This window comes from Cebus imitator, unplaced genomic scaffold (assembly GCF_001604975.1).
Source record: "Cebus imitator isolate Cc_AM_T3 unplaced genomic scaffold, Cebus_imitator-1.0 Scaffold427, whole genome shotgun sequence".
Lineage (NCBI taxonomy): Eukaryota > Metazoa > Chordata > Mammalia > Primates > Cebidae > Cebus > Cebus imitator.
In genome coordinates, this window is record NW_016107742.1 from 1,788,426 (window position 1) to 1,856,251 (window position 67,826).

Consider the following 67,826-nt stretch of genomic DNA (forward strand, 5'->3'; position numbering starts at 1 on the left):
GAGTGACAGCCTGGTCTGTCATTTTTCTGATGATATCATGAGTCAAACTGTCCCCCTGGAACCTAAGTGAGAGAGTCACAGGTTGATGTTTTCTGCTTAGTTACTGTATTGACACAGGGGTGTTAGAGACTGGACTGGGTAGCTACATTCTGAGAGCTTCCAGTGGGTGTAGTGCCCATTGATGTTCACATCTGTGAGTGTGCATGTGTATTTTAATTTCTGCAAGGTCCACCACCTCAGTAAACAGTATCATTTCTCTTACTATCTCTAGGAGCAGAGCCTAATGCAAACAGCATGCTCATTGCAGATGCTTCTAGAAGAATTACTTGGGTAAGGATGAAGAACTTTCTAGAAGCTACAAAGTTTGTTTCTTGGAAAAAAAGGCAGAGTGGGATATCGTGACAGTTGTAGGGCTGAGATTTGGGTTTACTTGGAACTGAACAATTCTTCACTCTTGAGCTGCTTACTCAGTGCAGATCAGCTCCCACTGCGGATGTCAGAGAGACTTGTAGTTACAATGGAATATTTGGGAATTTTTCTAAAAGTTGTCTAGCCCTATTTTCACATTTCTTTTTGTGTGCAGCACCCTGTGGGAAAGACCTGGTAGCTTGGGTGAGTTAATGGGACTCTTCTCCTTACATGTTAATTTGCAGAAGCTACGGATGGGTGGAATCCTCATATGGATTCCCAGCTTCCTGGTCGTCCTCCCAGGATATGATGCTGTTCTGCTTAAGACTCCATTCAGAGCTTGCACCCAAAGGCCCAGAACTGTGATGGTTGAGCTGAGCTGAGCTGAGCAGGGAAGGGACAGTAACCTACCCATTTGGCCTCATAGTGGAGACCCAGTGTCAGCAGCTCATGGTTCTGGGGTATGTTGCCTCTAATGACAAAGCTGATGGAGGCAGGTGTGTTGGGGCCTTACCACAAGGACCTCCAGGATAGGGGTGAAGCAGCTGCACCTTTTGACCCAAGTTGCACCTGGTGGCGGGGCAGGAAGGATGGAGCAAGCCTGGTAGTTTCTGCTCCGCAAGGTCTTGCTAGCTCTCATTCACTGAAGGACACAAAGAAAATATTAATAGCTACTGTAATAGTTTGTATTTATATATAACTCTTTTAGGGAAATAATTAAAAGGTAATTAGCATTATTATGAATCAATACGGCAAGGGATTGTGTAAAATGGGGTAAGTGCATTGAATGATTGGAATTGTATTCTTCAGTTTATTGGCCCATGAAAAGGATGGGTTGATAGTTAAAAAATTAGTGAATTTTTAAGTAGGAGTTTAAAAAATGACTTAAATGATGGTCCATCATATGTACAGTAAATAGGCGTTAAGTCCATCATGTGTACAGTAAATAGGCGTAAGTCCAATTCAGCAAAAAATGTGAATGCTCATTCGTGATGTTAAAAACTCCACATCACCCATTTAGTTCCAGTAGAATAACATTACCTCCCACATTAACTTGAATTTTATTGCTTTGTTTCTATTTCTATATTTTAATTTTGTTGTTTTGAGATAAGCATACAGAGTATAGATTTTGTGTTTGTATGCCTTCGAGTAATGTGGTACGAAAACAATTTAAGTCGAAATTGGGGTTCAAAGTGTGCGTGTTTCACTTTTAAAAGGGGTCTCATTCTCAGCCCGCACACTAGTGTCTGCCACGCACAGTGTCAGTGCCACCTAGTGGTTCAAGGCAGAACTGCAACTTCATTGAATGGTGGTCGATTTCAATGAAAAACAGATTCTCCCTTAGGTAAGCCTCTGGATTCCTCTAATGAGGTATTGAAATGAGGGACTACCAGTCCCTGGTGTCTCCCATATTGGCCTGATTCCACACTGTGGCTCTTCAGCTATTTGAAACGACTGTTTGGAGTAGGGAATAAGGTTTCCTATACTAGGAACAGAATGCAGATATAAATGATGACTTCTAGAGTGAGAAAGTTTTCAGAAAGACATTTCTAACAATTAGACTGGTTCAACACTGTGCCGCATTCGACAGCCACTAAGCCATGGTTTTAGGGTCACTTGGCAGCCTGCTAATCTCATTCACTGGCTAAGCCATTTACAATACATCAACCTCAGAGAACGCAAGATTCAATATTTTGTATTTGTAAATTTATGAATTGCCACATGCTAGAGAACTTCGGGCCATCCATGAATGGTCAAATCCACTGATGACAGAATTCTAAAGGTCATCACGGTCTTTACAATGCTCTCTCCTCAGCAGCCAGTGCCCGACCCATTCCCATTACCATGCTAGCTTTCCCACCCAAGTTCAAGGCCATCCTGAAAAAGTTGCTTGCAGTATCACAAAGGCACCAGCACCTCTACATTATCATAATTGTCTTTCTGCAGCCTGCGGTTGGGAACAGGGAAAAGAAGGGAGTGGTCTCCATTGCCTTCCTATATTTTATAAATCTGAACAATTTTTATAACCCAAACAATTTAACAACGTTTACAGCATAAGCCCCTCCCAGGAAATCCCTGTACAGCCAAGTGGTCCACTCACCCTTGTCTGTCTCACCCACAGGAGTCACAGTCACTGTAGCTCACCAGTGCGGAGGTCCCAACATGTGCCTGGACTTGAACCAGAGACATCACTCCATTATTCCATTCAGTCAATGGGGTAGTGCAAACTTCTCTATCAATTTTATAAAAGTGATCAGGGAAGAAGGAAAAAGGGAGGGAAAGAGACCAAAATAAACTGAGCTTGCAGCACCTGTGGCACTAATCATGAGATCAGCTTGCTCTCTGACCGCTTCTCCACAGCTGTTTGGTGACTGTCGCCTCAGAATCATGTAGACCCTCTTATCAGATTATAGTTCCCCTTAACTGTTCTAAAAATAACAACTTAAAACTTTAAGTTCTCCCTTTGAGATAATCCCTAAGGCCCTGCATATGGATAAAGCTACTGACGTGGCAGGCCTGAAGGACTTTATGAATAGCGGACTCACCAAAATATGCATTTTCCAAATGTTGATTTTCCACCTTCCCCTGACCAATCAACATCCCCAATTTTCCATCCCCTCACCCTCCACAATCCCCTTGAAACCTCAGCCCAGAACGTTTCTGGGAGATGGATTTGAGGGTCTTCTATCTCCTCACTTAGTGCCGCTGTAATCATGAAACTCTTTCTGGGCTGTAAACCCTGCTGACCTACTATAATTGGTCTGTTACTGCACAGCGGGCATAGGAGCCTCCTGGTCCTACAAGAGTAGGTACCATTAACATATGCATATTCCCATTTTAGAAAGATGTGAAACTAGGTTTCATAACTTGTCCAGACTCACCCATCTAGAAAGTGACAGAGCTGGGTATCTGTCTGCAGAGCCTGCACCCTCAAATTCTGTTCTTAGAGTGTGTCTCTAGGTGGTGGTCACAGTTGAGACCCACAGGCCTGTCATTATGCCCAGGCCACGCAAACCCCTCCCCAGTCCTTGCAGGACATCGGACCCACCTGTGTCTCCAGAGGGACCATCCCTGCCTCCAAATGGAATGCCTGGGATTTCATTAAATTGTGCTGCCATGTTGCCAGAGGCTCCTCAAATGGACCCAAGCGTTAGCATGCTCCTGGGAAAGAGGATGCAGTGCCACTTGATTCCAAGGAAGGCTCTTGTCAAGTTTGGCAGGTCGCACACAGGCAGGAAATCAAACATGAAGAGGATGGTCAGGTCCCCCAGCACAACATGTCCAGGGGGACAGCGCCTGCCACAGACAGGGCCTGCAGCGTGGAGACCATAAGGCCAGGTACCTGATTCTGAGGAAGGGCCTCAAACTGTGGCCGAAAAGCATAATGTAGGAACAATTTGCCTCTGATCTTTTCCAATTCTGGAAAACCTGAAACCTGGAGGCCTCATGGTTCTCTTAATTTATTAGGCTGCCTCCTTCATTGAAGGAGAACTGTCTTGTTAACCCCATTCTCGGGTCTGTAGAACCACGACAGTCGTTTTTAACGATCTCTTTAGAACACAGGTTCTTCTTATCTCAGGATCCCCATAAATCTCCTCTTTGTAAACAGGACCTTAGTCATAGTCCTGTTTGTGATGAATATCTCATAACCTCCTAGCTGCGTGTTGCCCATGACCTTGCTAATTTTATCACACTCTTTGAAACAACTTTATGTTGCCATCACTCTTCCTCCTGGACTCTGTGTCTGTTTCCTGAAGGCATCAGAGTTGAAGGGCTTCATCCTTGTGAGGGTGTTTTGGGTGTTGCCCCTATGTTCTCATTGAGTTTGCTTTGTAAATCGATGGCTTGAACTCCCGAGCCTCCAACTGCACATATTGCAAAGTACACATACGTTAAGTACAAGGCCACCTTTTTTCCTTCATCGTCACAAAGGTGCAATTCTTTCCCTGTCTGTTTGCAATTTAGAGCATATCTGCTCTTTTCTCTAGGGCAATGACTCTCAAACTCTAGGCTGCATCAGAATCACCTGGAAGACCTGTTGAACAACCAGATTCCTGGGCCCCTCCCACAGAAAAGAAGATAACAGAGAGGAGGGGAGGAGGGGATAGGACGAGAAGGGAGAAGCGAAAAGAAATGACTGCAGTTATCACATGTCATAGGGTCGGGGTGAAATATGTATTTATTGTCTCTCCGTGGTAAAAGCTTTCAGGACTTGTGTCACTTCTCCACTAAGAGTTCCTCCAGCCTCTGCTTGGTTACTTCCAGGGAAGGAGAACCCACTGCTTCCCAGGATAGGAAGCCGAGCCCTGGGGAGCCGAGAAGAGGTACACCCTGTGTGGCAGGAGTGACAACCAGGAAGTCAGAGTTATTTCCAACAATATCTCCTTCTTCTGTGTCCCTTGGTTGTGAACCTCTTACCCTGTCCCAGTCTCCGGCAGCCACTGATGTGTTTGCTGTCCCCATAGTTTTGCCTTGCGAGAGTGTCATCAAAATGGAATTACGCAGTTTGCAGTCTTTTGAGAGGAGCTTCTTTTGCTTGGCACAGTGCATTTGAGAGTTATCTATGTTGTTGTGTGTTTCTGGAGTTTGCGCCTTTTTAAAATTGCTGAATAGGATACCATTGTATGGAATTTGTCTAATTTATTTATCTATTTCCCTATTAAGGGATATTTGGCTTGTCTATGGTTCTGGCTGACTGTAAACAAAACTGCTAAAAATATACATGTATAGGTTCTTCTGTAAATCTCAGATTACATTTCATTTGGGTAAAACCTAGGGGGGACTTTCTGGGTTGTACAGTAAGTGTATGCTTAACTTTGTAAGAAATTGACAAACTGCGAAGTAGTTTCTAAAATGGATATTTCAGTCCTCACAACTGCTTGGGGTGGGTACTGCCATCATCGCATTCTCAGGTGAGGATGCTCAGCTCACCTGGGCGAAGCAGCTTGCAGCAGGAACAAAGTTGGCACGGGGTGGACCTAGGGAATGTGGGCTCAGGCACTCTCACTTGACGCAAGTACTGCTCTCTGCTTCAGTTTCTGCTTTCTCATGACTGGCTTCCTTTGCTTTCTCACAGTCTCTGCCCTCCTAGGGCAGGTTGGCGCGGCTCAGCCTCTCTGTGCACCTCCTCCATTGGGACATTTTCCCCATGGTGGTGCCATCTGGGGCTGCCCTTGCACTAAGAACTGCAGCTGTGTGCAGAATGCCAGCTCTGCTGCTGGCAAGCCACTGGCCTCCAGCTGTTGCCTACCTTTGCTATGTCCCCTGTCAGGGCCCCAAAGAGACACAGCAGTGAGCTCTCATGGCTACTCTGTTCCCAGCCTGGCACAGCCAGGGGACCTAGTGACACCTACTGGCTATCAGTTAGAACTGCAGCTGCACTTGAATTTAATGTACAAGAAGGCTCTGATGCAGCTCCATATTAAAAAGGTGAGCACCTATTCTTTTTTTTTTTGAGACGGAGTTTCACTCTTGTTACCCAGGCTGGAGTGCAATGGTGCGATCTCGGCTCACCGCAACCTCCGCCTCCTGGGTTCAGGCAATTCTCCTGCCTCAGCCTCCTGAGTAGCTGGGATTACAGGCACGCACCACCATGCCCAGCTAATGTTTTGTATTTTTAGTAGAGACGGGGTTTCACCGTGTTGACCAGGATGGTCTTGATCTCTCGACCTTGTGATCCACCCGCCTCGGCCTCCCAAAGTGCTGGGATTATAGGCTTGAGCCACCGCGCCCGGCCTAGCACCTATTCTTTACCCATGCATAAAAATTCAGACAACTGGTACAGACATGCAATAAAAGGTAAAGTTTCTCCTCCCTATAGCTTACATTTACTCCTGTGATTAACATTTTCTGTTTTTAGTTATCCGGTCAGCACATGAATGTAAGTAACTTGATGATACATATAAATTCTTGATTTATCCACTTTAGATAGCGTATTAGTCCATTCTCTCTTGCTATAATGACATACCTGAGACTGGGTAATTTATAAAGAATAGAGGTTTAATTGGCTTACGGTTCCACAGGCTGCACAGGAGGCATGATGCTGGCATCTGCTCAGCTTCTGGGGAGGTCTCCGGAAACTTACCATCATGACCTATGGCAAAGTGGGAGCAGGCACATCACACGGCCGTAGTGAGAGCAAGGTAGAGGGGGAGAGTTTTGGGGGGGAGGTACCACACACTTGTAAACAACCAGATCTCACAATAACTCACTATTGTGAGGACAGTACCAAGGGGGATGGTGCTAAACCATTCATGAGAAATCTGCCCTAGAGATCCAATCACCTCCCCACTGGGCCCTGACTGCAACCCTCGGGATTACATTTTAAAATGAGATTCAGGCAGAAACATATCCAAATTATATGAGATGGTATCTATTAACTACATTATAGGAAAGATCACGAATTTAGGGCATTATATGACTTTTCTTTCTTCCCGTCTCCTTTACTTCGTCTTTTTAATCTGTAATATTACTAGTTTTTTAGTAGATTTATGCTTAAAAAGAATGTATGTAAATCTGAATTTCTTGATGTATTTTTTTTTCTTTTTTTTTTGAGATGGAGTTTTGCTTTGTCACCCAGGCTGGAGTGCAATGGTGCAATCTGGGCTTACTGCAACCTCGGCTTACTGCAACCTCTGCCTTCCAGGCTCAAGCAATTCTCATGCCTCAGCCTCCCAAGCAGCTGGGATTACAGGCACACCACCACACCCAGCTAATTTTGTAGTTTAGGAGAGACGGGGTTTCACCATTTGGTGAAACCAGCCAGGCTGGTCTCAAACTCCTGACCTCAGGTGATACACCTGCCTTGGCCTTCCAAAGTGCTGGGATTACAGGCATGAGCCACCATGCCCAGCCTTTTGATGTATTAATATTAGAAAGATTCTATATTGATTCTTCACTACATGAAAAAAGGAAATTAGTGCATGTAGACTTTCCTTTGCTCTCTACCTCCAGATTTCTGTGAACCATAATATCACTTTTGTTGATTATGTTTATAGATTTAAATACTGAAGTAGCCATAATTAAGTGTTCTGTTTTTGGAGTTGATTCTAAAAATTGAAAACCCTTAAACAGTAGTTAAGGCATTATGATTTTATAAACACGATTTACTGTAGAACCAAGTACTGTGATTAGGCTCACAGAAAAAGAAATAAAATACTATGTAATTAAACCTTGGGCACTCAAAGGAAAATGTTCTATGAATGAAGGTCTCTTTTTCCACTCCATTAATTATCCACAGTTACCCACACTTCAGTTGCATCAAATTTGAACCACAACCTTTTTAGACTGTTTTGTTTTCCCTGGGTTTCTAATTGTCATTCTATTTGCTGTAATTGTTATTGAAGAATAACATAGCTCATCTGATTGTTTAGAGCCGACCAGGATCTGCTTAGAATCTTTATTTTGTGTTCTTATTTCTATAATTTCTGTAGTGGATGAGACTTGCTCTGGTAGGAATAGCACCGTCTTCACCAGGTCTTCTGAGTTTCTTTGGATGCATTGCTTTCTAGGGCTGCTATGTTGCTGTCAGCTTGGATTTTTTTTTTTTTTTTTTTGTTACACACCTGAGTCCTACATTCTCATGGATCTTGTGACATTTTCTCTTTTGGATTTTATTTTTATTGCTAAAGTTTAGATTTGCTGGAACATGTGCTACATCCGTATAACACAGTGGTTAAGAGTTGACCTCCTGAGTTTGAAACCTTGCTTCATATTAATCCTGTGGTCTTGGATAACTGGATCTCAGCACTGTGGCATCTTCATCTGTAAAATGGGCACAATACAGCCCTCTCATAAGTTAATTTGAGATGGGGTGACCCAATACATGTAGTACTGTTAGGACAATGACCAATAAATGATAAGCCTAACATTTTGGTGGATTTTGCAAGGGGGAGAAGTAAAGGGTGTGCTCATTTGGCCATCCTGAATTGGCAGACAAAACATGTTTCTGAAGTAATCAAGAAGGCCCACCTTGTCACTATGCACACCCTTGATGCCCTCGTGCCATCCTCCATGCCATGACTGACACGTATGTCTCCAGAGCTCCCTCCTGAATCCAGGCTTCCATCGCTGACTGTCTCCTTGACAGCTCCAAGCGCACGTCCAATGCACATCTCAAGTTCAACTTACTCAAACCCAAACTCCTGATCTCCTCTGCCAACTTGTTCCACTGACAGCATTCTCCACCTCAGGATGGAGTTGCCATTCTTCTAGAATCTCAGACCAAATATTTTGGTGTCACATTGATTCTTTTCTTTCTCTTGAATCTTCATTTCAACCATCAGAAAACTCTGGGTACTCTAGCTTCAAGATATGCCCAGTATTCCACCACTCTGACCCCACCACCTTCACCCTCATCTCAACTGTCATAATCCTCACCTGGATCATGTCGTGGTCTCCTAACGGGTCCCCTCCCCACTGTCTCCACATGACTCCCTGCTGTCTAGCCTCAAACTTGTTGAGTGTGATGCTATTTTACGCCCTCTTCCTGGAGCATCCTCCCTCTGACACCTGTAGGCTGTCCATATGGCCATGGGACCTTTCATGCCTTTGTTCACATCACCTTCTCCATGAGGACTTCCCTGACCACTGTCTCTATTGTTGCGGCCTCCCCTGGGCCTCCTAATCACTCTATTTGCCTCTACTTCCTCTTTTTCATGGCACATGCCACCTTCTAAATTATGACATAAGTTACATATTTATCATGTTTAGTGTTCACTGTCTGTTTCTCTGCTAGAATGTCAGCTCCTTGAGGGCAGAATTATTTATATCTGCCTTGTTTACCAAGTATTTACATACCAATTTTTTTTATCTGCTTTGTTTACCAATTATTTATATCTGCCTTGTTTACCAATGTATTCCAAGTGCTTAGTACAGCAAGCCCTGGCTCAGTTGTAGGCACAGAATATGAATACATGTTTCATATGAATGTGAATTCTCCGTTGCAGGCAAAACTGAGGGTATGCATAGTGGCAAGGAGGGTCTTCTTGATGACTTCTCAACAATTCTCAGTTGTAGGCACTGAATATGAATTCATTCTAAATAAGAGCACATACTTAGGGAAGGAGTTTGCGAATCGTGGTGAGGAGAGTGGAGGAGCTCCCACGCTGCCTTGCCCCACGGTTTAGCTATTGACGGTGACACCTGAAGGAGGCAGTGTGGCTGATAAGTGCGGGGAGCACACTCTTCTTAAGGGTAAGAGTGACAGGGAGGTTGCTTTCAGCGTGCAAGAAGAGTGACAGGACACATGAGCATGCACGGGGCCTGACAGTCTCAAGGGTCCCTTCCAGCTCTAACCTTCAGTGATTTCAGGCCTGGGGAGGTGCTGAGCTCCCTGGCCCAGGAGGCATTCCAGCATAGGCTGCCTGATGTCTCAGCAGGGATGCTGTTGGGGGGGTCCCAAGCGTGAGAAAAGTACAAGAAGTGGGTGCCCTTCAAGGTCTTTTCTAATAATAAGACTTGAAAATTAGCCAACTCGCCCCTCTCTGACCACTCCCACACCCTAAAGCCTGAAGCCTGGAGTCTCTGGGTCAGCTGAGGAGGGTCCTCCTGAGCCATTCCCTGGCCTTCCCTACACCCCTGTTACCCCATGGTTGTGGCCACAGCCCCTCCTCCTCCTTCCCTTCCCACACAGAGCTCATTCTATTTTTGGTGAGGACAGGTGACAGTGACTTTGACAGAGAGCGCAGCCTGGACGTATGGAAGAAAGGCAAGTGAGGGGCACCTGCCTCTCAGCCTTACTCTCCCATGTCTTCTCCCAACTCTCCCCAAGTCACCAATGTAGGCACAAGGCCGGCTCTGCACCAGACCTATCCATTGGGTTTGTTCTGTGGCGCTCCACTTAAAGACACAGGTGGATGTGGCATTCGGAGGTGTGTGGTAAACACAAAAGATGGAGAGAGCCATGGTAGAGAGGTGGGAAGGGAGGCTGAGGCTGGGCATGGAAGACATGGCCCTGAGGCACCCGGCAGCCTGAACACTCTCATTTCATCTCTTTTCATCAGAGTCCTTCATCTCTTCAACTGCCTGATACCAGGAAACTTAGAGCTGCAGGATATGCTGGGCCCCACCTAGGAAATTCATATTTATTCAAAGGCTGCTTGTAAGCAAACATGTTCTTTTGTTAATAAGTGACCTGGAGGAGCGTCTCTGGGGACATCATCCCTTTGCTTTTATTTCTCTGGAAAATGACTAAAGGACATTCAAATCAGAAAGATTTTATGAAGTTATGTAATCCCTGACATGCTGAATGTCTGTATTCCCACACCTCCCATTCCCCTCCATATTAAAAAGAAGACCAGGTTATTTTCCATCATTTTCTCCTGAAGTATGCTTTTGCAATTCAGCAGCTATGCCACTGTAATGATAGGAGATGGACCAAGGAAGGCAAACAGAAAGCAATGCAAACTTTGTAACAAACACAGGCACCTCTTCACCTGCTTCCGTGAACATCTGCATGGTGTTTACGCAAACCTTATCTCCTTCCAGATGTAATCCAAGCAGCTGTTATTTCTTTTCCAGTTTTACAGAACAGGTAACCAGAGCTGAGAGAGCTTAACAGCAATGTGTAGTGGCCTGCACAGGAACCAGGCCTTCCGGCCCCAAGTCTCATGTGCCCTTTTCCTGCTTCACAAATGCCTCTGCCCAAATAGGACCCGGTGGCCCATGATACCCACTGAGGACATTTGGTGAAGTAACTAAGTGTGGACTCTGGGGATGCACAGTTCTAGCTCTGACTTACTATTGTGCGGCCTTAGGCTAAACTGATTCCTTTAAGTCTCACTTCCCTCATCCGTAAAATAGGAATGTGGCAGGCCAATTCTCCCTGACAATCACACAGACAGGCCTGCATGACAGTCACACAGACAGGCCCGCATAGCACCCAGCTACACAGACAAATTTCCACCGTGCTGCCTTAACATGGGCAAATAGTTAAACCTAGGGAAATCGGGGTCCCGACATCAAAGCTGGAAATGAAACATAAGGTCAGTAGGAGCCTTGCATGGGCTTCTCCCTAACCTGGAGCAAACAAAATAAAAGGAACAGTTTTACGTTCCTAGTGCCAGGACCTGTCTCTGGTCAATGAAATCTAAGACGAGTCAAGGAAACAGAGGCAACTGTTTGAATAGACTCATTGGAGAGTCTAAGGCAGTTCTCCAGACCGAGCTGTAAAGGAGAGAAGACAGAAATAATCACTCTAATACCGTAGAAGACAGGCCTTGAAGGTACTGGGGTCCTTTTAATCAGACTTAGCAAGCTTTTTTTTTTTTTGCCTCTGACCTTCTAGTTGAAACAAAATTAGTTAGCAATGGATCTAGGCGAATGCTATACCGCACATGGGCACATAACCCCAACCTATTAAGCACTAAGAAAACTGGAACACTTTGAGTTGGTCTGGTGGAATTATCTCTGGCCTTCTCACTGTATCCGGTTAAAGCAATACACTCCCTTTTTCCTACTTTATCTGCTTCTCATTATTGGGCCTTGAGATAACACAGCCGGACCCAGCTGGCTTCCAGGAACAGGGACCGTAATAGATATGTATCACATAGGCCTGTTGTGCCTATAAGATGATTTATGCAAAAAGCCTAGCAGAAGGTCTGACACATTAATTCTTTAATAAGTGGTAGTTATTCTTACGGCGAGCTCTGGGTTGAGCGGGCCGTATTAACGGGAGATGGGAAGAGGGGAAAGACAATAAGGTTGGCTAGTTGAGGTGAAATTAGGAGACATGAAACAGGTCAGCTAGGTGTCAAAGAGCCAGGCAGACTTTGTGGAGTGACAAAAGACAAAACAAAAAGAGGAAGTGGGTATACTCCTGGAATAGCTTTATTTTAACCGCAAACTGGAGGGAAGCTGGGCCTCTCTTCTCTTTGAGGAGACCCTAAAAGTAACAGCTCAGAGTTCTGAACCAACACAGAAACAACCCCCCCCAAAAAATGTGTGAAGCCAAGACCACCTTTATGGCTGTGATGGTGAAGTTTATGTGTCAACTTGACTGGGCCACAGAGTGTCCAGACATTTGGTCAAACATGATTGTGAGTGTTTTGTGAGGGTCTATCTGGATGAGACGAACATGTGAGTAATTAGACTAAATAGAGCAGATTACCCTCCCTAATGTGGATGGGCACATCCAGTCCATTGTTTCCTGAACAGAACAAAAGGGCTGATTCTTCCTCTAGTAAGGGAGAACTCTTCTCGCCTCGGGGTGGGACATGAGTTTTTTTTGCCTTCAGACTTAAACTGAAAAAACAGCTCTTCTTGAGTCTTGAGCTTGCTGCCATTTGGACTGAACGAAACTACACTACTGGCTGTCCCGGATCTCCAGCTTGCTGACTGCAGATCATGGGCTGGCTCAGCCTCCACAGTCACAAGAGCCATACTGTTCTCCTAGTGTGTGGGGCTCTTCCCCCAAAGAAGACATTCTGATTCTCAGCAAACTGACACAAGAACAGAAAATCAAACACCGCATGTTCTCACTCATAGGTGGGTGTTGAACAATGAGAACACATAGACACAGGGAGGGGAGCATCACACACTGAGGTCTCTGGGGGGGATCTAGGGGAGGGAGAGCAGGGGGTGGGATAACATGGGGAGAAATGCCAGATATAGGTGATTGGGAGGAAGGCAGCGAACCACATTGCCATGTGTGTACCTATGCAGCAATCTTGCGTGTTCTTCACATGTACTCTAAAACCTAAAACGCAACAAAATATTAAAAAAAAAAAAAAAGAAAAAAGACATTCTGCCTCCGTGGAGCCTCCTGAGACCACTGCTTGGCAGTCGAGATTTTGTCCTTCGAGAACTCGGGTCCACTCCAGGCCACGCTATATTTGAGGCTGAGGTTTGCTCTTTGTTGCATTACTCATTCTAAATTACAGATAGACCCATTTCACTGGGTCTGTCCTATTTCGAGCTAGAGCATAGGGAATTTGTTCACTTTCTCCTTCCTCTTCACTCAGGACCAGCACAAGGCTGCAAACCAGAAAAATGTGTCTATCTTAAAGACTGAAGCCTTCCCTCAGGTGGGCTGTCTCAAGTCCAGCCTGGAGAGCAGACACTCAGCCGGCCCGTTTGGTTCTCACATCCTTGTCAGTCATTGTGTTCGTCAGGGTTTTCTAGAGAAACAAAACCAACAGGATGTGTGTGCTTGTGTGTGTATATGTTTTTGTGTGTGCACACACATGCACCCATGAGGTAAGCACATAGATATACCTAATCTGCATATACACACATATATATGTACACACATACACATACACACATAAAGACTGATCTATTTGAATGAATTGGCTCTTGTGACTGTGGAGGCTGACACAGCCCATGATCTACAGTCAGCAAGCTGGAGATCCAGGACAGCCAATAGTGTAGTTTCTTTCAGTTCAAATAACAGCAAGTTCAAGACCCAAGAAGAGCCGTTTTTCAGTTTGCATCTGAAAGCAGGAAAACTTATGTCCTAACCCAAAGGAGGAGGAGTTTCCCCTCACTAGAGGAAGAATCAGCCCTTTTGTTTTATTCAGGCCTTCAACGGACTGGATGGGCCCACCCACATGAGGGTGGAGTTCGTTCTGCCATTGTGCAGTTATCCTTCTGGGACGAGGGTACCTTACTTTCCCAATGAGAAATTTAAATTTCCTCTTTTGAGCATGGAGCTTCTGCCTTCTCAGAGCTGCATGGGGTGGGAACTTTGTTGGTGATGTGGCCTCCAGCATAGACTGTGAGAAGATTTTTTTCTTTAATCCTGGAGAGAAGACACTGGTCTCAAGCTCCGAAGGCTGGCCGTGAAGCAGGATGATCTGTGCAAATTGAGTTAGGCCCTGGGCAGCCAGAGCACACACTGCCTCTCCACAGGCCTCTGCCGAGACCTACCGGGCCTCGCACACACGCAATGTGGTCCCAGAAACTACGCTTGCTGCTGTCCTCACTTGACTTTCAACTAGGCCTAAAAAAGCGGTGTCAGTGGAAATGTGTTTTTCTTGCTCCACCTGTATGTTAGTTGCACATCTGTGGTGAGGACAATGCCTTGGGCCTCATGCTCTGTGAGGCTGCAGTGGGCCGCGGTACCAGCTCCTGTCTCGGGTGTCTGATTTCCTCCTTGAAAGATTGGGACAGCAGACCCAGCTCTGTCTATCTGGGCAAGGCCCTGACACTTGGAAGCATGAAAAGCCATGTGACAGCTGGAGTGGAGCTTTGAATGCCCTTGGAAGGATTTTATTTCAGGGCCATGGGCCTTAGAAGTGATCACTATACAATCCATTGGGGGCAAATGTTGGGATTCACTCAGGGTGGCTGGCAAAATATTAAGGGAAATATTAGGGAACGTTATAAGATATAGTCTCAAACCTTTTGGTAGGCCAAAAGGTTTTGATAACTTGTAATAATAGAACAGGCTGAAGGTTGCCAGTTCTTATCTTAGAGTATTAGGTCACAGGGTAAAGCTTAGGGATAATGGAAGCTTTGCCAGTTAAGTCTGTTTACCCCACATTCCTTTGTCTCTCCTCTAACTAGCTTGTTTACTCATGTAACCTTTGAGCCGGATGGCCCTCGTGGGAGGAGGTCCACCAGGGAATTTACCCATTAATGGTGTTTGCTCTGGGCCCTGGAACTAAACCTTTTATCATTCATAAGACAACTCTTTTAACCATATTAATTATCCACAAGTGTGATGACTTAAAACCTCTGTTATTAAATCTATGCTGAATAAACATGAGGAGGAACAGCTTGTGAAGGGTCGCGTAGCTGCAATTGCGCTCTGAGAGCAGCTGACAACCTCCCTGGCCCACTCATTCACTGTACTCTGTGTTTGAGTGTTTTATTCATCTGTCACGGTTTGCAGGACAGACCCCCACAGGTGGTGATCAACGTCTCAGGCAAAGTTCAAGATGAGGTGTGATAGACCTCATAAAAGTGGAACAGAACATCCATTGCTCAGAGATGGGAGAACAACTCTGAATTGAGAGGGCTAGGCTGTATTCATTTACTCTTTTCATGGGAAAGTGTGAGGCCTGAGGTGGGGAAACAAAGATAGTGGCAGCTACTTTCCCTTTGCCAGGGTGGCTGAGGAAAGCCAGCATGTCACAGAGAAGCTCTCTCAGCAACAGCAGCTGATGGTGCTGTGGCCGAGGGCTGGCCAGGAAGCAGCATGATCCATGTGAATCGAGTTAGGCTCTGGGCAGCACATGCTGCCTCTCCACGGATCAGTAGCATCAGCATCCCCTGGGAGCATGTTAGAATCACAGTCTCAGGCTCCACCCAGACCCACTGAATCAGTATCAGTATTTTCACAGGATCCTCAGGTGATCCACAAGCACATGAAAGTGTGAGAAGCCCTTCCTCTTGCTGAACAGTTTTCCTCACTCAAGCTCCTTTTCTTACATGATTTCTTACTAAGAGAAGCCAGGATACATCCTGGACTTCCTAGAGAGCACACTGGATTTTATGCCATTTTGATTACCTGCAATTTTCTTCCTCATTCATTCAAATAGTCATTGACTACCTCCTATGTTCCAATAGTTTCCTTCCTCATGCATTCATTCATTCATTCACTCAGCCAAACAGTCATTGAGCACCTCCTATGTTCCAGTATGTGTTCTATCTGCACCCGGGTCCTCCTGGCCTTGACTTGCTAGGTTGCTTCCGTTAGGATGGGAGGTACCTGGGACCTGGTGTCTGAAAGCCAGTTACTTGGGCAGGTAGATATTGGCACATGAGCAGGAGAGACGTTACACTGGTGTCAAATGCTGACCTCAGAGTTTGAGACAGGTGGAGGAGTGTAAAATGCAGCCCCTGTGGGGAGATCCATTACAAGTCCTGTGCGCACGGGATGTGCACTGTCTTGTTTGACAGCACACTGCAGTAGCTCCGCCAGCTGATGACAATTGAGAAATGCATCCGCTAAGAGCGGGAATTCTGTGTCGGAGTTTAGGCCAGCCCCGCGGCTCCTGGAGGCCCACTCTCCGTTTGTGTGGTAAGACCCCCTCTGTGGGGGTGCGATGGGAGCAGTACTCAGAATAGCAACCACAGCTGAAGCCCGCTAAGGAAGCCGGGAAACGGAAACGGAAACGTGCTGCGCCCTGGGATGGGAGTGCGTCGCCATTGGATGAAACAACCCGCCGGGCAGGGCTGTAACTAGAAAATAGGCGGGAGTGGGCAGGGCCCTGCGTTCTGGTCACACTGAGAAGGAGCACATGGAAACGAAGGCCCGTGGATGTGGCCTGGGGCAGACTAAATCTTCCCACTTCAATGCCGCTTCTCCCACGAGGGGAACTTTGGGGTGCAGAGGCTGAGACAGCAGCTGGAGAGACATGTGGGCTCATCTGTGAGGAGCTGAGGACGCGCAGAGCGGGGACTTGGTGCCCGGGGTTGACGCCACCTTCACTTCGGAGTAGATGACAGGGGAACCCTAGGAGACAAGAGCACCCGCGTGAAGACCAGGGCGGGCCTGGGGGTGGGGGAGGCCAGGCAGAGGGGAAGACTCACCTTGTTCCTGAGATGCCTGGGGTCAGAGGCCGCTGTGGAAAGAGGAAAGTGTTCAGCTGTGGAAGATTGGCGTGGAGCTCTCCCGTTGCGCCGGCGCTGTCAGGCCAGCCCCGAGGCTCCTGGAGGCCCGCTCCCCTCCGCGCGGTGAGTCCATCGCTGCCCTTGGTCGGTGCCCACCCCGTCCCGTGCCATTCCTAAGACCCTCTCTTCAACACCCCTTCACACTTCGTGGCCCACTCGGAGCTGCTTAGGGGCTCTCCAGAGAAAGACGTTTGTCTTTTATCTTGTTAGTTCTTTGAGCATAATCGGTATTATGTGTTCTGGAGAGGCGGTGTGGCGGGTGCGAGTTTTAGCACGCTCCATGCAGGTCTAGACCGCCCGAGACTGAGCCTGCGGCCTGCCTTGTCACCTCTGCAGCTGGGGGACGTCACTCAACATCTCCTGCCTCGGTTGCCTCATCTATATGATGGGAATAAAAATATCATCTGCCTGTATGGTTTTGGTGAAGCTATATGAGTTTACACATATGTGTGTGCTCATGTGTCTGTGCATACACTATTTCTATCATCTATCATGTGTTGAGCAGTTTTTATGTGTCAGGTACAGTCCTGATTGCTATATTCAATACATTTTCTCTCTATTATCATATGTATGCATGCCATAGTTCTGTATATGTGCTACAGGTACAGTTCTAAGAGCCATCCATACAAATATAGTGTATTTACTTATTGCACTTATAGAACTATACCTGGCACATAACTGTTCAACACATGATAGATATTAGAAATTATTATTGTTATATTATCATCAAACTGGAGGAAAGTATGACATTCTCCAGACACGGCTCTCCCTTTTTGGGGAATGAGCCTTGGAATGGCTTGGAATGAGCATCAGGACTCCCTGGAATTGCACTGAGAAAAGCAGAGTTTGGTCCAGAGTTTGGACTCTGGAGACAGACTGCTTGGTGATTGTCTGTATGATTTCGGGCAAGTCATTTAAGGTATCTATTCCTTGGTTTCCTCATCTGTAAAAAGGGAGTAGTAACAGCGTATACCTCAAAGGAGCTTGTAAGAGTGAATGAGTTCACATGTCTCAGAGGGGTGCTACAGAACCAAGAATGAGGCACAAACACAATTCACTTGACTTTATATAAGAAAAATTGGAACACCAAAGAGGGAAGCTCACTGGCTGAAATCACGCAGCACTTTTAATGAAGCAGAGGTAGAAAGAAAAGCCTGCCCCAAAGGACTTTGCTTCTCTTTCCTGCTCCTAGTAAGGAGGCAGCCAGGCTGGGATGCCCTCATTTCAAACCACTGACTGTGAGTGAGGGCTGATGACACAGCCAGACCTCCAGCATGTAATCACCACAGCTGCTCCACCCTCTGCAGTTTCAACAGCATTTCCACACCGATTTTCTCATTTAGTCCTCCAGTAACCCTAAGAAACAGCGTGGTAGCTATAATAATGTGCCCCCAAAGATGTCACACCCTAATCACTGGAACCTGTGAATATATTACCCTAAAAATGGAAAAGAGGACCTTTCAGATGCGATGAGGATTACAGACCCTGAGACAGGGAGATTAGTCTGGGTTATCCAGGTGGGCCCAATATACTCACCTTGAGAAAACCCAAGCACTTTTCTCAGCTGAGGTCGGAGGGAGACCTGACTATGGAAGAATGGTTAGGGAAATACGACCTGACTACTTGGCTGGCTTTGGGGAGAGAGGAAGGGAGCTCCAGCCCAGGAAAGTGGGTGAGATCTAGAAGCTGAAAAGGCAAGAACACTTGCACCCCTGGAGCCTCTAGGGGTGAACACAGCCCTGCCAACACCCTGTGAGACCCATGTCAGACTTCTGACCCACAGATCTGTAAGATGATACATTCGTATTGCTTCATCCTACCAAATTTATGGTAATTTGACACAGCAGCAATCAGAAACTAGTACAGGTAGGTAAGTACTGTGGACTAAATGTGTTGCTCTCCAAATTCATGGGTTAAAGACCTAATCCCCAATGTGATGGCATTTGGAAATGGAGCCTAGGGTGACAATTATGTCATGATAATCATGATGATGAGACACGAGTGATGATCTCTCCCTCTCTCTCTGCTGTGTGGGGGATACGGCAAGGAGTCACCTGTCTGGAAACTGGGAATAGGGCGCTCACTAAGAACCTGACTATACTGGCACCTTCATCTTGGACTTCCAGCCTCCAGAACTGTGAGAAATAGATATTTGTTCTTTAAGTCACCTAGTCTATGGTACTCTGTTAGAGGAACGGGAACTGACTAAGCGGTAGGGAAGTAGTCACAGTTTATGGATAGAGATACTGAAGCTCTGAGAGATTAAGGGAATGCCCCAAAGGATGCTTTTGTTAATCAGGTTATACTGAGGCCCTCTGCAGATAATGGAGAAAGGAGAGTGCAGGGGAGGCTTGGATTCGCCTGAAGTGGCTTAGGCGCAAATTAAGAAGTCCCATGACCCTGGTGGTGCGTGCCTGTAATCCCAGCCACGCAGGAAGCTGAGGCAGGAGAATTGCCTGAACCCAGGAGGCGGAGGTTGCGATGAGCCGAGATCGCGCCATTGCACTCCAGCCTGGGTGACATGAGTGAAACTCCGTCTCAAAAAAAAAAAAGAAGTCCCATGACCCAGTGGGAGGGGCGGCTCTATGCCTGGCTGGCTCAGAGTTGCTGAGGGGGTGGAAACTGAGCTACACTATCTAAGTTGAGGGTTGGCCAGAACAAAGACTTCCTTGGGTCTTACCAGTATGTTTCTTTTTCTTTTGGACGCTCCGTACTTCTGAGTAAACCACATCTTCTCTTCTAGGATTTACTTAGAAAGAAATTGAAGTTTCAGAGGATGCTAAGGTTCTTGCCTCTCGTTAGAGATACTTCCTCCTCCCCCAGCAAGAGTCTCTTATCTGGAATGACTAGAGCCCTGCAGGGCTGGGCACAGTCCCTCCCCATCTCCTGCCCCACCTCTTTCCCACACCAGCCCTCTGGCTTCTGCCAACTGAGGGGTCCTTGGGCCTCACCATTGCTGTACACTGGTTGCAGCTCTGTCCAGGCTGGTACATTGTGGTAGGTGGGCTGTTGGGAGTCTGAGTCTGAAGGGCTCCTGTGAGACAGGGAAATGTGAATGTTTCTTAGGAATCCTGACAAAGTAGCTCTAATGATTACTCCTAGTAAGTGATTTTCTACTGCAAGGTGGCTGCCAAGCCTGGAAACATGGAGGAGTACATAACAAGTGGCCCATGGGCATTTTATTATGAATCATAATCATATTATCTATGTCTCCAGGCTTTATGCTCATCTAGTATGTAACAGGCATTGTGCTGATGCTTATAACGACATGATGTTCTATTTCATCCTCATTTTGTAGTTGAAACAAACAGAGGCTCCAAGAAGTGGAGCCTTGTTACATGAATATCATGTAACAAGAATGGGGATGAGCCAAGGCTCAAAGCTGGCTCCAAAGCCTGCATGCTCAGTGATCAGAAGGCTCTGAGGCGCTCTGCATGGTTTGCGTGCTGCTCTCGTGGGCTTGCCCAGGGATAGTGGTGAGCCTTTGTGTGGCTCCTAAAGTCTACCTTTGGGATACAAGACGGTGACCCCTTCTTCATAGGGACTACGTCCTTCTGGCAGATTGACCTCTCTGGGTGATCAAGTTGTGTAGCTCCATCTTCTCAGTTGTTATCACAAGAGGTGCTGATGAGATCAGCATCTCCAGAGATTTCCAGGTTGACTGATCTAAAGTCATCTCAAGACATGGAATGACTTGGTGGTCATAGTGGTCACTCAGACAACCAAGCCAAGAATGGTCCAGGGATGTGGGTTAATAAATGAAAAAGCAGTTCACACTTGATGAGCAAACAGCCTATACAGCTAAGGGGGTGGGTGCAAAGGTGTTGGGAATTGCCTTGAGATATCCCCAGGGAGGTACAGCAGGAAGTGGGCACAGCCCATCTCAGCAGCACCTGGCAGAAACTGTGCTCTCTTGGTAATCACAGATTCAATTCAGTTTTTCCACTCTGTGGACATTTCATTAATCACACAGGAATGCAGCTCAGGTCTTACCTGGAGGGGTCAGAGGCAGGCTTTCTCCCTATAAAGGAAGCAGAGGATTATTGGATTCAGGACGAGGAGACCCTCAGAGGGGCACAGATCAGAGAAGGCTCACTTAGAAACTGCTAGGAGTTGCTGTCACTGAAGGTGGAATCCTTCTTTGTTATGCCCCAGGGAGGCAGCAGACTGGGCAAAAGCTACTGACCCTGCCAGAGGGGTATGTTATGATGTGGAATGGAAGTCCACAATCTGTTATCCTTTAACCTGGTGGTTTTAAAGATAATGATTGGTAGCCACAGGCAAGAAAACAGACTTGATCAGCTGTAAAAAGAGTGTACATTTAAAATATCAGAAAATTACTGGATCCTATCTGGTTTCTATTTTCTATTTCTCAGAGTTTTTCTCCTCCTATTCCCCTTCCTTGGGGGTCTTGTAAGCGTCCAGAAGAAGACGCTCTGCGGTTTATGATGGTAGATAAACCATCTCATCAAGATATTTTCCACCTTATAGGTCTGTTTTGGAAACTGTATTTGGTAAAAGCAATTCTGGAGAACCCAGCGGGAAAGGCAGAGGATTGAGGGACAGAACGGAGGAACTCTTGCGAGCCTGAGGATGGCCACAAAGGCAGCATGAGGCCCGAGGGAGCATTGCTGGGAAGGGCATGAACTCAAGCCAAGGTGTACCCAGAGTTACCCACCTGCTTTTCTCGAGAGCCAGCAGTAGAGCAGCAGTACCCCAGCAGCAAGGCCCGCCATACTGAGCAGGCCCCCGGTGATGCCTGTGGCAACAGAGCCACTTCTGTTTCCGGTTAACCCTGAGGGGGAGACCCCACAAATGAGCCAGAGGAGAGGCTATGGTCTCAAACTGCCCACCCCCGGTAGCTGCTGCCTGGGCCTGAGGGTGAACCTAGGTGAGCAGGGTCCCAGCAGCTAAGCAGGGGCCGATGTGGCACAGAAGGTGGCTGCCGTCTTTGTGAGGAAGTTGTCTCTGTGCCTGAGGCAAGGGTCAAGGGTCAGGGTGGGTGGTGGCTGGCGAGAGAAGAGGCAGCCAGGTAAGGAGCTCTAAAGTCAGTGTTGCTCTTTGTCCCCTGCCACCCTGTGCTCCAAGCCCCCACGTCATCATTCCAGAAGCACTTCAGGAAATAGCAATGTAGAGAACTGCCAGCTGTGTTACTTGTCCCTGAGGAGTGCCGCTCTGGTCAAGCACCGTGAGGGTTATCAGAGGGTCTTTGGGGGAAACATTTTGTCTCCATCTGTGGCCCAGGCATGGGAAACTTACCTGTGATATAAAGTGTCACTGCCTCACTGCGCTGGGTCCCTAGGCCATTGTCGGCCTCACAGGAGTAGTTTCCAGAGTGTTCTGCAGTCAGAGAGAGGTTGAAGGAGGCTCCTCCTCCAGAGGGAGCCGAGCTATTCCCCAGGGTGACATCCTCATAATAAAACCAGTACAGGATCGGGGGAGAGCCTCTCAGGGCCTCACAATGAAGCTCCAGCAGGTCCCCCACCACAGCCTGGGCCCTGGGAGCCCTGAGGGTGAGGACTGGGCGAGACACCAGAACTGAGGGAGAACAAAAAGTCAATAGCAGTTTCTGCTTCTAACATATTTGTAAAAAACAAAAGGTATTATCAACAAATGTAAAAAGTCATATCTCAATCTTGGAAAGTAGATTAAAATACAGTGATAAACAAAGCTAATTAGCTTGACCTACTAATAGTTTTCAGTGTACAAAAACATCCAGTAGAAAACTGTAAAAAGATATAAATCACTGAAAACTTCAAATAGACCATAAATATATAAAAAGATTATCACCTTCATTACTAATCAATGAAATACAGCTAAAGACAACCATACAATACTATTCTTTTCTCAATTTTTCGGGTTGGCAAAGCTTACATGGACTGATCATACCGATGAGCTTGTGGATAAACAGGCATCTACATTTGCTCTAGGTGATAATACAAATTTAACAAACTTCCTTGAATGATTTGTCAATAGCTACAAAATTTAAAGTGCCCATAAACTCTGACTCAACAAATCTACTTGTAGCAGGCCAGGTGCGGTGGCCCAAACCTGTAATCCCAATGATTTGGGAGTCTGAGGCAGGAGGATCCCTTGAGCCCAGGAGTTCAAGTCCTACTTCTAGAGCCATCTCCTTTAGGGATACCAGCATAAAGTATGCCAATATATTTGTACAAGAATTTCTATTGTAGCATTTTAATAAAAGCTAAAAATTAGAGGCAACCTACTGGATTGGGTAATGAAATACGAATGCTATCCAAGATGTATTTCTTAAAAGTCGAGATATATATTTCAGTTAAAAAATGCAACTGGCATAACTATAAGTATAATATTATTCTAGGTTTGTAAAAATTAAATGCCTTTAGGTTTATAGAATATTCCTAGAAGCATACACATGGAACAGTTAACAATGGTTATGTCTAGAGAGTATGTGCATATGAATTGATTATGAACAGGTAGAAAGAGACCTTTACTTTTCAGTATTGGCCCTTTTGTATTGTTTGATCTTTTTCATCATGAAGATTCATGTGTTCTTTCAGAATAACAAATTATTAAAAACTAAAAGGTTGTGTTAAAAAGTGGCCACAGTGGATGAGGAAATGTCATAATGTCTCAGACTAATGTAAAGAGTTAGAAAGGACCATGCTTCAACCTGGCTTTACCCTTGCTAGCTGTGTGTCTGCAAGCTAGTTACTTCACTTCTCTAAATCTCAGTTTCTTTTCTGAAAATGGCTTAAAATTTATCCTCCCAGGTTTATCTTAATGATTACATGAGATATTGGATATTAAGCACTAACCACAGAGTCTGGAGCCTGATGAAGTCTCAGTGATGTTGATGATGTCATTGGTCACGATGATAATAAGAAATAATATTTCCTTTTCTGGAAGTTTCTGGTCCCTATGACCTGTGTCCTAGTTTCAGGACTCAGACACAATTTATTCAGGCTGCACAAGAAGCCCTTTAGCTGTGATAACAGCAGCAGCAGAAATAACATGCATTTATGATAGGGAATTATAGAAACAAAGGAGTGAGGATGAGCAGAAAATCATGAAATCATAAGTACAGAATGTGGGAGGTATGATGTATTGGCTTGCTGTGTTGCAAGGAGAGACGGAGCAGCCCTCGGTCAGTGGCACATGCCTGTATGTCAGCTCTAAGGGACAGGTGTATAAACTGTGTGGCAAGAGTCCCTGCAAATCTCAGGAAAATGGGTTGAGGTTGGTGCTGCTTGTGGGGGAAGAAGAATGAGCTTACCTGTTGGGAGCATGTTGGGAGCAGGCCCTAAGCCTGGCATAAACAGGCCTTAAAGATACTGGCCATAAACAGAATATCTATAGCACTGTAACATCCTTGTGATGGCAGTGACACACATTGCTAGAGGTTGTTGGTTTACTGGAGCAAGGGAAAGAAAGACCTAACCCATTCTTACTTGGGGGCTTCTGAACCGCAAACGATAGAATGAGTGACCCATGCCTTAACGACATGTTCTAGCTGCAGTAGATAAACACACTGGAGCCTGTTTCTTGCCACTAGTAAAGAATGCTTTGTTCCCTGAGAAGAATGCTTTTAGTTAAATGATGATTATCACTTGCTTGCTGTCAATAAATGTGTGGGTCAAACTCTATTTGAGGCTCTCAACTGGGAACGCTGTGGCCCCTTGTCATCCCACCTTTTGCTCTCTATCTCTGTGTCTGTTTCTTAATTCCTTCAGCACCACCTGCGTTGGGGTCTTCATGACCAAGCTGGTCTTGGCACTTACCGAATAGGAAAATCTGAAGTCATCATCTCTTGGATGCCAATGAGATGGCTGCACTGGCTACTTTGTGAGATGCTGGATCCTAGGTTAGCATGCCCAGATCAGCCTGCTTATGTGGCTCTGTCTCTATTCCTATGATACCCAGGCATCTTGCCAAGGGGAATAAAAGCATCATTGTATATTTTGCTTTACATGACTAGAATGGTGATTGCATACCATCTTATGGTCTCCTGTTTCTCCAGGATATATTCCAAAAGCAGGGACAGCCCACTTTTACTTTCGCACATCTCCTTCTAGGAACCTGTAAGTCTGCATAATCCATATTCCCTGTCTGCCAAAATCATAGAATTCTAGGACAGGGGATGATATGATTTTCATCTAGTCTGATTTTCCCACTTTATGGGTGTGGAAATTGAGGTCAGTATGGGAAAGGCACTTGGCCAATGTCACACAGCTAGTTATCTTCAGAGCCAAGTCTAGAACATTCACCTCAACACCCCTTAGCATACTTTTGCTAAACCCCAGGTCTCTCTAAACAGGGGTTTCGAAGTTTGGCTTGTAGGAGGTCATCAACAGAAACATTCAAAGCTCACTAGAAGCGGCTTTCCTTGGGTTATTACACTTAATTGCATGGGATCAAAGAACAGCTTTGAGAATGGAGGAGTTTGGTTGATAGGTGGCCGTTTCCATTCCATGTCATCTTGCTCCTGTTTTCTGCCCTGGTCACCTGTGTCCCTTGCTTTAAAGATCACTGAGTGTGTCTCCTGAAGAGCTGTGCACACAGCTTATGTTAACATAGGATTTTTACTGTGGAAATGTAAGGAACATTTACATCCCCGGTAATGCAAGAAACTCAAGAATAGAGGATTGGTGGAAGTCAGTGAGAGAAGAATCTGGACAAGAAGCAGCCTAATATTTTCTAGGGCAAAGAAACCTATATTTAGAATTCTTTGGTTTCACTTTCATATAATAATTTCAGTTCAGAATATAGTTTATGTTCTAAAAAGTCTTATTTGCATTTTTAGTGAGGGGATTTGATCACATTCAAGAAGACTGCTGGGAAACTTCAGATTCCCGGAACCGTACCACAAAGGATCCCAGACTTTCACAGGGAGGCTCTGCAGGCAGAAAGTGTGCTGGGATGCCACACAAGCAAACAGCCCTGAGGAGCTCTGTGGCTCCATTGTCAGCTGTGGGAGAGCAGGCACAGTCAATTCTGGGCTATGTGGTTGGTGGGCGGGGCCCACTCACCTGCAACTTTCAGTGTCACCATCTCACTGCGCTGGGCCTCCAGACCATTGTCTGCCTCACAGGAGTAGATTCCAGAATGTTCTGTAGTCAGAGAGAGATTGAAGGAAGCTCCTCCTCCAGAGAGGGCCGAGATCTTTCCCAGGGTGACATCCTCGTGATAAAATAGGTACAGGATCGGGAAGGAGCCTCTCAGGGCTTCACAATGAAGCTCCAGCAGGTCCCCCACCACAGCCTGGGCCCTGGGAGCCCTGATGGTGAAGATGGGGCGAGACACTGGAACTGAGGGAGGAAAAATAGTTAACCATCAGCTGCTTCTGCTGAAATATATTCCTTCATGCTAAAGACATTTGAAATGGAAAAATGTTTTTCTCAGCTTTTAATGCCCTTGTGATGTTACTCAAAACTCAGCAATATTTTCAGATCTCCAGAAAGAATAACATTTGTGTAGCGCTATAAACAGTTTGGAATACTGAAATACACAAACTCAAATGTGTTTGAGGATTGTGAAAACAGGATTAAACTGACAGGTATCTTAGAAGTCAAAAGACAATTGGAGAAAGGAGGAATCAGTCCAAAAGAAAAGGAAGAACAAGAGAGACTTGCGGCTTATATCACCAGGGATGTAATTGCATCTGGGCTGCATCAGAAATAGGGCCCACAACAGAAAGAGTATTGTCATGTTATTTGCTCATTTTTATATTCATTCACCCATCAAAAATTAATTGAACAAAAATTTTTATAAAATTGAGTAAAAATAAAAATTAATTGAGCATTTAATAAGTCCCAAGAATGGTATGATGTCCTAGGGAATCAATGGTGAGAAAGACAGTTCCTGCTCTCATAGAGCCTACCGTATAGAAGGATGAGAGGCAGCAATTAAATAAAAATGCAGTAAGTATAGAATTAAAAACTGATAATTGATAAAGGATAGGGTACTATGAAATGTATGTGTTGTCAAGGAAAGCTTCCTCACAAAATGACCTTTGAAATTAGCATTGAAATTAGCCAGTTGAAGAAGGAGGTATAGAGTTCGCTGGGCAGGCAAACTATGTGCAAAGGCCCTGAGTTGGGAATAAGACTGGCACATTTGAATTATTGAAATAAGGTAGCGTCACACTGAGAAGAGTCTGCAAACTACCATGAAATAGGAGGCTGGAAATCTAGGCTGGACTTGATAAGCCATGCTAAGAATTTTGATCCTTCTTCATAGAGCAATGGGAAGCCTATAAGTCTGTCTATGCAGGAGTGTGAGATGATCAAATTTGTTGCTTTTAAAAGACCATTTTGACCATTGTGCATAAAGTGGACTGTGGTGGAATGGAAGTAGAATTAAGGGGTAGAGTAGATGAATGGCATTGCAGTAGTCAAAATGATGGCGGGACTTGTCTAGATAGAGGTGGTAGAGATAAAGATTTGAGAAATATTTAGGAAGTCAAATCAGCAGGACTTAATGATTAACTGGCTGTGAGCAGTGAGGAAGAGAAATCTGAGGAAGACTCCTCTGTTTCTGCTTTGTGTATCTGATGAGGGGAGATGTGTGTCACAGAAGTAGGAACCTTCGAAAGAGGAGGGGAATGTCAGCAGTTCAGTTTTAGAGATATTCAGATTGACAAGCTTTTGAGATATTTGAGTGAAGATATGTCACATGCAGATGCTCAAGTGGAAGGTCCCCTTTAGAGATAGAAGTTTTGAAATAATTATAGATGCCATGCCCAGGATCATCCAGACAAAGGATTTAGATAAGAGAAGAGGGCATAAGTCAAAGTTCTGGGACATGCCAGTGCTTAAAGGTTTTCTTATTTATTTATTTATTTTTAAAGATAGGGTTTCACCATTTTGGCCAGGCTGGTCTTGAACTCCTGACCTCACGTGATCCGCCCGCCTTGGCCTCTCAAAGTGTTGAGATTACAGGTGTGAGCCACCACACCCGGCCAAGGTTTTCTATAAAAGGAGAAGCCAATGAAGAAGACTGAGAAGAAGTGGCCAGGGAGAGAAGAGAAACAGAAGAAGATGGATTCCCTGAAGGGAGGGCCTCAAGAAGGAAGAAAGGTAAACAATATGGAATATATCTGAGATGTCAAGGAAGGTGAGGATTGAAAAATGGCCATTGGATTTAAAGCCTCGAGGTCATCGATGACCTTGGTAAGAAACATTTTGGTGGAGAGGTTGGAAAAACCTAGTAGATTAGAGCCTAGTGGATAATGGGGACATGGGAACAACCTGGGTAGCTATTTTTAGAAGTTTAGCCATGAAGCGGTAGTGTATGGAGGTATAAGTGGGATCAAGAGAGGGTTTTCCTTGGATATGGGAGAGATATAGGATGTGAAATGCCAGTGGGAAGGTTCCTACAGAGAGGGAGATGTTGGGGGCCACAGAGGAGAAAGAGATAATCGGTTGTATAGCTTCTGAGAATGCACAAAATGATGAAATCTGGAGTCCAGATGGAGATGTTCACCTGTAGGGAAGAGAGTCCTCTGTAACTTAGGAAAAGGAGAGATGAGTTACTGGGTGGATACAGAGCTAGACACTCAATTTGTTGGTGGCAGTGGAAGGAGTTATTGTCTGATGGAGTAGGAAAGGAGTAGAGGTATTAATGACCTGGGAATTCTGTTCAGGTCTGAGAACAATAGTGATAAGAGAGGTTGATGCAAATAGAAGGATAGAGGTTTTTTCAGATAATAAGGGCTTGAAATTGTCATTTTGGAGATGAAGTAGTATATGTATGTGGGAGTGGCTGACTGGTGTGGAGAGGACAGACCATGGTGTTAAGGGAGTCATACATGTGGCCATGAGAGTCATGAAATGATGACAGATTGTGGGGTAGGGAGAAAGACAAAGTGCAGTGCCAAAGCCTTCACTGAGAGTGGGCTGACTAGGAGTCAGCCCATGACAAGGATGCATGGAAGATCATGATGTTGTTGAATGGAACAGGAAAAGGTAAGGAGGAAGGAGAAGGATGTCTTCTAACAAGGGTCTTGGGTGGGAGCCCAAACCACTCTGGGACAGGGGCAGGAGAGGCTAGAGAAAAATGTGTGAGCCAATAAGAGAATTGTGTTGGTCTTTTTATTGATTGGCAGACAGAGAAAACCACAACTAAATCTCTTCTAAGGTGAAGCACATGGAACTTTATAACTTTCTTTCTTACTATCACTGTTGGCAAGAATATAGTTTGTATTTTGAAAGCCTTTACTCCTATGTTAGGGGAATTTTGGTCACGGTGGCTGGACTGCTGCTAGCAGGAAAAGTACAGCAAGAGAAGGGAAGGTGCAAGTTCTTGAATGTGTAGGATACAAAACTCAGAGATGGAGGCTGTGTAGGTGCCAGGCCTAACAGGATGTCACACAGCAAATGGCTCTGGAAACCATAGCTCCAATCTTGGCTATTGGGAAATTTGGGGGAGATGATCTGTTTTTTTTGTGCTGCTGGTTGGGTCAACTTACCTATAACACTGAGTGATACTGTGTCACTGTGCTGGGCTATCAAGCCATTGTTGGCCTCACAGGAGTAGTTTCCAGAATGTTCTGCAGTCAGAGAGAGATTGAAAGAGGCTTCTCCTCCAGAAGGGGCTGAGTTGCTCCCCAGGGTGACATCATCGTGATAAAACTGGTACAGGATCGGGGGAGAGCCTCTCAGGGCCTCACAGTGAAGCTCCAGCAGGTCCCCCACCACAGCCTGGGCCCTGGGAACCCTGAGGGTGAGGATGGGGCGAGACACTGGAACTGAGGGAGAAAATGAGTTAGGGACACATATATTTTTAAAATTAAAAACAGCTGTCCATCCTAGCCAGAACAATCAGACAAGAGAAAGAAATAAAGGGCATCCAAATTGGTAAAAAGAAGAAGTCAAACTGTTGCTGTTCACTGATGATATAATTGTATACCTAGAAAACCCTAAAGACTCATCCAAAAAGCTCCTAGATCTGATAAATGAATTCTGTAAAGTTTCAGGATACAAAATCAATGTACACAAATCAGTAGAACTGCTATCCACCGACAGTGATCAAGCGAGAATCAAATAAAAAAATTCAAACTTTTAAATGACACGAAAAAATAAAGTACTTAGAAATACACTTAAGTAGGTGAATGAAAGATCTCTGCAGGGAGAACTACAGGACACTGTTGAAATAAATCATAGATTTCACAATAAAATGGAAACATCCCATTCTCATGGATGGGTAGAAACAATATTGTGAAAATGGCCATCTACCAAAAGCAATCTATAAATTCAATACAATTCCCATCAAAACACCATCACCGTTCTTCACAGAAGTAGGAAAACCAATCCTAATATTCATATGGAACAAAAAAGAGCCCACATAGCCAAAGCAAGACTAAGGAAAAAGAGCAAATCTGGAGGCATCAAAATACCCAACTTCAAACTATACTACAAGGCTATAGTTACCAGAACAGCATGGTACTCACATAAAAACAGAAAGGAAGACCAGTGGAAGGAGAGAACCCAGAAATAAAGCCAAATACTTATAGCCAACTGATTTTGACAAAGCAAACAAAAACATAAAGTGAAGAAAGATACCCTGTGCAGCAAATGGTGCTAGGATCATTGGCAAGCTACATGTAGAAGAATGAAAGTGGACCCTTGTCTCTCAACTTATACAAAAATCAACTCAAGATAGATCAAAGACATAAATCTAAGACCCAAAACCATAAAAACTCTAGAATATACCATTAAAAAAAAAAAAAAAAGCTCTTCTAGATGTTGGCTTAGGCAAAGAGTTCATGAACAACAAACCAAAGCAAATGCAACAAAAACAATAATAAATAGATGAGTCTGAATTCAGCTAATAAGCTTCTGCACAGCAGAAAGAAAAAAAAGAAAAAAAAAAAGAAAAAAAATCAGCAGATAAACAGACAACCCACAGAGTAGGAGAAAATATTCACAAACTGCATCTGACAAGAGACCAGTATCCAGAATCAACAAGGAACTCAAACAAATCATCAAGAAATAAACAAATAATCACATCAAAAAGTAGGCAAAGGGCATGAATAGACAATTTTCAAAAGAAGATATGCGGATTGCCAACAAACACATTAACACGTTCAACATCACTATCAAGGAAATGCAAATCAAAACCACAATGTGATACCACCTCATGCCAGTTGCAGTAATGGTGTATATGAGTTTCTGTTTCTTCTTTCCCTGATCATTTATAGTCATATCAGTGCACAGGTTTATTTTTATCATTTATTTATTTTGTCAGTCCTAGTATCTATGGTTGCTCCACTTGAAGAATTCACTTGTTCTATCCTATGTGACCCTACAGGCTACTAGTTGGTTTTCCATGGAATTTTAGTGAAGTATAAACCATTAACGAAGAGTTACTGTTGGAAAAGTATTCAGAAATGATTTACAAAATGGATATTTTGAAATCTGTCATTAATTTTTAAAAACTGTCAATTCTTTTTGAATTGTGAAATAATTCACAATTTACTCTGAAATAATAATAATCATGAGAAAATGATTGTTCCTTTACTCACTCTTCTTCCTCTGACCAACTGATTTTTCTTTGTTACAATTTTTTTTACATCTTCAGTGTTTATACTAGTTACTTTCTATTCTATGACCATAATTCTCACAATTGATTAGCCTTTGTTTCTATATCTAAATCAGTGGTTTCCAATCTTGTTCACACAATATTCTCACCTAAGGATGTGTCAAAAAATATCGATTCTGTGGCCCCATCTGTGAGATTCTGAATGAATTAGTCTGGAGAGGGGCTTAGTAATGTATCCTTTACGAAGTTCTTGGGTGACTCTAATGTACAGCCAGGGTTGAGAACCAATCATCTACATAGATTCAGAACTGGCTTTTCATAATCCTGTTTCCTCATTATGAGTCCTGTATGTTCATTTGCATCTTGTTGGGCTGGATTTTGTCACTAGGTGATTTTTTCAAGAAGGCTTAGTGCATTCTCAGTTTCCTGAATCCCTGTATTTTTGACAGTGCCTTTTTGATTTGATATTAAATTCTCAGTTATTATTCCTCCCCCCGAAGGTCCAAGTCTGGATATCATTGCTCTCTCTTTGGCATTGAGTGCTCTGCAAAGTCTAAGACTAACTTAATATTTTTCTTTCTGAGATGACTGCATTTTTCCCTATAATCATACACACATACATATATATATTTTATATATATATATATACATATATATAGTTGCACTTTAGGTTCTGGGGTACATGTGAATAACATGCAAGATTGTTGCACAGGTACATACATAGCAATGTGGTTTGTTGCCTCCATCTCCATCACCTATATCTGGCATTTCTCCCATGTTATCCTTCCCCAACTTCCTACCCCCCACTGTCCCTCCCCTAGTCCCCCGCAACAGACCTCAGTGTGTGATGCTGCCCTCCCTGTGTCCATGTGTTCTCATTATTCAACACCCACCTATGAGTGAGAACATGCGGTGTTTGTTTTTCTGTTCTTGTGTCAGTTTGCTGAGAATGATGGTTTCCAGGTTCATCTATGTCCCTACAAAGGATACAAACTCATCATTTTTTATGGCTGTATAGTATTCCATGGTGTATATGTGCCACATTTTCCCTGTCCATTCTATCATTGATGGGCATTTGGGTTAGTTCCAAGTCTTTGCTATTGTAAACAGTGCTGCAATGAACATACGTGTGCATGTGTCTTTATAATGGAATTATTTATAATCATTTGTATATATACCCAGTAATAGGATTGCTGGGTCAAATGGAATTTCTATTGCTAGGTCCTCAAGGAATCGCCACACTATTTTCTACAATGGTTGAACTAATTTACATTCCCACCGACAGTGTAAAAGTGTTCCTGTTTCTCCACATCCTCTCCAGCATCTGTTGTCTCCAGATTTTTTAATGATCGCCATTCTAACTGGCATGAGATGGTATCTCAATGTAGTTTTGATTTCCATTTCTCTAATGATCAGTGATGATGAGCATTTTTTCATGTTTGTTGGCCTCATGTATGTCTTCTTTTGAAAAGTATCTGTTCATATCCTTCACCCACTTTTGAATGGGTTTGTTTGGTTTTTTTCTTGTAAATCTGTTTTAGTTTTTGTAGGTTCTGGATGTAAGTCCTTTGTCAGACATGTAGATTGCAAAAATTTTTTCCCATTCTGTTGGTTGCTAGCTTTTGAGTTTTTTTGATCTTGCTCCAGTAGCTCTTTCAATTTTGACGACAGGGTGTCGATTTTAGATCTTTCCTTGATTCTCATGTGGGCATTTATTGCTATAAATTTTCCTCTAGACACTGCTTTAAATGTGTCCCAGAGATTCTGGTACATTGTGTCTTTGTTCTTGTCAGTTTTGAAGAACATCTTTATTTCTGCCTTCATTTTAATGTTTATCCAGTCAACATTCAAGAGCCAGTTGTTCAGTTTCCATGAGTTGTGTGATTCTGAGTTAGTTTCTGAATCTTGAGTTCTAATTTGATTGCACTGTGGTCTGAGAGACTGTTTGTTTTGATTTCCATTCTTTTGCATTTGCTGAGGAGTGATTTACTTCCAATTTTGTGGTCAATTTTAGAGTAGGTGTGATGTGGTGCTGAGAAGAATGTATATTCTGTGGATTTGGGGTGGAGAGTTCTGTATATGTCTATTAGGTTTGCTTGGTCCAGATCTGAGTTCAAGTCCTGGATATCCTTGTTAATTTTCTGTCTCATTGATCTGTCTAATATTGACAGTGGAGTGTTAAAGTCTCCCACTATTATTGTGTGGGAGTCTAAGTCTCTTTGTAGGTCATTAAGAACTTGCTTTATGTATCTGGGTGCTCCTGTTTTGGGTCATATATATTTAGGATTGTTAGCTCTTTTTATTGCATTGATCCTTTTACCGTTATGTAATGCCCTTCTTTGTCTCTTTTGATCTTTGTTGGTTTAAAGTCTATTTTATCAGAGACTAGGATTGCAACTCCTCCTTTTTTTTTTTTTCCTCCATTTGCTTGGTAAATCTTCCTCCATCCCTTTATTTTGAGCCTATGTGTATCCTTGCACGTGAGATGGGTTTCCTGGATACAGCACACCGGTGGGTTTTGGCTTTTTATCCAATTTGCCAGTCTGTGTCATTTGATTGTGGCATTTAGCCCATTCACACTGAAGGTTAATATTGTTATGTGTGAATTTGATCCTGCTATTTTGATGCTAGTTGGTTGTTTTGCCCATGAATTGATGCAGTCTTCATTGTGTTGACGCTCTTTACCATTTGGTATGTTTTTGGAGTGGCTGGTACTGGCTGTTCCTTTCTATGTTTAGTGCTTCTTTCAGGAGCTCTTGTAAAGCAGGCCTGGTGGCAATGAAATCTCTCAGTAATTGCTTGTTCATAAAGGATTTTATTTCTCCTTTGCTTATGAAGCTTAGTTTGGCTGGATGTGAAATTCTGGGTTGAAAGTTCTTTTCTTTAAGCATGTTGAATATTGGCCACCACTCTATTCTGGCTTGTAGGGTTTCTGCAGAGAGATCTGCTGTGAATCTGATGGGCTTCCCTTTGTGGGTACACTGATCTTTTTCTCTGGCTGCCCTTAGTATTTTTTACTTCATTTCAACCCTGGTGAATCTGACGATTATATGCCTTGGGGTTGCTCTTCTCAAGGAATATCTTTGTGGTGTTCTCTGTATTTCCTGGACTTGAATATAGGCCTGCCTTGCTAGGTTGGGGAAGTTTTCCTGGATAATATCCTGAAGAGTGTTTTCCATCTTGGATTCATTCTCTTGTCACATTCAGGTATGCCTATCAAACATAGATTAGGTCTTTTCACATAATCCCATATTTCTTGGAGGCTTTGTTCATTTCTTTTCACTCTTTTTTCTCTAGTCTTGCCTTGTTGTTTTATTTCATTGAGTTGATCTTCAATCTCTGATTTCCTTTCTTCTGTTTGGTCGATTCAGCTATTGAAACTTGTGTATGCTTTGCGAAGTTCTTGTGTTGTGTTTTTCAGCTCCATCAAGTCATTTATATCCCTCCCTAAGCTGTTTATTCTCATTAGCATTTCATCAAACCTTTTTTCAAGGTTCTTAGTTTCTTTGAATTGTGTTAAAACATGTTCTTTTAGCTCAAAGAAGTTTCTTACTACCCACCTTCTGAAGCCTGTTTCTGTCAGTTCATCAGACTCATTCTCCATCCAGCCTTGTTCCCCTACTGGTGAGGAGTTGTGATTCCTTGGAGGCGGAGAGGTGTTCTGGTTTTGGGTGTTTTCATCCTTTTTGCGCTGCTTTCTTCCCATCTTTGTGGATTTATCTACCTGTGGTCTTTGTAGTTGGTGACTTTTGGATGGCGTCTCTGAGTGGACATCGTTTTTGTTGATGATGAAATTATTTCTTTCTGTTTTTTTAGTTTTCCTTCTAACAGTCTGGCCTGTCTGCTATAGGACTGTTGGAGGTCCATTCCAGAACCTGCTTGCCTGGGGATCACCCTGCAGCGGCTGCAGAACAGTAAGGGTTACTGCCAGTTTCTTCTGTCTTTGTCCCAGAAGGATACACGCCAGATGTCAGCCTGAGTTCTCCTTTATGTAGTGTCTCTTTGGGCATACAGGGGTTGGAGAGCTGCTTGAGGAGACAGTCTGTTCTTATAGGAGCTCAAATGCTGAGCTGTGAGCTCCATTGTTCCATTTGGAGCTGCTGGGCAGGTATGTTTATGTCTGCTGCAGCGGAACTCATAGCTGCCTTTTCTTACCAGGTGCTCTGTCCCAGGAAGGTGGAGCTTTATTTGTAATTTCCTGACATGCTGCTGCCTTTATTCAGAGATGCCTGCCCAGCGAGGAGGTAGCCTAGTCACAGTCTGCCAGCAGAGGTGTTGCTGAGCTGCTGTGGGCTCTGCTTAGCTGCTGTGTGAACTTTCTTGCAGTTTTGTTTATAGAGGTATAGTTAGAACTGCCTCGGTAATGGCGGTCTGCCTCTGTAATGGCAGACTGTCTCTGTAATGTCAGACTGTCTCGGTAATGGAGAATTGCCTTGCTAATGGTGGACCACCTCGGTAATGGCGGACTGCCTCGGTATTGGTGGACTGCCTCAGTAATGGCAAACTGCCTTGGTAGTGGCAGACTGCCTTAGTAATGGCAGATGCTTTTCCCCCCACAGAGCTGGACCGTCCTGGGTCCAGCTGTGCTTGCTGTGAAACTCTCAGTCCAGAGCGTTTCAGATTGCTGGTCTTTGTCAGGGTGGGACTGGCCAAGCTAAATCGCCTGGCTCCCTATTTCAGCCCCCTTTTTTTCAGTTGAATGGGCTACTCTGTTTCCCAGGCATTCCTCATGCCAGTTGAAACGGTGCCCAGATTTGTGTGAGTTTTTGTGCAGAGACCTGCTGCACCAGCTGAAACAGTGTGCTGGAGACTCGTGGTGCTTTTCTGCCCAGGAATCTCCTGGTCTGTGGGCAGTAAAAATTCATTTGGAAACGCGGTGATCACTCACCCTCTGCATTTTCACTGGGAACTGCAATCCAGAGCTGTTCCTATTCAGCCATCTTGGATCCGCATACATATGTTTTTAACCTCAAAGGTCAATACTTCATCAACATATGTCTTCTGATCTACATATTCAAGTGTTCTTTACTTCCATCTACATATTCAAGTGTTCTTTACTTCCCAACAATGTCTACTACATGTTTGAGTTTCATTTTACTCTTCAGTTCAGTTTTTCCAGAGTCTCCATTTTAATTATCCATATAACTGGATAATGGGGGGGGCTCCACTGTCTGATTTCCATATTATAATTCTTGCCTTTATTTCTCTGCCTTTCTACTTTGCATTCTGTATTATTTTCTCACACTGATTTTTCATTCAATTAACTTTTTTCAAAGGCTTCCATTCTATTATTACTGCTTCAAATTGGTATCTCATTTCTAAAGTAGCTTGTTTTTTGTTTCCTCTTGGGCTTTGCTAATTTTTTAAAAATCCCTTCTTATCATCTTGTCATATCATCTGTTTACTAAATTACAAATGTTGACTGAGGATCTACTGTGTGCCAAACACTGAGTAGGTGCAGGGAGGTTGTGGAGACCCCGATGGATGCTGTTCTGTCCCCATGAAGCTCACATTCCATTGGCATTAAGGGAGACAGTCAAGAAACCGAAAATAAAGAGGCTTAAGATGCTGCCAAATATGAGAAGAAAGTAAAACATGGATAAAAACATGGTAATGGGATAGAGAATGCATGAACTCAGGAAGCTTCCTAGATAGATTGCACTCTGACTTTGGAGTAGTTTTAGAACATTTACATTTTAAAAATAGTCTCTTTACTCAAAAACTTATGCTAGGGGCATGTCTGACACCTCAGGCTCAAGATTCTTCTATCATACCATTTTGCTTCTCTGTAAAGAAAATAAACTTTTACTTTCTACTAAATATTCAATTAAAAACGGAAGCAACTTAGCTTCTAAAAAGACACCAAATCATGCACATATAATTTGCACGTGTTTCTTGAATGTATGTCACACTTCAACAAAAGTTTTTAAATAATGCAACAAAATGATACTGATTTTAGTGAGTTAGAAAACAAGGGATCATAAAAACTCCGGAAGTCTGAGGAGCTGGTTCCTAGGGAGCCATTTCCTCCTTTATTCACAAGCAGCCTTTTCCAAATCTACCATAAGAGTTCTAACTGTTTGGAAATCCTTTGGAGAATTTAAGGCCTCGACCAATATTTATCTACAAGACTGTGCTTGTAGCTGAGTTAATTTGTAAATGTCAGTAGAGAAATAGGACATGCTCTGTACATCAAGATAAATTGGTGTACTGATAGAACACGTGAGGAATGAGAAGAAAATACAATCCATAAGTTCATTTGATAAAACTTGGGGAATCTACTGAGCTATTTGGGGGATCTGGCTGAGCCAGGACTGAATGAGGACTGAGAACCCCAGTTACTTAGTTGATGAAGAAGCCAAGAAGGGGAGAAAACTGGACAGTGCAAGCAGATTTCTAAAGGAATGGGTGAGAGAGAACTCAGCCAGGGGTGGGTGATTGGCAGGAACCCAGCACTTACCGGTGACAAAGAGGCTCACCGCCTCACTTCGCTGGGAACCGAAGCCATTATCAGCTGTGCAGTAGTAGTTCCCTGAATGCCCTGCCGTCAGAGAGAAGCTGAAGGACACTCCTCCCACAGAGGGTGTTGAGCTGCTCCCTAGGGGCACATCCTCATGGTAAAACTTGTATAGGATCCGGGGAGAACCTTTCTGAACTTCACAGTGAAGTGTCACAGTGGCTCCTTCAAAAGTCAGGGCCTCAGCAGAGCTGAGGGTGAGGACAGGACGAGACACAGGAACTGAGGAAGAGAAAAAATGAGACAAGAGTTGCTTCTGCCTCTTACTGTAGATTTCAGTGCTTGGCCATGCAGATGCCCAGTCTCCAGTCCAAGGTCTCCAGGCTTCACCTACTGTCAGGGTAGCCAAGCAACTTCCCAGGCTCCTCTCACCTGCTCCCCTATCCCCCATGCTGGTCTTTCCCTGTCTGTTCATTTTCCACCAGACCTCGAGTCTCTTCTTCTCTCACGGCTCCCCTTGTTGTGTGATCTGCCTGCCTTTTGCAGAGGAGATGGTAATTTCAAGGAAGAAATTCCTTGTCTTGCCACCACCAGACTCACGTGCACCAGCTCCTTACTCCTTCCTGCAACCATGGAAGAGCCATGCCTGGCCTGCCCAAAGGGGATTTTCCTATGTCTTTTGACCTTGTGCATACCTGCCTCTGTCCTAGACATAAAGTCCTTACCTCAATTGGCTTCTTCCAAACACCATTTTGACGTGTTTAACTATCTCCATATAAGAAAAACTATCAGACAATACAAAAACAACCCTATTTGCATTTGAAGTTCCTCACAGTCTGTTTCTCCACTTTTCTGTGGTCATTCTTCTGGAAGAAGTGACCTACATTTATCATCTCTACTTCCTTATCTCATATCTCATGTGCACATTTTGTCCATTACAACTTGGTTTTTAGCCCTAATAATCTACTAAAGCTGATTTTTCATGATTACAAATGTAGTTATGAGAGTAATGCTGAAAATAAAATAGATATTTATTTTATAATGACACTATAGTGGTTTTAGTTCTGGTGTGTGTATATTTGTCACATATAATACATAAATCATTATCTGTATACAGACACTGATTTAATATCACAACAATTCATTGAGGTAGATGTTGTTGTCCCTGTTTCGCAGATGAAGGTGCTGAGGTCCTAAGTGGTTGAGTCACACAGCTAGTAAGTGAAGAGGCAGCACTCAAACCCAGGTATTCCGGTCCTAGTCTGTGTATTTCTGCCAAAGAATACTTTGTGGCTAAATTCACTGGATGTGATTCAGTTTTTATCTGTCATCATCTGTTAGCTTTGCCTTATCCAAACCAGCTCACCCTCTTTTGCTCAGAACACATTCGGACCTTGGTGACAGTGGGACGCACTCTCATAGTGCCTCTTTTCTCGGCCGGAGTCCTTCCTTCTCATATCCTATCTCCTCTACTGGGACTGGCCTGGGGGTTCTGTCCAACTGGACACTGTCTTGTTGGACCCTCTGCTTTACTCCTGGCTGCTTCCCAAACTGGCTGCTGTATGACCCGTTTCTCACGGTGCTGCTGGAGTGGTTTTCCCCAACATTGAAACCATTTATGGAGCCCAGATTCTCCTGCAGATATGGCCCAAGCCCTTACTCGGCTTCTAAGTATGTTCTAACCATGTCTTCTTGCCCAACCTCATCCTGCGTTTCTCCACTGTTCAGCGTATGCTGCAGTCATCAAGAACCGACCCCCACTCCAGTTCCTGCCTTGTGTCCTCCCTCCCTCACCACAATTCTCTTCTCCTGCAGGTCTCAATTCACATATGAGCTCTTCCAAAAATTTTTTTCTCACTTCCCAACTCAGATTGGCGTGCCTTTCCATCTGCTCCTGCAGCCACCAGGGACTTCTATCCTCAGGTTGATGTTTTCTCTATTACTTGTCTGCATTTGCTATTAGCCACTAAGAACCATGTGGGCAAGGCCGGGTTGGTCTAGCCTTAGATGCATTCTTAGATGTCAGTACAGTCTGGCCCATGGAATATACGCAATCAGTATTTATTAGGTAAAGAAATGAGCCATTGAATAGGACTTTGTACATCTCTGAGTATGTTTGATCGTGATGTCACTGTCTCCACTTTCCTTAGGCCTTTGGATATCAGGGCCACTGTTCTCTTTCTAAGCCATTTGATATCTCCCTTCAGGTTCCCGGGTCCTCTCTTTTATAATCTCAGACATCCATGTTGGAGGAGTGGAGGGGAGCAACCAGATTCTTGTTTATCTTCCAACCTGGTATTATTGTTTTATCAGAGAGAAAACTGAGGCTGCTTCTTTGCCCAGCTAAGACTGGACACTCTGTCACCAGCATAGGCCCAAATGACACTGTCTCCTTAAAACTTTAACCTGGCATTTAGCCACATATGGATGGTCCAAAACAGATCCAAGCTCAACAGAAACTTTTTTGACGTCCTATTTGACAGCCACCTGAATAGCCATGAAGGCATTAAGCCAAGCAAGCAGACGTGAAGCTGTCTCCTGGCCTGCCCCCAGCACACTGCTGTCTGTGCCTTTCTTAATACTTCCCAATCAACCCCAAGGAAAGCCTTGAGCAAGAGGGACATGCTGGAATTACTGTGATCCAGCTAGTTGTCAATGTATCTTACATGACTTTGCATGTGGTTATTCATTAATGTCTGACATTAACTGGACAGGGGACATTTCTGTCCTCCTGGGAACTGAATATGAGTCTATATCTACTAAGAACAATTTAGTGAATGAAAATCAGGCATCTGGTGGATGTACAGGACAAGTGGAGAGCACAAGAAAAGCACTTGGCTGCTCTGAATTTGATGAGCAGGGAAGAGAAAGCTGCTGCATCATTAGGAAGGGATGAGAAGGCATCCAGACTGCAATGGGACAAGGATCGAAGGGGCAGACATCTGGTTCAGTGAGCCTGAGGGTGAAGGAGGACATTAGGTTGTCCTAAGGAAGAAACCCAGGAAACTGGAAGGTACATGCAGACTTCTGAAGGGCTGGGTGAGAGAGGACTCTTGGCCAGGGGTGGATGATTGGCAGGAACCCAGGGCTTACCAGTGATGAAGAGTTTCACAGCCTCACTGCGCTGGGGGCCACGGCCATTGTCAGCTGTGCAGTAGTAATTCCCTGAATGCTGTGCAGTCAGAGAGAATTTGATGGCCACTCCTCTTGTATAGTAGGCTGACCTACTCTCCAGGATGACATCCTCGTGATAAAACTGGTACAGGATGGGGAGCGAGCCTCTCTGGGCTTCACAATGAAGTGTTGCCTTGGCTCCCTCAAAATTCAGGTCCTCAGCAGAGCCGAAGGTGAGGACAGGACGAGACACGGGGACTGAGAGAGAGAAAAAATTAGTCAAGATTTGATTCTGCCTCTTGCTATAGATTTGGTAAAAGGTAAATAAATCTTGGGAGCCCCAAATCACTAAGCCAGGGAGAAAAGTCAAGCTGGAACTGTGTCAGGCAAACCTGCCTTTCATTTTATTCCTTAATAGGATCACCACAAAGACTTTTTTAAAAAGCTACATACTTCCCTCACACTTTGTCCACTAAAAAATTTCTTTGTGGATCCCAAGATCTTTACTCTAAATGGTTCTGTCTTAACTGGTCCTGTTTTACCCTAACAATGTAAATTGAGAGCTGATTTTCACAGGTGCAGGACAAAAGACAGAACTCTAAGTCACCCCTGCTTACAGGAGACAAATATATACTGATTGTTTCTTTGATTTTAAAATGCAGACTCACTGGGCTAGAGGAAGACGTAAGTGACTATTCCTCTACCCTCTTCCTAAATATAAATTGTGTATTCTGCTAAAGGCTTAGCAAAGACTCAAAAGAATGAACACTTTGTCTCCTATTTACCCATACCTTTAAAAATTTCTTCATCTTTGTCCAATATCTGTCATTTCCCCTTTAAATATTAAGGCCCTCAAAATCATCTTTGGAGAAGGCAGGGGGCTGAATCCGCGGCACATGTCCTTAACCTTGGCAAAATATACTTTACAAGTTGATTGAGACCTGTCTCAGATAGTTTTTGGTTCACACATTCAATGTTTGGCCAATGCAGATGTTCAGTCTCCAGGCCCCACCCACCCACAGGGTGACGGAGCCACTTCCCAGGCTTCTCTCACCAGCTCTTCTGTCCTGCATGCTGCTCTTTCCCTGTCTGTTCCTTTTCCATCAGACCTCTATCTTTTCTCCTCTTCCACTTCCCCTTGTTGTATGACCTGCCTCTCTTTTGCAGAGGAGATGTTGCTTTCAAGGAAGAATTCCCTTGTCTTGCCACCAATCGACCCACACCCTTACCTGCACCAGCTTCTCACTCCTTCCTGTGTCCTGAGACCATGGAACAAACCTCCTTGGCCTGCCTGGGGGCGGGGATCTTCTTCTGTCTCTTGACCCTGTGCACATCTGCCTCTGTCCTAGATAAAACATTCTTACCTCTACTGGCTTCTTGCAAACACCATTTGCATGTGCTTAACCCTCTCCATGATAGAAAATAACCAGACAATAGAAAAACAACCCTATTTGCATTTGAAGTTCCTCAGTCTTTCTCCACTTTTCTGTGGTCATTCTTCTGGAAGAAGTGAGCTACATTTATCATCTCTACTTCCTTATCTCATACCTCATGTGCACAGTTTGTCCATTACAACTTGGTTTGTATCCTCAACAATCTACTGAAGCTGATTTTCATGTTTCTGAATTTAATTATGATGATAATGTTAAAAATAATAAAATAGACATCTGTTATAATGACACTATAATGTCTGTAACTAAGTTCTGGTGTGTGTATGTTTGTCACATATAATACGTAAATCATTATCAGTATACAGACACTGATTTAATCATCACAACAATTCATTGAGGTAGATGTTGTTGTCCCTGTTTCGCAGATGAAGGTGCTGAGGTCCTAAGTGGTTGAGTCACACAGCTAGTAAGTGAAGAGGCAGCACTCAAACCCAGGTATTCCGGTCCTAGTCTGTGTATTTCTGCCAAAGAATACTTTGTGGCTAAATTCACTGGATGTGATTCAGTTTTTATCTGTCATCATCTGTTAGCTTTGCCTTATCCAAACCAGCTCACCCTCTTTTGCTCAGAACACATTCGGACCTTGGTGACAGTGGGACGCACTCTCATAGTGCCTCTTTTCTCGGCCAGAGTCCTTCCTTCTCATATCCCATCTCCTCTACTGGGACTGGCCTAGGGGTTCTGTCCAACTGGACACTGTCTTGTTGGACCCTCTGCTTTACTCCTGGCTGCTTCCCAAACTGGCTGCTCTATGACTGGTTTCTCACGGTGCTGCTGGAGTGGTTTTCCCCAACATTGAAACCATTTATGGAGCCCAGATTCTCCTGCAGATATGGCCCAAGCCCTTACTCTGCTTCTAAGTATGTTCTAACCATGTCTTCTTGCCCAACCTCATCCCGTGTTTCTCCACTGTTCAGTGTATGCTGCAGTCATCAAGAACCAACCCCCACTCCAGTTCCTGCCTTGTGTCCTCCCTCCCTCACCACAATTCTCTTCTCCTGCAGGTCTCAACTCATACATGAGCTCCTCTAAGAAATTTTTTCTCACTTTCCAGTTCAGATTTGTGTGCCTTTTCATCTGTTCCTGTAGCCACCAGGTATTTTTATCCTCAGGTTGATGTTTTCTCTATTACTTGTCTGCATTTGCTTTTAGCCCCTAAGAACCATGTGGGCAGGGCCAGGTTTGTCTAGTCTTAGATGCATCCTTGGATGTCAGTACAGTCTGGTCTGTGGAATATATGCAATCAGTATATATTAGGTGAAGAAAAAAAACGAGCCATTGAATAGGACTTTGTACATCTCTGAGTGTGTTTGATCATGATGTCACTGTCTCCACTTAGGCCTCTGAATGGTAGGGGCACTGTTCTCTTTCTACGTTATTTGATGTCTTCCCCCGGCTTCCCTGGTCCTCTCTTTTATAATCTCACACATTCATAGGGGGGAATGGATTCTTGCTTGTCTTCCAAGTTTGTGTTAATGTTTTACAGGAAAGGAAACTGAGTCTGCTTCCAGGCCCAGCCAAGACTGGACCCTCTGTCTCCAGTATAGGCCCAAATCATGCTGTCTCCTTAAACATTGGACCTGGCATTTAGCCACCCATGGATGATTCAAAACTTAGATCCAAAGCTCAGTGGAAATCTTTTTGAGGTCGTAACTATTTGACAGCCGCATGAATAGCTATGAGGGCGTTAAGCCAAGCAAGCAGAAGTGAAGCTGTCTCCTGGCTTGCCCCCAGCCCAGTGCTGCCTGTGCTATTCTTACCTACTCCCAAATCAACTCTAAAAAAGGCTTGAGCAAGAGGGACATGCTGGGGTAACGGTGATCCAGCTACTTGTCTTTGTGTCTTACCTGTCTTTGCCTCTGGTTTATTGATTAATGTCTGATATTAACAGAACAGGAGATACTTCTGTGCTCCTGGAAATTGAGTCTGTGTCTATTGAGAATAATATAATGAGTGAAAATCAGGCATCTGGGGAGCCACAAGACAAGTAGAGAACACGAGAAAAGGACTTCTCTTCTGAGAAATTGGGGACCAAGGGAGAGAAAGCCGCTGCACCATCAGGTAGGGGTGTGAAGGCACCCAGACTGCAATGCAACAAGGCTCAGGAGGCAGACAGCTAGTTCAGTGAGCCAGAGAGTGGAGGTGGACATTAGGTTGTCCCAAGGAAGAAGCAGAGGGAACTGGAAGGTACATGCCGTCTTCTGAAGGGCTTAGTAAGAGAGGACTCTTGGCCAGGGGTGGATGATTGGCAGGAACCCAGGGCTTACCAGTGACGGAGAGTCTCACAGCCTTACTGCGCTGGGGGCCATGGCCACTGTTAGCTGTGCAGTAGTAGTTCCCTGAATGCTCTTCAGTCAGCGAGAAGCTGATAGATGCTCCCTCTGCAAAGTGGGCTGACTTGTACTTCAGTAGGACATGCTCATGATAAAACCGGTACAAAGTGTCCGGAGAATATCCCTGGGTTTTACAGTGAAGTGTCACCTTGGTTCCCTCAAAATTCAGGACGTCTTTAGGGCTGAGAGTGAGGACAGGAAGAGACATGCGCACTGAGAAAGAGAAAAAATTAGTCAAGAATTGCTTTTGCCTCTTACTGTAGATTTCAAGGCAATTTCAATGCAAATGCCCAGTCTCCAGTCTCCACCCTTACCTTGCTGTCATCAGAATCACACACCCTTACCTGCACCTGCTCCTTGCTCCTTCCCTCTGCCCTATGACTGTGGAAGGTTGTCCCTGGAGTGCCCAATTACTCTGAGTCCTCTTTCCCATTCCTGTTCATTTCTCCCTTGACTTGCATTGGCCTCAGGGATTGATTCGCCATTGACAGTTTTTCCTTAAAGATTAGCATAGTCCTCTAGAGCTTTTTCTTCAGCTCCTACTCTCTCCCTTGGCCCAGACTGACCTTCCTTATTTACAGGTGAGAAAACTGAGTCAGAAAGAGACTAGGAGACCTGGCTGTGTAGGTTTTCAGGGCTGGCCAGGACCAGAGTTAGTGTCCTGACTCCTGGTCCGGTGATGATCATATTGTCTCCTTAGAAGTGAGCCTGGAGTTTGCCATGAGTGGAGGGGTGACACAGGGCTCCACAGCAACTGTTTTGCCCTCATCACCGTAATTACTACAGTAGCTTTGAGGTAAGGATGGTGCTGTATACTAGTAAGGAAGGTGATGTAATCTGGGGTGCATATTTATAACCCTTAACTAGGGAATGGTAAGCCTCCAGAGTTACGTATTGGGAGTAACTGTGATGTTGCTATCTGTCTTTGTATCCTGCAGAAAGTTTCACATTGGTTATTGCCAGTAATTAATGTTAATTGGGACAACATTAAGATACCTCTGTACCCCAGAGTTAGAGAGCTCTGCCACAGCCCACAGCTTATCCCTGTGGGCCTAGAAGAAAAAAAATGATGTCAGAGAAGACAGCCCTGTGAGAGAAAAGAAAGAGTAGTAGTCAATGGCATTGAAAGAAATAACAAAGACATTTCTTTCCTTGGATTTTCCTGGGTCTAAGCTCTTCTCAGATGTCCACAAGAGTAGGGGTCTCTTTGCTTGCACAACTCCCATTATTGCAGGTAAGGGTTCTTTCTACAGAGGCTGGTGACCCAAGCTGATGTGCAGCTCTGTCCCACTTTTCCAGCCCTATCATCAGCAAGCCTCAGATCCCACCAACACTTACTCTGCACCTGTATCCAGGATCTCAGGCTGTCAGATATGATGCTGTGAGTCACTGTTGCTGCCTTACACCAGTAGAGCCCTGAATCTTTACTCCACATGGCAGCAATCCGAAAGTTTGGGGAACTGCCCCAGCCTGATCCCAGGGTCTGGTCATTTCTGAAGAAGCAGAACCGGAGCTGGGCATTTGGCCTCTCTAGAGAGAGCTGGGTCTCACAGGTCAGGGTCACTTGGCTCCCGCTGATGGGCTGGAAGGAGCTTGCTCTCAACACTGGGCGTGAAAACAGCTCTAGAGAGAAGAATCACAATAGTCCCAGAGCAGTGAAGCTGGAATTGCTTTGGAGAGAAACACATTTCAAGCAGCAGCACATCCAGAAGTAGGGAAAGAAAGGGATGCTATCAATTTCTAGCTTCCTTTTGCCCAAAACACTGCTGTACTTCCTCTGGTCCTTATAGGACTGTGCCCTGTGGCATACCCTTTTCCTCCTCTTCTACCTCTATGAACCCAGGGAGTCTCCTTTTGACCAACTCACTTCACAAAATAATGAAGGCTTTACCTTGGACTTGGATTTCAACTGCGTTGGAAGAAACAGGGCAACAACTTCCCTTATGTCCAGTACAGTGATATGCACCATTGTCCTTGAGACTTGCACGAGGAATATGGAAGTCAGAGCTTTTATTAAGAAATGCTAGGACATTATCATCCTTGTAAATAGTATTCGGTGTTACTTCTGCCTTTGCCCGGCACCTCAGAACCACAGAGTCTCCTTCAAACACAGAAAACGGAGCTTGCAGGATCAGCGAAGCTATGGGAAACACAACCGCAGTTACTTGGTTCATCTCATTGTTTCCCTTTTTATTGTTTTTCCAAGTAGATTTTATTTTAAAAGATGGGTTGGGAAAAAGAATTCTTAAAGTAATTATCATTTCTTTTTTTTTTCTGATTTAAAAATGAACGCATACACCTTGAGAAAAGTTGAAAAGCAGAAATGTAAGTAAAATCACCTACCACCTCACCACCTGTATTTTGGCATGTTTTTCCAGTTTTCTCTTCCACTTTCAAGTATTGAGAGTCCTTGTGTATTCTTTTATGAAATAAAAATTGTACTGGTGGATTTGATGACTTTCCTTTCACTTACTATGCTATGAACACTTTCCTACGTCATTAGTATCATTACTGAACCTGATTTTTAACGTTCACAGTTTTTCTTCACTGGCGGTAACATAAATTTTTAAAATGAGTATTCTTTTTTTTAAACCATTTTAGGGTCTGCCATTTTCAGGGATGTACACCTATGATTGTTTCAGTAGGCAAATTTTTAAGAGAGGGTGTGTTAAGTCAAAGAGCTTAAGCATTTTATTTATTCCTTGCTAGTACACTGCTTCCACTACGTTCAAGGATGCTATGACTTCAATTTCAAAACTGGTGATTTTAGGGCAAAAGAGGAAATGTCTCTTACTTCATCTTTCTTTCTGTGTATAGTTATCTACCTATGCATTATCTACCCATAAGAGTGAACAACCCTTCTGCCACGTATTATTCCAAGTAAATAATATGACTTAAAACTATACATAGGGGCCGGGTGCAGTGGCTCATACTTTTAATTCCAGCAGTTTAAGAGGCCCAGGCGAGCAGATAGCTTGAGCCCAGGAGTTCAAGATTAGCCTGGGCAACATGGGGTAACCCCGTCTCTACTAGAAACACAAAAATTAGCCAGGCATTATGGTGGGCTCCTGTAGTCACACCTACTAGGGAGACTGAGGTGGGAGAATCGCTTGAACCAGGGAGACGGAGGTTGCAGTGAGGCAAGATAGTGACACTGCACTCCAGCCTGGGTGACAGAGCGAGACTCCATCTCAAAAAACAAAACAAAAAAACTATACATAGATTCAGAAACCATTCAAATGAATTACTCCTTAGACTTTCTGTTACCTGAGAAGCTTGTAAAAAATACAAATTGCTGGGCCCCACTCCTATAGATTTTGATTCAATAAATATAGGGTAGGCCCTGAGTATCTGTATGATGGAAAAGCTGCCCAAATCAAACTTTAAGAACTACAGGTTTAGAGACATTAATCCATTCAAGTAAAAATTTTCTTCATTTTAATGTTTAAAGCTAAGCAGCTAATCCCATTGCTTGTCTGGTTGTATTCCAAGTATTTTACTCTCTCCCTGTCTTACCAGAGTGTGAAATAAAATTGTCCACTCATAAATGGTCTGAAGTAAACAGTCATAACAGCTAGAGAGAAACATGGGCTGAATTGATTTCTAAAGTCGGTGTGTCTTTCACTCTCTCTCACCTGAAGAGAAGACCAAGCGCACAGGGCTACTGAGCGAGGAGCCCCGGGCCTGACATCTGTACTCTCCAGATTCTCGAACCTCGAGGGTATTTGCTGGGGTTTCTCTTGGTATTTCTTTACCAAGGTACCATTTTGTTTTCTGTGGTGAGTAGACGTGAAATCCCTTGCAAGTCAGAGTCACTCTCTCTCCTTCGAAGACTGTGGTCCATGGAGGCTGAAGGGAAATAACGGACTTGTGTGTCCTTGCTGAGGAGGAAAGAGAAAAGGAGTCTAAGGTAGAGGCGCCCGCAGGCCCAGCCTTAGGGCCTCCTGCTGCATAGCCTGGCCCTCACCTCACCCAAGGGAGAAATTGCCCAGGGGATGACAATGAGCAAAATGATTTCAGGAGGGTGACACTGGCAGGATTCACCATCAAACGTCACAGTTAGGTAGCCTTACATGGAAGGGGGTCCCAGAGAAAACCACCACGGCACTGCCATTTCATCATGTTCATACACTCACAAGAACCTCCAAAGGTGATTTTTAAAATCACAGTGTTGCACTTACCCTGAGAGACTATATCATATTATCTTAAGATTTGTCACTAAAAAAACCTTGGCAGCTCAACTTAACGTCTTCATTTTGTAGATGATGATTCAAATGCCCAGAAAAATCCCATCATAGCTAATTGTGGCAGAGCAAGAAAGGGACAAGTCACTCACTGGCATCCAGGGGTGGGCAGGACAAGGTGACAGCTGCAGCACTGATTTGGACAAGGAGAGGGGTTGTAGAGGGTTCTTGCTATTCATAGATTCTCAATTATTCACTCTTAGTTGAAGGAATGGCAGTAAGAGCCAGAACTAATTGAATGTGGGATGCTGATGACTTGTCTTCTCTCCTATCTCCCCTTTCTGTGCCTTTCTTTTTTTTCAAGGACCCAATTGTTGGATTTTCTGTTCCCCACACATTTCCTGGAGGATTTTACTCCAAAGCTGTAGAGAATGCAGCATTCCTGCTGACATCAGCACAGTGGGATGTTTTCAGAGGGATTTTTCTGGCTTGCTGATTGGAGAGGATCCTATCTTGAGTCCAGCACAATTGCCATGGAGTTGAAGATGTCCTTCCTGGTTAAGTGGGGTTTGTTGGCAATAACAGTAAATGCAGAGCCTAGCAAAGGCCAGGAGCTGCTTGTGCATTCACCACTTCACCCAGAGAGAGTCAGAGGGTGACCAGGGCACTATCCTAGCCCTTGGGCAATGCCAAAAAACCAAGCATCACTTTGAAATCCCTGCCGATCTCAGCAAGAAAACAGGAGATATTAGAGATCTCAGGCAACCATCACAAATGTTTTCTATTCATTAGAAAGAGACACTCTTATCCAGAGACACTGAAGTGCTAAAGACAGGAGAACTCACCAAGCTGTCCGTTGACAGGAGCTGCAAAAAATAAGAGCCAGAGATGAGCACAGAGCCAAGATTCTTTTGCTTTAAGACAATTCTCTTTTTTCCCCATGCATATATTACTTCTCCCATTAAAAATGCATTTTTAAAAAATCTAATAATTTTTCATCAAATGTATATGTATAAATACTAAGGCATGGTGCTTGGACTTTTAAAATAAACTTTAAAAATGGTATCTGCTGTCGAGAAGTTGACTGGTGGAAAAACAGAAACACAGTGTAAAGTAATATAATTATATCACAGGGTGTAAGTGCAATAACAAATACACGGCGGTATCTTGAGGGCATAAGGGCCACGTAGTCTAGTGTGTAGAATATGTGTGTATGTGTATAGATTGTATGTTTGTATGTGTGTTGAAGAGGGCGGATGGATCTTGGAAGGTATCTGAAGTAGATGATACTTCAGAAAACTGGGAGTGAGAACATAAGAGTCTGCAGGTGGATGTTAGCTTTTGTGTGTGGCGAGAGGTGATGGGAAGGGTAATCAAGGCAGAAAGGGCACAGAGGTGGAGACACGACATTGGTTCTCAGGAGTTGGGAGTGTTGGGGGAAAAAAGAGCAGAGAGGCATACAGAGCCCCAGTAAGTGGCTCTAATTTTATTTTCAAAGCCATAAGGAGTCATGGAAAGGTTTCAAGGAGGAGATTGACAAGGTTAGAAGTGGAACTTGGATGGAACACTCCATCACAGGACAGACTTCAGTGGGATACAGTACGAAGGAGGGAGATTGATTAGAAGGCAGGGCAAGGAAATGGTCACGCATTACTTTGAGAGGCCCAGATGAGCAGATCACTTGAGCCCAGGAGCTCAAGATTAGCCTGGGCAACATGAGGTAACCCCATGTCTACTAAAAATACAAAAATGGCCAGGCATTATGGCAGGCTCCTTAAGCTATACTCTCTTCATGAAATCATTGACTCCAATGGCTTGTTATCATCATGCCTACTTTTTTTTTTTTTTTTTTGAGATGAAGTCTCACTCTGTCGCCCGGGCTGGAGTGCAGTGGCATGATCTTGGCTCACTGCAACCACTGCCTCCCAGGTTCAGGCAATTCTCCTGCCTCAGCCTCCTGAGTAGCTGGGATTACAGGCGTGTGCCACCACTCTCAGCTAAGTTTTGTATTTTTATTAGAGACAAGGTTTCACCATGTTGGTCAGGCTGGTCTTGAACTCCTGACCTCGTGATCCACCGCCTCAGCCTCCCAAAGTGCTGGGATGACAGGCGTGAGCCACTGTGCCCAGCCCATGCCTAATTTTTAAACAATCAACTGAGGCTCAGGTCGTTTAGACCTGATGCTCTGACCAAGAGATGGTAATGTTTAATTTTTTTTCAGAGTATTTATCCAAAATGATTTTCATTATCTGTTTATTTTCCCATCTCTAGAATGCAAGCTCTATGAGACCTAGGACTTTTCTTGTGTTCACCATATATCCTCTAGGACCTGTAACAGTGCCTGGTATATAAAAGATATTCCTTTAATATTCCCTAAATATATTTTTGTTGTATAATGAATTAAAGAACTAGGTTAGTAATATAGAGATAGAAGGATAGAGATTTGAGAGTTGGGTAATGAAGAGAGAGAGGACAGAAAACTGGCAGGTTTATAAATTGAGTAGATATTCTGCATAAGATTCACGTTTTATTTATTCAACAGAGATTTTTGGAATGCCAGTCATACTCCAGGGCAAGGCAATAGAAATCCAGCAGTGAGTGAGAGGCACATCATCCCTGTCCACATGAGGCTACTGGAGACTTATCCGAACTTAAACATTTTACTGAGAACAACAAATTATTCACCATTGACCTGAATATTTTGATTTCCTTAGTCTTTGTATTGTTTTAAATGAAGCTAATATTTTTGTGAGCGCTTTCTATATGGTATGCATTTACATGGGTTATTTTATATAACCTTGTCGATAACCCTATGAGGTAAGCACTAGGATTAACCCTATTTTATAGGCCAGGAATCTGGTAGCTAGCAGGTGGCAGAATGAAGTTTTGAACCTAGATCCTGTTTGACCCCAGAGCCCATGTTGTAAACTCTGCCCTCTCGTTGAAAGGACCTAGCTAATGCTCATATTATGTGGGTGCCACACTGAGATGTGTTCCTACCTCAGGAATTATAGTCTATGCACCTTACAACTTTGGGGTCCTCTTTTCTTATATCATGCCTGCTCCATTTCTGCTCCTCTAGCTCCTAACTCACCTCTAAGTTTCATGAAGTCTTTACTAGCTATTTTGCATATAGTTTATTGTCAGCCTACAGCATTCATTGGTAACTTTTCCTGGACAATTATTTAACTGGGATCTTGTTGCATAGCTGTTTCAAAGCACACTGGCCTTGTGGGGAGCCCTTCTATGTCATGACCTTCCTGAGCATAAACATGGTGCCTCCTGTGGACTCTTATTGTTCAGCACCTGGTACAATACTGTGCATAGCTATTACTAAACACATTTGCTGAATAAATAAATAAACATATTTAATTCTAGTATTTAAACTTTAGTAAAAACCAATCAGTTGGCACCTATGAATCGATAGAAACTTATCCATACCCACAGGCACAAAAAGAAAGTCATATGCTTTAGATTTGTCCTTGCTTTGCCCACCTACCCCTCTCTAACCTCCCCCACTCCATTTCTTAATCAGCCAATCGCTGCAGTGGTTTGCAATTGTGTCCAAAAGAAACAGGTGTCTTTCTTGTTAGAAACCTTGCCCTCTCATGCTTGGGACCAGGATCTGGCCTTGTCATACAAGGAGTAAATACATCTCCTCTGCAGAGAGGAGAGTAGGCTCTTCTATAAATAAGGCAATATGAATAAACAAACATGAAATATTTTCCAGCCTTTATGAAGTATTTTTTGAAGAAAAAAAATTAATGAAATTTTAAGTGTCATGGTTACTCTGTAAGATTGAAGGTTTCTTCCAGCTGTGACCATTTTCTTCAGGCTCAATAGAAAGCCCTGAGCTACAGAGTAAAGTTCAAAAATCTAGTCCTTTCATGTAGGAAAGATTCTCTCAGCAGGGGCTGAGCCCCAAGAAAGAACCAGATCTGTGGTGGAGAGAAGCTGTCTCGACCCCACCCAGGGCCCATGTTAAGCCCGTTTACTCACCCAGGAGCAGTAATATCACCCGCAGTAGCATGAAGACCTGGACCACCAAGGGCTGAGACCAAAAGAGAAGTTTCGTCAGGAATAACCGGCTTGGACTTGATCTTACAGTCAGGACACTGCACATCAGCTCCAGGGAGCACATCTGAGAAGCTACACTTTCAAAGAGAGCCGAAAGCGTTAGTGAATTAGAAAAAAGGAAGTGGGAGTACTCATATTCAATTACTAATCAAAGTTTCCTGCCTGATGATCAAAGAAGGAAAAAAGAAGTTAAGGTTTTAAAAAATCACATACCCTTGACCCCACATTTCTGCTAGTGGGAAATTACCCTGAAGGAAGTATCTGAAGAGAGTTCTATAAGAACGTTTATTGTAGCATTCATTATTGCCTAAACACTGGGCACAAAACTTAAAAACCATGCTATGGGAACTGTTTAAGAATATTCTGATTCATCTGTGCAACGACAAGCAATCATTAAAAAATAAGGTAAATCACAATATGCTAAGAAGGCAAGACCACCCCGTTTGATGTGAAGAGGAAAAAAGTAAGATATAGATTGGTTTTGTAATATTATCCCAGTGGGTAGATATAAAAAATAGGATACATGTGTACCTCAACTCTTTTAAGTATACTTTCTTCTTTTCCTGGAAAGCACGCACAAAAATATTGATTATGCTTGAAGAGCAATAGGTGGGAAAAAGACATTTAATTTTATGTATTTCTGTACTGTTTGATTTTTTAAAAAATTACCATGTGAATGTATAGCTCTTGCAATTTTCTGAAAGTCAAGTTTCCATCCTGGTATACTGGTCAACAGAGGTTCCTAAGACATTAGCTGCCATGAGGAGTGCCAGTTTCTTTCTTTCAAAAAATTTCCCCACCCTTTCTCTCTGGGCCCATACCTTGGTCTTCCTAAGGGGGCATTTAATTTTATATCTACAAATTTTACATCATCTTAGGTGTGTTATGTCACATCTGACCCACTGCATCCTGAGGCGAGAAAACCATACAGGGGTTACAGGGGTGAATAGAGATGAATCCATCTAAGTCTAGGGGGAGAACTTCAAAAGGAACACAGAGTCTTTACCTACTTTTGGTGCTAAAACAAATAGTGCTGCTATGAATATTCTTGTATACATTTCTTGGGGCATGTGCGCATACAATCTATTGGGTATATACCTGGGAGTGGAATTCCTGGTCATCAGGAATGGATATTTTCAGTTTAGCAAGTACAACCAAATTATTTTCCAAAGTGGTTGTGTCAATTCACACCACACCCACCAACCGATGTATGAGAGTTATCATTGTTCTAAAATTCTAGCTGACACTGATGTTGTCATCTAGTAAAATCCGGCCATTCTGCTAGAATTATCTCAATGTGGTTTTAAGTTTTTGTATCTGGTGAATTTGAGACTGAGCATTTTTTCATAGTTTAATTGGTGATGTAGATATCCTTTTTATGTGCAATCTCTGTTCAAAACTTTCCTCATTTTTCTCTTAACTTTAGTCTTTCTTTTCCTGTTTTGTAGTTATTTTAAACTGTGAATATAAACCCTTCGTTGGATATATGTATTGCAGATGTCTTCCCTCAATCTGTAGCTTGCTTCCTTCCTCATCGATAGTGCTTTTTGATGAACAATTGTTCTAATTTTGACACAGTTCAGTTTATCAATCTTTTCTTTTATGGTTAGAGATTTTTGCATCCCTTTTAAGAAATTTTGTCCACTCCAAGGTCATAAAGATGTTCTCCCAGGTTATCTTCTAGAAACTTTTTTTTTAACCATTTAGTTTATATTTATAATAGCATTGCAGTTGATTTTTGTGTATAGTATGAATGTTTCTATTCACTTTTAATGGAAATATATATAATTTCCCCAGCTCTATTGATTGAAAGTTGATTTTTTCCCACAGTACAGTGCCATTTCACCTTTGTTATAAAACAAAAAGCCATGTAAGTCAATTCTTGGAAACTCCTTTCTTGCTCATTACTCTATTTTGTCTATCCTCATGCCAATATGACACTGTTCTGATTATTGTTGTTTTATAATAACTCTTATTAACTGGTAGTTTAAGTCATAAAATGCTGTTCTTCAAAATTGTTATGGCTATTTTTGGCTCTTTGAATTTTTCTGTACATTTGAAAATCACCTTGTCAACTCCTGTTCCCTCTCTCCCAAAAGCCTAGTAGACTTTTAATAACCGGGATTGCACTGGATTTATAAATTAATTTGTATAAATTAGAAAAGATTGAGTCTCCCAATCCATAAACATAAAATATACCCTCATTTATTTAGGTCAACTTGACATTCTTTCAGTAATTTTCTGGAGCTTCGTCTGTAGAAAGTACATCTTTTGTTAGGTTTATCCTTAGGTTATTGATATGTTTTTGATGAGATTGTAAGTGACATTATCAGATTTTTTTCTAATGTATATTGGTATGTAGAAATATAATAGTTTTTTGTTTTATTGACCTTCATTTTTATTTTTTTCTATTTTTTTTTTTTTTTTTGAGACAGAGTTTCACTCTTGTTACCCAGGCTGGAGTGCAATGGCGCGATCTCGGCTCACCGCAACCTCCGCCTCCTGGGTTCAGGCAATTCTCCTGCCTCAGCCTCCTGAGTAGCTGGGATTACAGGCACGCACCACCATGCCCAGCTAATTTTTTGTATTTTTAGTAGAGACGGGGTTTCACCATGTTGACCAGGATGGTCTCGATCTCTTGACCTCGTGATCCACCCGTCTCGGCCTCCCAAAGTGCTGGGATTACAGGCGTGAGCCACCGCACCCGGCCTTTTATTTTTTTCTAAATAAAAATGTATTTTTTTCTAAATGTATATTGGTATGTAGAAATATAATAGTTTTTTGTTTTATTGGCCTTCATTTTTATTTTTTTGAGATGAAGTTTCCCTCTTGTCCCCCAGGCTGGAGTACAGTGGCACGACCTTGGCTCATTGCAACCTCCACTTCCCAGTTCAAGCAATTCTTCTGCCACAGCCCCCTGAGTAGCTGGGATTACAGGCATCTGCCACCACGCCCAGTTAATTTTTGTATATTTAGTAGAGATGGGGTTTCACCATGTTGGCCAAGCTGATCTTGAACTCCTGACCTCAAGTGATCTGCTCACCTTGGCCTCCCAAAGTGCTAGGATTACAGGCATGAACCACCGTGCCTGGCCTTGCTAATCTTTTAATATCTACTAAAATTGCTGAATTTACTTATTGATTCTAATAGTTTAGGTTCTTTTAGATTTCATGCATACACAATCATATAATGATAGTTGTATTCATTATTTTTAAAACTTAAATGTCCTTTTCCCTCACTTATTGCACTGACTAGGAACTCAAACATGATACTAAAGAGAAATGGTAATATCAGGCATCCTGTCTTAGTCTCACAGAAAAAGCTCTTAATATTTCAATATTAAATATGGTATTTTTGTAAGATTTTTGGGTAAATACTGTTTATCAGATTAAATACCTTTCCTTATATTTCTAATTTGCTAAGATTTTTTCATTTTTAAAAAAATAATGGATGCTATTTCAGTAACTATCTTTATTGCATCTATTAATATGATCATATGATTATTTACTTTTATTGTCAATGTTGTAAATTACATTGATGATTACAAATGTAAAATCAACTGTACATTACAACTTGGCCATGATGTGTTACCTTTTTTATATATTCTTGAATTTGACTTATACATTTGCTGTGCTTTTTAGCATTTGTGTTCATGAGATAGATGGACGAATTTATTTTCTTGATGAATTTTAGTAACAAAATTATATTGGTATCATAAGCAAGCTCCTCTTTTTCTATTCTTGTGATGTTTGTTTAAGATTGATGTTATTTCTTCCTTAAATGTTTGGAAGATTTTACTGGTAAAGATACTTAAGCTTGAAATTTTTTCTTGGGAGGGGCAAATTATAGATTTGATTTTTAAAACTGATATGAGATTATTCAGATACTTTATTTCATCTTGTGCCAGCTTTGATATGTTGTATATTTTTAAAATTTGTTTATCAATATTTCCAAGTCTATTGACACAACATTATTTACAAGGTCCTCATTTATTTTTTAATATCTTTGAGATCCATAGTAATGATTTTTATTTTTTCACTCATAATATTAATAACTGTCTTCTCTTTATCATTCTGTTTTTTTATTCTTCACCAGTCTCTAGAGGGAATCATCAATCGAATAACCCTTTTCAAAGAACCTTTTGGCTTTGTTGATTTTTTCCTATTGTATGTTCATTTTCTCTTTTATTAATTTCTCCTCTTTAATATTTTATTCTTCAAGTTAATTTATGAAGTGCTTACACATTTAGAATTGTTACCTCTTCCTGATAGTTTGACACACTTGCTATTATTAAATATCTCTCTTTATCTCTGTTTCTTGTCTGAAAGCCACACTGGGAGAGTCTCATCTACCTTTAGACTTGATTCAGTTGATTGGATGCTGTACTTAAAAACCCAAATCTGATGCTGTGTTTGCTGTAATTTTATTAATGACCTTTAGCTCACCTCATTGTCTAGTTGAGCATGGTCCATTTGGGTTTTTATTTGTTTGTTTTTTGTTTGAGACCGAGTCTCGCTCTGTAACCAGGCTGAAGTACAATGGCGTGATCTTGGCTCACTGCAACCTCCACCTCCTGGGTTCAAGTGATTCTCCTGCCTCAGCTTTCCAAGTAGCTGGGACCACAGGTGCATGCCACTACACACAGCTAATTTTTGTATTTTTAGTAAAGACGGGGTTTCACCATGTTGGCCAGGCTGGTCTTGATCTCCTGACCTTGTGATCCGCCCACCTCGGCCTCCTAATGTGCTGGGATTACAGGCGTGAGCCCTTGAGTTGGGCTTATTCTATCATGCTTAGGAATGCTTTTTTTTTTTTTTCTGTATATTTAAAATTAATAATCTATTTTGCGCTTGAAATGTCTTTTTTAAAATCATGATAAAAATAACAATAATGGCTAAGATTTTTTTTTTTTTTTTTAATCATTAAGTAATAATACAGTTATCTCTAGTAATGTTTGTTTTAAAATTTATTTTTCTTATTAGATCAAACTTGTGACTCATGTTATTCAAATACACATCTTTTCTAATTTTAGTCTATCTCAACTCTTGATTTCTTTTATAGCATAGCTTTTGCATGCTTTAATTTTATCTCCTTCTTTGCAATTTTTGTAATTGTATCGTTTTCTTTCTCTTGACTATTATCCATTGGCTAGTACTATGCGATAAAGACATTTACTGCTCACAGAATAGCCATGTGCTCCACATTTTCCAGCTTCCATATAGTAGGGAACCATATGACTAGATGTGTCCTATAGGCTGTTAGTGGAAGTAGTATTAGCTACTTCCAGGATGACATATCAAGAGCAGGCATGAAATGCCCATGTATCACTTCTCTTGCTATTGGCACGAAATAGCCTATGTGATTCAGGCAGTACAGGTACAAAAGGGTGAAGCCTCTATGTCCCTGGGTCAGTTGCCAATTCATGTGGGGCATGTAACTTGAATTAAAATAAGCTATTATGTGTTGAGTTGCTCAATTTTTAGAGTTGTTTCAAACTGTCTTCTTCCCACTAAAACATACTACCAGAAAAATTCTAAATTACCATTTTTTCACCCTTACTGGAAACTATTTTGGTGCTCTTCATTAAATGCAAATCTAACTTTTGACTTGAGATACATAATTGTTATCATATTAAGAAAAAGATCCTTCTAGTTTTAATTTTTGTGTGGCTCAAGACCATTTAAGTAGCTTGTAATTATTCATTCTTTGAAAGTGCGAAAGATTTATCTGTGAAACTATCTTGTCTTGATAGGTTTCTTAAATTGGATTGTTCCTTGGAAACTGTTTAAAATTCTACTATGATAATTTATCTGTTTAAATTTTCTTTCTTATTCCAGGACAATTCTGTTTTCTGTTCCTTGGCATTAAAAAAAAAACAGCTCTTTAATTACCAGCTCTGTTTTTTTGTTTTCTAATATATACATTTCTGCTTTTCTCAGGCATGTTTTTGCTTATCTAAATTCTTAAATGTTTATGTATTTTCCGTTTTTTTTACTTAGAAATTTAAATGTTCTATGAATTTTCTTCAGTGCTTTAATCATGTTCTATGGGTTTTGATATATTCTTTTCGTTACAATATGTTGCATATAGTTTATTATTTCAGTTCTAATTTCTTCTTTAATGCAGGAATTTTTAAAATATTAAAAAATATCTAGATGGTAGATTTTTCTTTTTCTGATTTTGCTATTAATAATGACATTTTACTGTGCATTGCATTTTAATACAACAATGTGATATATGTAGTTTCTGGAATTTACTACTTTCTGGGATTTATTGAGATTTTCTTTGTGAGCTAATATGGTCTTTTTCCCCCTCTTTTTAAATAAGTATTCCATGGACCTTTAAAAAGAAAAGAAGATATATTCTTTATATTCAGGATAGGGTGTTTTGCATATATTTACCTCAGGATAGGGTGTTTAGCCGGTTATTGAATATTAAATAAATCTTCTATCACCTCATGTAATATTTATTTTTCACTGATTTATAAATTTTTAAAGTAAGGATCTGACGTACAGAAATTGATACCCAATATTTGTTGCAGATTGTATTCTCTGTAATTATAGAGTCATTTTCTGGGTCTGATTTAATACTTTATTATTTTAGCCAAATTAGACTTGTTTGATATTAATGTGATGATTCTTGTTCTTATTTGTTTGCTTGCAGTATGCTTTGTCATCATTTTATCACCTCTTAGGCTACTTTGTTTTAGAATTATTTCTTGCATATAATATATGCTTGGGTTTTGGTTTTACATTATGAATCAATTTCTTTTATACAATTATCACATTTCCATATTCATAAGACAAAGGTGGTTGGTCTTAACTCTGTTATCTAATTCATGTTATCAAACTTATTCTTTTAAATGTTTTATTTTCTTTCACTCCTTTGTTTGTATTTTTAAAAAGGGTATAGCATTGCTCATGTTTTGAAAGAATTAGTTTGTTCTTAGTTAACCTCGTAACTCTAATATTCTTATAGCTATCTTTCTTGATTTGACAATATCTACTTATTTCCTATTAAAAAATAAAGGAATCGGCCTGCTATTACTTTGTTCCATGTTTTCATATGTTTTACCTCCTGATTTTTATTTTTAATAATATAATTTCTGTATTTTCAGGGTTTGTAACATTTACACTGTGTTCTATAATCATAATACTCATAATTGCCAAATTTTAGTATTATATTTAATTGAATTAAATACTCATCATAAGTTTTAAGTCATGTTTTGTCTGAAGGTGACACTGTCATGGAGTTCTTGCATGTTAGAAAGTATGACTTTGCTTTATTCCTCAAATATAGCTGGATTGAAAATTCTTGGGTTAATCTTTCTTCTCCTGAGGGTCTTTAAACATTAGACTATTGCCTTCTAGTTTTGAATGCAGCTATGAGTTTAAAGACAGCTTTTTCCCCTTCTCCACATAACTTGACTTTTTCCTGGCTGCCCACCAAATTCTTCAATTTTTTTTTTTTTTTTTTGAGACAGAGTCCATCTCTGTCACCCAAGCTGGAGGGCAGTGGTACCATCTCAGTTCACTGCAACTTCTACCTCCTAGGTTCAAGTGATTTTCCTGCCTCAGCCTCCCAAGTAGCTGGGATTGCAGGCGTGTGCCACCACACCCAGCTAATTTTGTACTTTTAGTAGAGACAGGGTTTCACCATGTTGGCCAGGCTGGTCTCAAGCTCCTGACCTTAGGTGATCTGTCCACCTTTTGGCCTCCCATAGGAAACCAAATTGTTTTTTAAAAAATCTCTGAAGTATAGTAACTTTATTCAGATATGTCATGTTGTTAATTCTGTATCAGTTTCTGGATGCTTTCTTGTATTATCTCTTTAAATATTTTTCATTTGCATTTATTCTGTTGGCTTCTTTCAGAATACCACTTATGGGAATATTGAATATGTTTTATCTGTCACTCATATCAATTATTTTCTCTTTAATAATTTAAACCTTTGTTCTTTCCTATTTTATTTTGTTTAGTTTTATCAAATCCATCTTTCATTACTATATTTTCAGCAGATTTTATTCTTTTTCTATTTTCTGATTTTATTATGGTTTATTTTCCTCTTCTGTTTTTTGGGCTTTATTAATTTACTCTCAATATTCTTCCATTTCTGCTACATTTTTTCAAACCCAAAGTGTCGTTATATGAAAAGGAAACTTTATTTTTAAAATTTCTCTGATGTCATGGAGAAGAGGTTATTTGATTTTTTTCTGGGTGGCTGGGTAGTGTTGTGCTTCTTCTGTCTATACTCTCTGCCTGCCCATGCTTTTTCATTCTGTCTACATGCCCGAATCTCATGCTAGTGACAGTCTGACTATGGCTCATCTCTCAACAAGGGTCACACTTTCCCAGCTCTCTATTGACTGAAGAGGAGTGTGTGGGACAAACTGGGGTGTGAGCTGAGACAGCAGACAGTTCAGACTCAGGTATTTTGCTTCAGAACATTTCCTCACTATCTCTGCCATGTTTTCTTTCTTGAGAATCAAGAGGTGGGCTTCCTGGCTTAACATGACGTCCTATATTTCACAGATTTTTCCATGTGGTGATTTAGCATGTACTTCTCTTCAGCGAATAATGTTCACACCTGCAGAGCCAGTATTGTGTACCATCTCTCTTCATGTCTGCAAAGTACCTCATTCAGCCTGGATCTTCCTGCTTTTCTGAGAGGTTCAGTGGGACTTGAGGGTGCTCCTACGGTCTCCATACTCCCACACCTTGTCTTCTGCATATGGGCTTACTGGTTTGGAGCTTTAGGGCTTTGCCCCTTAGTTTTGGAAAACTTGGAGCTTTTCCTGTACATGTGTATTGGAGCCTGTGTTTCCCGTCAGCTCATTTCTTCCCTTGTTTGGATTTGAATTTCCATTTCACTGTGATTAGAAGCTGCTCTCCAGAGTTTATAAATTGAGGATGTAACTTTTCAAAAGTTTCACTGAAGATAGAATTTCTTTTTTTTCTTTTACTTTTTTTTTTGGTCATTTGTGGTTGGTTTCAGAAAGTAAAATGTGGTAGATACGCCTTTTTCTCAACTGAAGGAGATCCTTATCCTTATTTCAATAATGGTAACCATACATTGGATGATTACTGTAACACAGCATCTCACCAGGTGTTTCATAAATATGACCTTATTTAACCTTTGAATCAACGGGAAAAACACAGGCAATATTCTTTTAGGCAGATATTTTTATCCTCATTTTATAGATGAGAAAAACTGAAGCTCAAGGAAATTATGTACTTGACTTTCAAGCACCTTGTAAGCCAAAAGACACAATTAGTGGTAAGAGTGGTCTGATCATGAGCCTAAAAAATTCAATAAAGTGATTCAACAGTCACAGGCATCTAAATAGGAATCTAGATGCAAGGGCTTCCTACAGCCAGCTGTAGCAGCAGTGGGGGCAATGCTTTAATGGTTACCTCTCAAGAGTAGTTACTAAGGGCCTATTCTGGTGACAGGAAGTGGAAACAGTGTTCTGAAGTTTATAAATAAACACTGTGCTATTTACAGCACAGAAAGACCAAAACTAAAGGTTCTTGGAGGGCATATTTAAACAGGCAGTGGGGAATTAACCACAGTAATCTCATGATCACGAAGTGGGCTTGGAGTAGCTCTCCAGCTCTGTCAGTCAGTTTGGAGAGTGGGCGGAGCCTCTCAGGAGCTTCAGGAGAGACAGGGAGAATTTTGTATGCTGACAAGCAAGATGCTATGGCCACAGTAATTAGGAGAAAAATGTCCTGTGGTAAATGGGGAGAGAGAGCTGATACAGGTGAAGAGAAACTGTTGGCAGGGAAAACAAATCTGAGCAAAATGAAGATTTAACTTCTTAAATGTTAATATTAGATTTTCCCGAGGGAAAGTCTTATGGGCAATGCTCTGTCACAATGGAGAGGCGAAGGAGCATAGGCCCTGTTACCAGAAAAACTCAGGGCTCTGCCACTTACCAGCTGGGCGACCCTGAGCAAATTATTAAACCTGAGCTGAAGTTTCTTCATCCTTAAAATGCAGCCCTCAATGCCTTTCTCATTAGGCTGGTGTAAAAAAAATCACAGGACATAATTCAATATATTCAAAACCCCAGTCTGTATGACACCAAAATCTGTTGCTTTTTTAAAGTTCTATTCACTTTCTACACATTGGCCTTTCTACCAGTTATCTTTACTTGTGGTAATGGATGCTTAATAAAAATCTCTGGTGACTGCCTATACATTTAACAGCTCTGTTGAGGTACAATATTTAATGATAGTAATCACTTGTTTTATCATCATAACCTAATTTTAGAACATTTTCACTACCCCCGAAAGAAATCTGTCATCCATTTGCAGTCACTCTCAATTCCCATTTACAACCCCAGGCAACGGATTGATTACCAGTTGACTTTCTTTCTCTGTAGAGTTGCCTATTCTGAACACAGAAATGAATTCATATAATTTGTGCCCTTTTGCATCTGTCTTCTTTCACTGAGTATAATGTTTCTGAGGCTCATCCATGTAATAGCATACATCATTACTTTGTGAATTTGTATTTTGCAGTTTAAATCTTCTAAAGCAGTATAATAAGGTTTATTAAGAATCTACTGGAGGCCAGGCACAGTGGCTCATGCCTGTAATCCCAGCACTTTGGGAGGTATAGGCAGGAGGATTGCGTGAGTCCAGGAATTTGAAACCAGCCTGGGCAGCATAGTGAAACCTTGTCTCCACAGAAAATACAAAAAGTAGCCAGGCATGGTAGTGCATGCCTGTAGTCCCAACTAATTGGGAGGCTGTGGCAGGAGAATCGCTTGGGCTTGGGAGGTTGAGGCTGCAGTGGGCTGAGATTGTACCACTGTATTCCAGCCTGAGCAACAGAGGGAAATCTTATCTCAAAGGAAGAAAAAAAAATATCTACTGTAATATTTTGCAATTTTCTTAGGGTACTGTCTGTACCAACGTGAGTGTGATAAATGAGGACAACGGCTAGAGATAATGAGGAAAGATGTCTCGATGTCCACCATAAGCAGCAGCTCAGACTTCCTGGGCAAGCCACCCATGCTTTTGGGTTACTTTGCATTATTATTTTTTTTCCTTCTTTTTTTTATTGCATTTTAGGTTTTGGGGTACATGTGAAGAACATGCAAGATTGTTGCATAGGTACACACGTGGCAGTGTGATTTGCTGCCTTCCTCCCCCTCACCTATATCTGGCATTTCTCCCCATGCCATCCCCCCCAACTTCCCACCCCCCACTGCGCTCCCCTATTTCCCTCCAACAGACCCCAGTGTGTAGTGCTCCCCTCCCTGTGTCCATGTGTTCCCATTGTTCAACACCCGCCTATGAGTGAGAACATGCGGTGTTTGATTTTCTGCTCCTGTGTCAGTTTGCTGAGAATGATGGCTTCCAGGTTCATCCATGTCCCTACAAAGGATATGAACTCATCGTTTTTGATGGCTGCGTAACATTCCATGGTGTATATTTGCCACATTTTCCCTGTCCAGTCTATCATCGATGAGCATTTGGGTTGGTTCCAGGTCTTTGCTATTGTAAACAGTGCTGCAATGAACATTCGTGTGCATGTGTCCTTGTAGTAGAACGATTTATAATCCTTTGGATATATACCCAGTAATGGGATTGCTGGGTCAAATGGAATTTCTATTTCTAGGTCCTTGAGGAATCGCCACTGTCTTCCACAATGGTTGAACTAATTTCCACTCCCACCAACAGCGTAAAAGTGTTCCTATTTCTCCACATCCTCTCCAGCATCTGTTGTCTCCAGATTTTTTAATGATTGCCATTCTAACCGGCATGAGATGGTATCTCAATGTAGTTTTGATTTGCATTTCTCTGATGACCAGTGATGATGAGCACTTTTTCATGTGTTTGTTGGCCTCATGTATGTCTTCTTTTGTAAAGTGTCTATTCATATCCTTTGCCCACTTTTGAATGGGCTTGTTTGTTTTTTTTTCTTGTAAATCTGTTTTAGTTCTGTGTAAATTCTGGATATTAGCCCTTTGTCAGATAGGTAGACTGCAAAAATTTTTTCCCATTCTGTTGGTTGCCAATTCACTCTAATGACTGTTTCTTTTGCTGTGCAGAAGCTATGGAGTTTGATTAGGTCCCATTTGTCTATTTTGGCTTTTGTTGCCAATGCTTTTGGTGTTTTGGTCATGAAGTCCTTGCCTACGCCTATGTCCTGAATGGTTTTGCCTAGGTTTTCTTCTAGGGTTTTTATGGTGTTAGGCCTTATGTTTAAGTCTTTAATCCATCTGGAGTTAATTTTACTGTAAGGTGTCAGGAAGGGGTCCAGTTTCTGCTTTCTGAACACTTCTAGCCAGTTTTCCCAACACCATTTATTAAACAGGGAATCCTTTCCCCATTGCTTGTTTCTGTCAGATTTGTCAAAGATTGGATGGTTGTAGATATGTTGTGTTGCCTTCAAGGCCTCTGTTCTGTTCCATTGATCTATATCTCTGTTTTGGTACCAGTACCATGCTGTTTTGATTACTGTAACCTTGTAGTATAGTTTGAAGTCCGGTAGTGTGATGCCTCCTGCTTTGTTCTTTTTGCTTAGAATTGACTTGGCTATGCAGGCTCTCTTTTGGTTCCATATGAAGTTTAAGGTGTTTTTTACCAGTTCTGTGAAGAAGGTAATTGATAGCTTGATGGGGATAGCATTGATCTGTAAATTACTTTGGGCAGTATGGCCATTTTCATGATACTGATTCTTCCTAACCATGAACATGGAATGTTTCTCCATCTGTTTGTGTCCTCTCTGATTTCGTTGAGCATTGGTTTGTAGTTCTCCTTGAAGAGGTCCTTTACGTTCCTTGTTAGCTGTATTCCTAGGTATTTTATTCTCTTTGTAGCAATTGTGAATGGCAGTTCATTCTTGATTTGGCTCTCTTTAAGTCTGTTATTGGTGTATAGAAATGCTTGTGATTTTTGCACATTGATTTTGTATCCTGAGACTTTGCTGAAGTTGCTTATCAGTTTCAGGAGAATTTGGGCTGAGACAATGGGATCTTCTAGATATACAATCATGTCGTCTGCAGATAGAGACAATTTGACTTCCTCCATTCCTATTTGAATACCTTTTATTTCTTTTTCTTGCCTGATTGCTCTGGCTAGAACTTCCAGTACTATATTGAATAGCAGTGGTGAGAGTGGGCATCCTTGTCTAGTGCCAGATTTCAAAGGGAATGCTTCTAGTTTTTGCCCATTCAGTATGATATTGGCTGTTGGTTTGTCATAAATAGCTTCTATTATTTTGAGATACATTCCATCAATACCTACTTTATTGAGGGTTTTTAGCATAAAGCGCTGTTGAATTTTGTCAAAGGCCTTCTCTGCATCAATTGAGATAATCATGTGGTTTTTGTCTTTGGTTCTGTTTATGTGGTGAATTACGTTTATGGACTTGCGTATGTTGAACCAGCCTTGCATCCCTGGGATGAGTCCTACTTGATCATGGTGGATAAGCTTTTTGATGTGCTATTGCAATCGGCTTGCCAGTATTTTATTGAAGATTTTTGCATCTATGTTCATCATGGATATTGGCCTAAGGTTTTCTTTTTTGTTGAGTCTCTGCCGGGTTTTGGTGTCAGGATGATGTTGGTCTCATAAAATGATTTGGGAAGGATTCCCTCTTTTTGGATTATTTGGAATACTTTCAGAAGGAATGGTACCAGCTTTTCTTTGTATGTCTGGTAGAATTCGGCTGTGAACCCGTCTGGACCTGGGCTTTTTTTTGGCTGGTAGGCTCTTAATTGCTGCCTCAACTTCAGACCTTATTATTGGTCTATTCAGGGTTTCAACTTCTTCATGGTTTAGGTTTGGGAGGAGGCAAGTGTCCAGGAATTTATCCATTTCTTGCAGGTTTACTAGTTTATGTGCATAGAGTTGTTTGTAATAATCTCTGATGATGGTTTGAATTTCTCTGGAATCTGTGGTGATATCCCCTTTATCATTTTTTATTGCATCAATTTGGTTATTCTCTCTTTTCTTTCTTATTAATCTGGCTAGTGGTCTATTTTGTTGATCTTTTCAAAAAACCACCTCCTGGATTTATTGATTTTTTGAAGAGTTTTTTGTGTCTCTATCTCCTTCAGTTCTGCTCTGATCTTAGTTATTTCCTGTCTTCTGCTAGGTTTAGTTTTTTTGATCTTGCTCCTCTAGCTATTTCAATTTTGATGATAGGGTGTCAATTTTAGATCTTTCCTCTCTTCTTATGTGGGCACTCATTGCTATATATTTTCCTGTAGAGACTGCTTTAAATATGTCCCAGAGATTCTGGTATGTTATGTCTTCATTCTTGTTGGTTTTGAAGAACATATTTATTTCTGCCTTCATTTCATTGTTTATCTAGTCAACATTCAAGAGCAAGTTGTTCAGTTTCCATGAGGCTGTGCAGTTATGAGTTAGTTTCTGAATTCTGAGTTCTAACTTGATTGCACTGTGGTTTGAGAGACTGTTTGTTATGATTTCCGTTCTTTTGCATTTGCTGAGGAGTGATTTGCTTCCAATTATGTGGTTAATTTTAGAGTAGGTGTGATGCGGTGCTGAGAAGAATGTATATTCTGTGTATTTGGGGTGGAGAGTTCTGTAAATGTCTATTAGGTTTGCTTGTTCCAGGTCTGAGTTCAAGTCCTGGATATCCTTGTTAATTTTCTGTCTAGTTGATCTATCTAATATTGACAATGGGGTGTTAAAGTCTCCCACTATTATTGTGTGTGAGTCTAAGTCTCTTTGTAAGT

The 67,826-nt window shown here is 42.4% G+C and overlaps 1 protein-coding gene and 1 long non-coding RNA gene across 3 annotated transcripts; one reads left to right on the top strand and one right to left on the bottom strand.

Moving 5' to 3' along the window:
- Positions 1 to 2,984: 2,984 nt before the first annotated feature.
- LOC108290272 lies at positions 2,985 to 24,183 on the top strand. Its single transcript, XR_001819505.2, has 3 exons — positions 2,985 to 3,065; positions 18,312 to 18,318; positions 24,173 to 24,183. It is a non-coding gene; the product is annotated as an uncharacterized LOC108290272 (long non-coding RNA).
- Positions 14,598 to 53,221, bottom strand: FCRL5 (Fc receptor like 5). Of its 2 annotated transcripts, none has more exons than XM_017510069.2 (17): positions 53,027 to 53,221; positions 49,873 to 49,893; positions 48,479 to 48,724; positions 46,735 to 46,983; positions 46,182 to 46,466; positions 44,778 to 45,056; positions 41,039 to 41,317; positions 37,949 to 38,227; positions 29,417 to 29,695; positions 25,977 to 26,255; positions 22,228 to 22,506; positions 21,647 to 21,763; positions 20,962 to 20,989; positions 19,920 to 20,002; positions 19,649 to 19,717; positions 16,888 to 16,919; positions 14,598 to 16,810 (listed from the first exon to the last, which is right to left on the bottom strand). In XM_017510069.2, the coding sequence occupies exons 1-17, from the start codon at positions 53,166 to 53,168 to the stop codon at positions 16,721 to 16,723; spliced, it is 3,036 nt and encodes a 1,011-aa protein (XP_017365558.1). In that variant the 5' UTR covers positions 53,169 to 53,221; the 3' UTR covers positions 14,598 to 16,720. The 2 variants fall into 2 exon arrangements, with proteins under 2 accessions (XP_017365558.1, XP_037587791.1); XM_037731863.1 differs by having other exon boundaries at positions 46,735 to 46,944; positions 53,027 to 53,206.
- Between the last annotated feature and the right edge of the window lie 14,605 nt (positions 53,222 to 67,826).

What these genes read in the sequence shown, in the direction of transcription:
- FCRL5 (XM_017510069.2), bottom strand. Translation starts at nt 53,168, where the DNA reads ATGTGCTCCCTGGAGCTGATGTGCAGTGTCCTGACTGTAAGATCAAGT. An exon ending in AGTATCACTCAGTGTTATAG is followed by an intron (nt 26,256 to 29,416) that starts GTAAGTTGACCC and finishes TTCCTCCCTCAG; the next exon opens with TTCCAGTGTCTCGCCCCATC. An exon ending in CCAGGCATCTCAGGAACAAG is followed by an intron (nt 16,811 to 16,887) that starts GTGAGTCTTCCC and finishes CTTGTCTCCTAG; the next exon opens with GGTTCCCCTGTCATCTACTC.